The sequence below is a fragment of the Mauremys mutica genome, chromosome 26 (assembly GCF_020497125.1).
Source record: "Mauremys mutica isolate MM-2020 ecotype Southern chromosome 26, ASM2049712v1, whole genome shotgun sequence".
In the NCBI taxonomy this organism is placed as follows: Eukaryota; Metazoa; Chordata; order Testudines; family Geoemydidae; genus Mauremys; species Mauremys mutica.
This window is the reverse complement of record NC_059097.1, coordinates 12,880,353-12,931,996: the sequence shown is the minus strand read 5'-3', so window position 1 is coordinate 12,931,996 and position 51,644 is coordinate 12,880,353. Positions and strand designations below refer to the sequence as shown.

Sequence of the window (51,644 nt, the reverse complement as noted above, 5' to 3'; positions counted from 1 at the left end):
TTCTGCAGAACAGCCAGAGACCAGTTCCTCACAGACAGCAAAGCTGCCACCTGGTTAAATGGCCATTCCCCAGCAGGGGGAAGGTGTGAACAAGACATTTACATTCCATCACAGGGATGGCTTGACGCTCAGATCCACGACAGACAGCCCGTCACCATGACTCAGCTGAAAACTGAGGATGTTTCTAGCACAGAGGACTGAATAAGAAGAAGAGTTGGGGAAAATGCTTCAGACTCTCTCTCCCCTTTTCTCTCTGTTCATCACAACAACTCCTGAAGAATTGAAATTGGGGAGGCAGGGTCCTCGCTAAAAGGAAACCCAGTTTGTCACAGCATATAGTGAGCGAAAGACATTCGCTGTGAATCTGGTTTTAGCTTAAGTTAAAAGTTAGTTGGTGTTTTATCTTTTATTTCTTTTGTAACCAAGTCTGACTTTTATGCCTCATTACTTGTAGTCACCTACAATCTTTTCTTTCTGTAGTTAATGAAGTTGTTTGTTTCATATAATTAGTGTGTCTGGATTAAAGTGTGTGAGAAACTCCACTTGGGATAACAAGCCTGGTGCATTCCTTTTCCATTGACGAAGTGACAGACTTTGTATGACCTTGCATTGTTTAGTAACGTGCTAGAGAGTGCCAGGGGGAAAGTCTGGGACTAGCGAATTTGCAGGAGTTCTCCTGTGGTATAATTCGTGAGTGGTTGACTAGCAGCACTCAACACGGTGCGGCTGAGAGCGAGTTACATGCTGCAGATTGCGTGTTAACTGGCCAGGAGTGGCTGTTCCCACAGCAAAGCAGGATAAAAAGCAGGATAAAATGGCCATCGATGGCTATTACCCAGGATGGGCAGGGATGGTGTCTCTAGCCTGTTTGCCAGAAGCTGGGAATGGGTGGCAGGGGATGGATCACTTGATGATTCCCTGTTCTGTTCATTCCCTCTGGGGCACCTGGCATTGGCCACTGTCAGTAGACAGGATACTGGGCTAGATGGACCATTGGTCTGACCCAATGTGGCCGTTCTTATCCCAGGTTGGGAACACATCTATTCAACAGTTCAGACTTTACCCTGGATAATGTCAGACTCTCATTATCAAACAGGCTCCTAAGCAACAGAGAGGGTAAATCCATGTCTCAGAAAGTGAAGACTCCGGACAGAGGGCAAGTCTCCCGGGCTCTGCTTCTTGCTGACAGAGAGGTCCAGAGACAATGCGAGAGTCCTGGGGAAGCTGGGAACAGGCAGCATGGGCTGGTGGGGTTCAGTGCAGTAAGGAACAGAAAGGGGAGGATCTCAGCAACATTCGAGGTCAGGAAAGCACATATTGCGGCATTAGGGAATCTAGTGAGTCCAATGTAATGGGAGGGAGTAGGAACATCCCTGGATGTGGAAAACACCGGGAAATTAGCCGCTATAATTCAGGAGCAACAGACACATTCATCTGGCCAAGCAGAATGTGAAAAATAAGGACCAGGCCATGTGACTTCAGGAATGATGGACCCCAAAATCCAAGGAGCCTGCAGAGAAGACAGATTGTGCAGAGAAGTGCAGATGTGGACAATGCAATGCTGGTGGGAGATCTTTTCCCACCGACGTAGCTACTGCTGCCCCCAGGGCCTGGAGTAATTAAATTAACGGGAGAGCTCTCTGCCGTCGGCTTAGAGCATCTGTAGTGCAGCCATAGCCTTCCATGACACCGTTTAAATACAGTGGAACGTCAGAGTTATGAACACCAGAGTTATGAACTGACTGGTCAATGACACGTCATTTGGAACTGGAAGAACACAATCAGGCAGCCACAAAGACACACACACACACCCTGCCAAAAAAAAAAAAAAAAAAAAAAAAGGCAAATATAGTACTGTATTGTGTTAAACATAAACTACTAAAAAAAATAAAGGGGCCGTTTTAAAAAAAGATTTGACACGAAAAGGCAAGTGTTTCTGTGCTAGTTTCATTTAAATTAGGATGGTTAAAAGCAGCATTTTAGCTCGGCATAATCAAGTTTCAAAGCTGTATTAAGTCAATGTTCAGCTGTAAACATTTGAAAGAACCACCATAACATTTTGTTCAGAGTTACGAACAACCTACCACCGACTGGCTACTCCCTGCTGTCCAGCACCCTCCCTCCCCGGCCTGGACCCTCCCAAGGATTGGTATGTATTATTTCTATTACCGTAATCCTCATATTCCCAGCCACTGACCATCAACCCCTTGTGCTGGACGTTCTACAGACACAAACCAAAAACACGGTCCCTGCCCCTTAGATTAGCTGACAATCGAAGAATGAGACCAGAGACAGATGGGATGGGGGAGGTGCTGCAGTTTGTACGCTGAGCCAAATGCTAGTGAAAAGATTGTGAAATCTTCAAGAGAGGAAATTTACACAAAATAACAACAGCAGGATCCTGTTTCTGAGTGAGGTACATCTGGCTGTACAGAGGGGCACCCTGCATCCTCCAGCGTGGAGGCAAGCTGGCAGCGTGATTGGTCTCATGAACAGAAGATCACAGTGAAACGCTGGAAGGACTTTGCGTGAGCATGTAGAACATACGAAAGGCTCCAGTTCTGTACATCTAGGATCCAGACAGAGGGCTCTGATTGTACTTTGTGTGCAACTATTTTTCCCCAATACGTCTACGTCTTATCACTTGAATCACTAGTTTGTTAAATAAACCTGTATTTGTTTTCACTCTAATCACATCTTAGACTAAGTCTACACTTTTTTTTTTTTTTAAATATGGTGATATAACTATCTCCTAGAACTGGAAGGGACCTTGAAAGGTCATTGAGTCCAGCCCCCTGCCTTCACTAGCACGACCAAGCACCGTCCACTACAGACTGTATAACGTCACAGCTGCACCACTCAGCCGCGTCACTTGAAAATCTCCCATCTAGCTGCTCTATGCCAACGGGAGAGCTCTCCCATCGACGTCGTTCAACCCCCAACGAGCGTCTCCCACCAACATGCTGCTGTCCACACCAGTGCTTTTGTCGGTGACACTTATGTTGGTGTGTTTTTTTCACACCCTGACTGACAAAAGCTTTACCAATAAAGCCTATGTCCACACCAGCACTTACGAGATATATGTTAATCAGAGGCTTAGAGCAGTGATTGGAAATGTAACTGGGAGACTGATATAGCTGTGAATCTGTGAGTATTGTGAGCGTTCAGTGGAACAGGGACAGGATTTCCCAGGGAGACACTCAGGCCTGGTCTACACTACAAACTTAGGTCGACAAAAGCCGTTAATTTGATCTAATAACGTATGTGTCTATACGACCGAGTCCCTTCCTCAGACCTGCAAACTCAACTTCTGTACTCCACCTCCAAGAGAGGCGCAGCACTTGATTCAACATCCACGGGTGGACATGGGGATAATGTAGACCAGTGGTCCCCAACGCGGTGCCCGTGGGCACCATTGCACCCGCGGGGGCATCTTAATGTGCCCGCGTCCTGGCCCCCCGGGAGAGCACCCGCCGAAATGCCACCGAATTTCAGCGGCATTTCGGCAGGGACGCCTCTCGCTGACGCCGCTTGTCGCCGACAAGTGATGTCATCGAGAGGCGTCGCTCCCATACTCAATGGACTGTCTAAAATCGATGTCTAAAAATCGACTTCTATAAAATCGACCTAATTTCATAGTGTAGACATAATCTTTGCATCACCTGAAGGGTAACAAACCACCACAGGAACTGGGGGATTCCCCATCTGTTCAAGTCTTTAAACACAAGGTGTTCAGCTCAGGACAGCAGTAACTGAAGGAAACTCTACAGTCTGGGTGATGCAGGAGATCAGCCTGGACGACCAAGTCATCCCTTCTGAGCTTAAAAATCTCGGAATCTGTAATAGATAAGCACTAAAACAACGTCTGTAACAGATACGAGGAAGGACGACGAACGCGCCATCGTTACTGTTGTGTTCACAGATGGGAATCCCGGCGTTTATCCGCACGGCCCCTAGCTGTCCGCACTGGGTCAGCTGTAGCTGTAGCTGGATGGTGGAGGGAGCAGTTGGAGCAGCTTGGCAGAGCTGTGACCGTGCTCTGCAGAGAGGTGCAGGTGACACCTGAGGGACCGAGTCTGCCCCGTTTCAGTGCTCAGCGTTGTAGGCGGTGTCGGTGAAGGTGCACAAGGGGGAGTTCTTGCCACGGGGATTGTCAGTGCTCTGGTGGGACACACGCTAGTGATCTGCGGGGCGTAGTGAGGGGCCAGTGAGGGCAGTGACTCCGAAGGAATCCTCACGGCGAGGGCAGGGGAGTGGGATCAGTTTGCGAGTCGGAGCTGGTTTGCGTGGAGCAGGATCAGTGTGTGAGTGAGTGGCTGGGGTTGGAAGCTTCTTTTCTTTATGCTGGACCCAAAGCCCAGGTTCACCTGAGCAAACAGGAGCTATGTGACATTGTGCTAAGCCAGCGGGTCTCCAAGCTTTTTACGCCCAAGTTCACTTTTTGAATTTAAGGGCAACCCAGGATCTACCCCGTCCAATCCCCCGAGGCCCTGGCCCTTCCCCAAAGCCTGCCCACTCCCCCCGCCCCTCCGTCGCTTGCTCTCCCCCGCCCTCACTCACTCACTTTCACCAGGCTGGGGCAAGGGGTTGGGGTTCGGGAGGGGGTGCGGGCTCTGGGCTGAGCCTGAGGCCGGGGGGCTAGGGGTGCAGGGGGGGTACAGGGTGCTGGCTCTGGGAGGAGGCTCAGGGCTGGGGTTCAGGGTGCAGGAGGGGGTACAGGGTGCTGGCTCTGGGAGGAGGCTCAGGGCTGGGGGTTGGGGTGCAGGAGGGGGTACAGGGTGCTGGCTCTGGGAGGAGGCTCAGGGCTGGGGGTTCGGGATGCAGGAGGGGGTTCAGGGTGCTGGCTCTGGGAGGAGGCTCAGGGCTGGGGGTTGGGGTGCAGGAGGGGGTACAGGGTGCTGGCTCTGGGAGGAGGCTCAGGGCTGAGGGTTGGGGTGCAGGAGGGGGTACAGGGTGCTGGCTCTGGGAGGAGGCTCAGGGCTGGGGGTTCGGGGTGCAGGACGGGGTACAGGGTGCTGGCTCTGGGAGGAGGCTCAGGGCTGGGGGTTCAGGGTCCAGGAGGGGGTACAGGGCGCTGGCTCTGGGAGGAAGCTCAGGGCTGGGGGTTCAGGGTGCAGGGGGGTACAGGGATGCTGGCTCTGGGAGGAGGCTCAGGGCTGGGGGTTGGGGTGCAGGAGGGGGTACAGGGTGCTGGCTCTGGGAGGAGGCTCAGGGCTGGAGGTTGCGGTGCAGGAGGGGGTACAGGGTGCTGGCTCTGGGAGGAGGCTCAGGGCTGGGGGTTCGGGGTGCAGGAGGGGGTACAGGGTGCTGGCTCTGGGAGGAGGCTCAGGGCTGGGGGTTCGGGGTGCAGGGGGGGCGACTGGGCGCTGGCTCTGGGAGGAGGCTCAGGGCTGGGGGTTCGGGGTGCAGGACGGGGTACAGGGTGCTGGCTCTGGGAGGAGGCTCAGGGCTGGGGGTTCAGGGTGCAGGAGGGGGTACAGGGCGCTGGCTCTGGGAGGAAGCTCAGGGCTGGGGGTTCAGGGTGCAGGGGGGTACAGGGATGCTGGCTCTGGGAGGAGGCTCAGGGCTGGGGGTTGGGGTGCAGGAGGGGGTACAGGGTGCTGGCTCTGGGAGGAGGCTCAGGGCTGGAGGTTGCGGTGCAGGAGGGGGTACAGGGTGCTGGCTCTGGGAGGAGGCTCAGGGCTGGGGGTTCGGGGTGCAGGAGGGGGTACAGGGTGCTGGCTCTGGGAGGAGGCTCAGGGCTGGGGGTTCGGGGTGCAGGAGGGGGTACAGGGCGCTGGCTCTGGGAGGAGGCTCAGGGCTGGGAGTTCAGGGTGCAGGAGGGGGAACAGGGTGCTGGCTCTGGGAGGAGGCTCAGGGCTGGGGGTTGGGTGCAGGAGGGGGTACAGGGTGCTGGCTCTGGGAGGAGGCTCAGGGCTGGGGGTCGGGGTGCAGGAGGGGGTACAGGGTGCTGGCTCTGGGAGGAGGCTCAGGGCTGGGGGTTCAGGGTGCAGGAGGGGGTACAGGGCGCTGGCTCTGGGAGGAGGCTCAGGGCTGGGGGTCGGGGTGCAGGAGGTGGTTAGGGGTGCAGGAGGGGGTACAGGATGCTGGCTCTGGGAGGAGGCTCAGGGCTGAGGGTTGGGGTGCAGGAGTGGGTACAGGGTGCTGGCTCTGGGAGGAGGCTCAGGGCTGGGGTTCAGGGTGCAGGAGGGGGTTCAGGGTGCTGGCTCTGGGAGGAGGCTCAGGGCTGAGGGTTGGGGTGCAGGAGGGGGTACAGGGTGCTGGCTCTGGGAGGAGGCTCAGGGCTGGGGGTTGGGGTGCAGGAGGGGGTACAGGGTGCTGGCTCTGGGAGGAGGCTCAGGGCTGGGGTTCGGGGTGTAGGAGGGGGTACAGGGCGCTGGCTCTGGGAGGAGGCTCAGGGCTGGGGGTTGCGGTGCAGGAGGGGGTCCAGGGCGCTGGCTCTGGGAGGAGGCTCAGGGCTGGGGATCGGCGTGCAGGAGGTGGTTAGGGGTGCAGGAGGGGGTACAGGATGCTGGCTCTGGGAGGAGGCTCAGGGCTGGGGGTTGGGGTGTAGGAGGGGGTTGGGGTGCAGGAGGGGGTACAGGGTGCTGGCTCTGGGAGGAGGCTCAGGGCTGGGGGTTCTGGATGCAGGAGGGGGTTCAGGGAGCTGGCTCTGGGAGGAGGCTCAGGGCTGGGGGTTGGGGTGCAGGAGGGGGTACAGGGTGCTGGCTCTGGGAGGAGGCTCAGGGCTGAGGGTTGGGGTGCAGGAGGGGGTACAGGGTGCTGGCTCTGGGAGGAGGCTCAGGGCTGGGGGTTCGAGGTGCAGGACGGGGTACAGGGTGCTGGCTCTGGGAGGAGGCTCAGGGCTGGGGGTTCAGGGTGCAGGAGGGGGTACAGGGCGCTGGCTCTGGGAGGAAGCTCAGGGCTGGGGGTTCAGGGTGCAGGGGGGTACAGGGATGCTGGTTCTGGGAGGAGGCTCAGGGCTGGGGGTTGGGGTGCAGGAGGGGGTTCAGGGTGCAGGAGGGGGTACAGGGCGCTGGCTCTGGGAGGAGACTCAGGGCTGGGGGTTGGGGTGTAGGAGGGGGTTCAGGGTGCAGGAGGGGGTACAGGGTGCTGGCTCTGGGAGGAGGCTCAGGGCTGGAGGTTCCGGTGCAGGAGGGGGTACAGGGTGCTGGCTCTGGGAGGAGGCTCAGGGCTGGGGGTTCGGGGTGCAGGAGGGGTACAGGGTGCTGGCTCTGGGAGGAGGCTCAGGGCTGGGGGTTCGGGGTGCAGGAGGGGGTACAGGGCGCTGGCTCTGGGAGGAGGCTCAGGGCTGGGAGTTCAGGGTGCAGGAGGGGGTACAGGGTGCTGGGTCTGGGAGGAGGCTCAGGGCTGGGGGTTGGGTGCAGGAGGGGGTACAGGGTGCTGGCTCTGGGAGGAGGCTCAGGGCTGGGGGTTGGGGTGCAGGAGGGGGTACAGGGTGCTGGCTCTGGGAGGAGGCTCAGGGCTGGGGTTCAGGGTGCAGGAGGGGGTACAGGGCGCTGGCTCTGGGAGGAGGCTCGGGGCTGGGGGTCGGCGTGCAGGAGGTGGTTAGGGGTGCAGGAGGGGGTACAGGATGCTGGCTCTGGGAGGAGGCTCAGGGCTGAGGGTTGGGGTGCAGGAGGGGGTACAGGGTGCTGGCTCTGGGAGGAGGCTCAGGGCTGGGGTTCAGGGTGCAGGAGGGGGTTCAGGGTGCTGGCTCTGGGAGGAGGCTCAGGGCTGCGGGTTGGGGTGCAGGAGGGGGTACAGGGTGCTGGCTCTGGGAGGAGGCTCAGGGCTGGGGGTTGGGGTGCAGGAGGGGGTACAGGGTGCTGGCTCTGGGAGGAGGCTCAGGGCTGGGGTTCGGGGAGGAGGAGGGGGTACAGGGCGCTGGCTCTGGGAGGAGGCTCCGGGCTGGGGGTTGCGGTGCAGGAGGGGGTACAGGGCGCTGGCTCTGGGAGGAGGCTCAGGGCTGGGGATCGGCGTGCAGGAGGTGGTTAGGGGTGCAGGAGGGGGTACAGGATGCTGGCTCTGGGAGGAGGCTCAGGGCTGGGGGTTGGGGTGTAGGAGGGGGTTGGGGTGCAGGAGGGGGTACAGGGTGCTGGCTCTGGGAGGAGGCTCAGGGCTGGGGGTTGGGGTGCAGGGGGGTACAGGGTGCTGGCTCTGGGAGGAGGCTCAGGGCTGGGGTTCGGGGTGCAGGAGGGGGTACAGGGCGCTGGTTCTGGGAGGAGGCTCAGGGCTGAGGGTTGGGGTGCAGGAGGGGGTACAGGGTGCTGGCTCTGGGAGGAGGCTCAGGGCTGGGGGTGGGGGTGCAGGAGGGGATACAGGGTGATGCTATGGGAGGAGGCTCAGGGCTGGGGGTTGGGGTGCAGGAGGGGGTACAGGGAGCTGGCTCTCGGAGGAGGCTCAGGGCTGGGGTGCAGGAGGGGGTACAGGATGCTGGCTCTGGGACGAGGCTCAGGGCTGGGGGTCGGGGTGCAGGAGGTGGTTCGGGGTGCAGGAGGGGGTACAGGGTGCTGGCTCTGGGAGGAGGCTCAGGGCTGGGGGTTGGGGTACAGGAGGGGGTACAGGGTGCTGGCTCTGGGAGGAGGCTCAGGGTTGGGGTGCAGGAGGGGGTACAGGGTGCTGGCTCTGGGAGGAGGCTCAGGGCTGGGGTTCAGGGTGCAGGAGGGGGTACAGGGTGCAGGAGGGGGTACAGGGTGCTGGCTCTGGGAGGAGGCTCAGGGCTGGGGGTTGGGGTGCAGGAGGGGGTACAGGGTGCTGGCTCTGGGAGGAGGCTCAGGGCTGGGGGTTGGGGTGCAGGAGGGGGTACAGGGTGCTGGCTCTGGGAGGAGGCTCAGGGCTGGGGTTTCAGGGTGCAGGAGGGGGTTCAGGGTGCTGGCTCTGGGAGGAGGCTCAGGGCTGGGGTTCAGGGTGCAGGAGGGGGTACAGGGTGCAGGAGGGGGTACAGGGTGCTGGCTCTGGGAGGAGGCTCAGGTCGGGGGGTGACGGTGCAGGAGGGGGTACAGGGTGCTGGATCTGGGAGGAGGCTCAGGGCTGGGGGTCGGGGTGCAGGAGGGGTACAGGGTGCTGGCTCTGGGAGGAGGCTCAGGGCTGGGGGTTGGGGTGCATGAGGGGGTACAGGGTGCTGGCTCTGGGAGTATGCTCAGGCCGGGGGTTCTGCGTGAAGGCGGGGTACAGGGTGCTGGCTCTGGGAGGAGGCTCAGGGCTGGGGGTTGGGGTGCAGGAGGGGGTTCAGGGTGCAGGAGGGGGTACAGGGTGCTGGCTCTGGGAGGAGGCTCAGGGCTGGGGGTTGGGGTGCAGGGGGGGTACACCGTGCACGCTCTGGGAGGAGGCTCAGGGCTGGGGTTCGGGGTGCAGGAGGGGGTACAGGGTGCTGGCTCTGGGAGGAGGCTCAGGGCTGGGGGTTGGGGTGCAGGAGGGGGTACAGGGTGCTGGCTCTGGGAGGAGGCTCAGGGCTGGGGGTTGGGGTGCAGGAGGGGATACAGGGTGTGGCTCTGGGAGGAGGCTCAGGGCTGGGGGTTGGGGTGCAGGAGGGGGTACAGGGCGCTGGCTCTGGGAGGAGGCTCAGGGCTGGGGTGCAGGAGGGGGTACCGGATGCTGGCTCTGGGACGAGGCTCAGGGCTGGGGGTCGGGGTGCAGGAGGTGGTACGGGGTGCAGGAGGTGGTACAGGCTGCTGGCTCAGGGAGGAGGCTCAGGGCTGGGGGTTTGGGGAGCCGGAGGGGGTACAGGGTGCTGGCTCTGGGAGGAGGCTCAGGGCTGGGGGTTGGGGTGCAGGAGGGGGTACAGGGTGCTGGCTCTGGGAGGAGGCTCAGGGTTGGGGTGCAGGAGGGGGTACAGGGTGCTGGCTCTGGGAGGAGGCTCAGGGCTGGGGTTCAGGGTGCAGGAGGGGGTACAGGGTGCAGGAGGGGGTACAGGGTGCTGGCTCTGGGAGGAGGCTCAGGGCTGGGGGTCGGGGTGCAGGAGGGCAACAGGGTGCTGGCTCTGGGAGGAGGCTCAGGGCTGGGGGTTGGGGTGCAGGGGGGGTACAGGGTGCTGGCTCTGGGAGGAGGCTCAGGGCTGGGGTTAGGGGTGCAGGAGGGGGTACAGGGCGCTGGCTCTGGGAGGAGGCTCAGGGCTGGGGGTTGGGGTGCAGGAGGGGGTACAGGGTGCTGGCTCTGGGAGGAGGCTCAGGGCTGGGGGTTGGGGTGCAGGAGGGGATACAGGGTGTGGCTCTGGGAGGAGGCTCAGGGCTGGGGGTTGGGGTGTAGGAGGGGGTACAGGGTGCTGGCTCTGGGAGGAGGCTCAGGGCTGGGGGTTGCGGTGCAGGAGGGGGTACAGGGTGCTGGCTCTGGGAGGAGGCTCAGGGCTGGGGGTTGGGGTGCAGGAGGGGGTACAGGGTGCTGGCTCTGGGAGGAGGCTCAGGGCTGGGGGTTCAGGGTGCAGGAGGGGGTTTGGGGTGCAGGGGGGGTACAGGGTGCTGGCTCTGGGAGGGGGCTCAGGGCTGGGGGTTGGGGTGCAGGAGGGGGTACAGGGCGCTGGCTCTGGGAGGAGGCTCAGGGCTGAGGGTTGGGGTGCAGGGGGGGTACAGGGTGCTGGCTCTGGCAGGAGGCTCAGGGCTGAGGGTTGGGGTGCAGGAGGGGGTACAGGGATGCTGGCTCTGGGAGGAGGCTCAGGGCTGGGGGTTGGGTGCAGGAGGGGGTTCAGGGTGCAGGAGGGGGTACAGGGTGCTGGCTCTGGGAGGAGGCTCAGGGCTGGGGGTCGGGGTGCAGGAGGAGGTTCGGGGTGCAGGAGGGGGTACAGGGTGCTGGCTCTGGGAGGAGGCTCAGGGCTGGGGGTTGGGGTGGAGGAGGGGGTACAGGGTGCTGGCTCTGGGAGGAGCCTCAGGGCTGGGGTTTCAGGGTGCAGGAGGGGGTTCAGGGTGCAGGAGGGGGTACAGGGTGCTGGCTCTGGGAGGAGGCTCAGGGCTGGGGGTTGGGGTGCAGGAGAGGGTTCAGGGTGCTGGCTTTGGGAGGAGGCTCAGGGCTGGGGTTCAGGGTGCAGGAGGGGGTACAGGGTGCTGGCTCTGGGAGGAGGCTCAGGGTTGGGGTGCAGGAGCGGGTACAGGGTGCTGGCTCGGGGAGGAGGCTCAGGGCTGGGGGTTGGGGTGCAGGAGAGGGTTCAGGGTGCTGGCTCTGGGAGGAGGCTCAGGGCTGGGGGTTCAGGGTGCAGGAGGGGGTACAGGGCGCTGGCTCTGGGAGGAGGCTCAGGGTTGGGGGTTGGGGTGCAGGAGGGGGTTCAGGGTGCAGGAGGGGGTACAGGGCGCTGGCTCTGGGAGGAGGCTCAGGGTTGGGGGTTGGGGTGCAGGAGGGGGTTCAGGGTGCAGGAGGGGGTACAGGGCGCTGGCTCTGGGAGGAGACTCAGGGCTGGGGGTTGGGGTGTAGGAGGGGGTTCAGGGTGCAGGAGGGGGTACAGGGTGCTGGCTCTGGGAGGAGGCTCAGGGCTGGGGGTTGGGGTGCAGGAGGGGGTACAGGGTGCTGGCTCTGGGAGGAGGCTCAGGGCTGGGGGTTGGGGTGCAGGAGGGGGTACAGGGTGCTGGCTATGGGAGGAGGCTCAGGGCTGGGGGTTGGGGTGCAGGGGGGGTACAGGGTGCTGGCTCTGGGAGGAGGCTCAGGGCTGGGGGTACAGGGTGCAGGAGGGGGTACAGGGCGCTGGCTCTGGGAGGAGGCTCAGGGTTGGGGGTTCGGGTGCAGGAGGGGGTTCAGGGTGCAGGAGGGGGTACAGGGCGCTGGCTCTGGGAGGAGACTCAGGGCTGGGGGTTGGGGTGTAGGAGGGGGTTCAGGGTGCAGGAGGGGGTACAGGGTGCTGGCTCTGGGAGGAGGCTCAGGGCTGGGGGTACAGGGTGCAGGAGGGGGTACAGGATGCTGGCTCTGGGAGGAGGCTCAGGGCTGGGGGTTCAGGGTGCAGGAGGGGGTACAGGGTGCTGGCTCTGGGAGGAGGCTCAGGGCTGGGGGGTGGCCTCCTGCCGGGCAGCACTTACCTGCAGCAGCTCCCGGCTGGCGGTGAAGCTTGGCAGCCGCTAAGGCAGGCTCCCTGCCTACCCTGGCGCCACGCTGCTCCCGGAAGGGGCTAACGTGCCCCTGGGCGGGGGAGGGATGGGGGCATGCGACTGCGCGCACTCATAGGCGGCAGGTTTGTATAATTTTTGGTGGGGCCCAAAATGGTGGTGCCCCCCCGCTCCCGCCCTGTAAGCCGATATAAAATGAAGCTACAACGCGTCAGCGCCACAAGATTACAAGGGTCAATTAAAAGTGGAAAGTCAGAAGCAGCACTTGCCTGCTTCAATATCCAGTATTATATTTTGTTGCACCTGTTGTGATGAAGTGGGAATGTTCTTAATGTTTTCTCTGAATACTGTGTGGGTGCCTCAGTTTCCCCTGCAAGATGCCAACTGACGGTGTTGGGGACAAAGAGATCAGGTGGCCTCCTTGTCCGGAAGAGACACAGAGGCCAGAGGAGGGAGTGTCAGTTTGGAGCTGGCTGGGGAAATGGGGAGAGACTCAGAACTTGGTTCTGGACTCCCCACCCCCCAAGATGGACCTGACTGAGGGGTCCTGTTTTCTGTACTTACAAGCTCTGTTTTAGACTGTATCCCTGTCATCTAATAAACCTTCTGTTTTACTGTCTGGCTGAGAGTCACATCTGACTGCAGAGTTGGGGTGCAGCGACCTCTGGTTGCCCCAGGACCAGCCTGGGCAGACTCGCTGCGGAAAGTGCATGACGTGGAAGGGCATGCTGAATGCTCTGAGGTCAGACCCAGGAAGGTGTAAGCTTCTTGCCCTGGAGACAGTACGCTCAGAGAGGAGGCTCCCCCAGAGTCCTGACTGGCTTTGTATGGAGTTGTTCCAAAGCATCACAGCATCCCCTTCCACACCGTGCACTTCCCAGAAGTCCGCACAGGCACTGACACTCCCTCCTCCGGCCTTTGTCTCTTTTCCAGGCATTAGGAGGCCACCCGATCTCTCTGTTCTCCAACACCTTCAGTTGGCACCTTGCAGGGGAAACTGATTTGGGAGAAATGAAGTAACAGCTGCCCAAACCGAGCTTGAGCACTCCTGAATTTTGAGGTGTTCAAATCTGGAAGGCAGGTGCTGGGGGTGGGAGAGGGCTGTGGGCTCCATGGGGGAGCATGGCAGCAACTGTCTGGAGCTGCACGGAGCCAGACACGCTGGTCTGAGTGGCACAGTAAGCGGTTTGGGGGTTGGAGAAGAGGTAGGGAGTTCCGGGGGGCAGTCAAGGGACAGGGAGCAGGGGGGGTTGGATGGGGCAGAGGTTCGGAGGGGCAGTCAGGGGACAGGCAGCAATTGGATAGGCATGGGAGTCCAGGAGGTTTATCAGGGGACAGGTAGGGGGTGCGGTCCTGGGGGGGAAGTTGGGTGGGGTCTCAGGAGGGGGCAGTTGGGGACAAGGAGAAGGGAGGCTTAGACAGGGGCTGAGGTCCCAAGGGGCAGTTAGGGGCAGGGGTCTCGGGAGGGGGTAATCGGGGAACAAGGACCAGTGGTGCTTAGAAAGGGGGTGGGGGTCCTGGGGGGCAGTTGGGGCAGGGGGCTGGGGAGGGGGCAATCAGCGGACAGGGGCTGGGATTTAAAGGGATCAGGGCTGCCTGCAACCGCGGGGAGCCCAGAGCCTTTTAAAATCCCAGCCGAGGCCGGGAGTCAGAGGGCTCTGGGCTGCCCGCTGCTGGGATTTAAAGGGCTCTGGGCTGCCTGCAACCGCGGGGAGCCCAGAGCGGGCAGCCCAGAGCCCTCTGATTCCCGGCTGCGGCTGGGATTTAAAGGGCTCTGGGCTGCCGGCAGCGCAGAGCAGGGGAGAAACCTAGCTCCAAATATTGCTGGAGCAGAGCCCCTGTCTGTGAATATTCCTGGGGCTAAAGCCCCAGGAGCCCATATAAGTTGGTGCCCATGCGCGCACTGCCCCTCTCTGCAAACACCTCCCCCGCAGCTCCCATTGGCTACAGCTCCCCGTTCCCGGCCAATGGGAGCTGCAGGAGCAGCGCACAGAGACCCCTCCTCCCCCGGGCTGCGCTGCTCATGTCCAGGAGCAGCGTGGGGCCGGGGCAGGCAGGGAGCCCCACTGCACCGCCGGAGATCGCCATCGACCGGTTGGTGACCACCGTGCTAAACTGTCCATGTGCTCTTCTCCCAGAGCGTTGTGTAGCAAGGGAGGGCAGAGGGCTGGTGTGTGTGTCACTGGCATGTGGGGTGATGCTGAAACTGGGCAGAGGAGAGGTTGCATTGTGGGGGTGACATGAACCTTAACTAGTCGCTTCCCCTTCTAATAACCCAGGGGACAGGACTCCTTACCCAGCGAGGTCACCGGCTCGTAGTTCTCCTGCATGACATCCCAGTAGAGGGCTCTCTGAGCGGGGTCCAGCAGAGCCCCCTCTCCCCTGGAGAAATACACAGCCACCTCCTCGAAGGTCACCGGCCCCTGAAAGAGCAAGAGTCCCACACTCAGTACCTGCTGCCCCACTCACAGCCCCACTATTCCTGGGGGAGAGGAGCTAATCCAATGGAAACTCTGGATGGTTTGGCATCAACAGTCCCACCCCACCCAACTCAGAGCATCCAGGTTGTTTCCTGTTCCACAAAACTGGGGCATTTCTACCACCAAACCTCATAGGGCTGTGTAATGAGGCCTTACTGAATTCTGGGAATTCCAGCCTTGTGGGAGGAGCCACTGGACCCGGGACTCAACAGAATACGAGGAACAACTAAGGAATAACAGGGCCAGGAATGGGGGTCATAGGTTCAAAATTAGGGGTCCGTGGGGGGGAGGGGGAGACACCAAGCAGACAATCTCGGACAGCACCCACTGCTCCTCAAAGCTGTCTAGGGAGCCAGCGGATGCCGCCCAGAGGAACTCTGCCCGGATAGGTGAGACAAGAGAGGAACGGAATAGGCACCTCCTCGTCCAGCATCCTCCTGGTATTGTAGATAGCCACTTTGGCCAGCGCCAGTAGAAGGTTAACAAGGAGGTCTCCCAACTTCATGGGGCCATGGACAGGTGAGTATAGGAAAAGATGTGGGGAAAGGTGCAGCCATACGGTAATTTCAAAAGGACGTTCTGGAGGAGCTGGAATAGGGGCTGCAACCTGGCACATTCCAGACAGACATGTGTCAGGGGCTCTCTCACAACGCAAAATGAACAGGGGTGGGCGTGAACCGTGCCAGGTACACACCTGTGCTCACGGCTCTGTACACAGCCACTGTAGCGAGAAGTGGCCTCCCCCTGACCCAGAAGGGGAAGAACCACCCTCTCTACCCAGGTGGGCAGGGCCTCGCCCTTCCCACCAGAAGCAGATAGATGGGACAGGAAGTATAAAAGGCAGAGCCCCTAGCTCAGCTGGAGCTGAGACAGTGAGGGAGACATATGTCCTCCTCCTGGAGGAACCGGGGGAGCTGCCGTGGGCTACCTGTCCCGAGGAGACGGAGGGCCGCTGCTGATCCAGGTACACCCTGGGGAGAAGTGAGGAAGTGGCCCAGAGGCAGCCAACCCCAGACGGGCTCTAGTGCAGCCTGAAACGCAGTCAGCACTGTGATGCTGTATGGAGTATGTCAGACACTTTATACTTTTATTAATACCAAGATGAATGAATCGTGCCGGATATTCTGTGTAAGGTGTCAGTGGAAACATGATTTGCCAAGTATGATAGTCTTATTTCTATGATTGTATCACCTTTGCATTGTGAGTTATAGGTAGGTCTGACATACCGATCTGTAACTGGGTGCCACGTTTCAGGAAACATGTGGACAAATTGGAGAAAGCCCAGAGAGGAGTAACAAAAATGATGAAAGGTCTAGAAAACACGCCCTGTGAGGGAAGACTGAAAAGATTGGGTGTGTTTAGTCTGGAGAAGAGAAGAATAAATTGCCCAGGGAGGTTGTGGAATCTCTGTCATTGTTTAAGAGCAGGTTGGACAAACACCCGTCAGGGACGGCCTAAATAATACTGAGTCCTGCCATGAGCCCCGGGACTGAACGAGATGACCGCTCGAGGTCCCTGCCAGTCCTAGGATTTGTATTTCAAAAGCGGCGCTGGGTTGCGGGTGGAATCCCCGCGGATGGACCACTCCGCTACTGCTAGGGCCCTGGGCTGGGACCCGGTGGAGTCCCCCTCCACCCCACCCTTGGGATGGCAGCCTCCCCACCGTAGGCCACAGGGCCAATGTTCACCTACCGCCTGCCACAGCTAGGACACTAGACTGCTCACCGCTCTGCCCTGCCTCAGCAATGGAGCCTTCGATTGTTGGTGCCACGTCCTGCCCGAGGCCTAGCCTCCGAAACCGTCGTCTGCTCTGCCCCTGCCGACAGACTCCTGGATGGCCCGGCTCCTGCCTGGGGTTTTCACCTGGACTGCACACTGCCCTGAGTCTAAGCAGTGATCCCTAGGATGTAGTGAGGCAGTGCGGCCTCCCTCTGACCCACAGGAAGGACAGGAGGAAGTACACCACCACTACAGTCTGTTCCTGGAATCTAAGCCACCCATTAAACAGATCCCAGCAGGTTTGCCACCCTCTGGCCTCCTCCCTTTCTCCACCCTGTGTATTTCCTGCCCCGCTCCAGCCTCCAAACCAGACTGACGAAACCTTAATTTGCTGTCTCTCTCATCCAGCAGGAACCCACCAGCAACAAGGAGTGATGGTCTCAAGTTGCAATGGGGGAGGTCCAGGTTGGATATTAGGAAACACTATTTCACTAGGAGGGTGGTGAAGCACTGGGATGGGTTCCCTAGGGAGGTGGTGGAATCTCCTTCCTTAGAGGTTTTTCAGATCAGGCTTGACAAAGCCCTGGCTGGGATGATTTAGTTGGGGATTGGTCCTGCTTTGAGCAGGGGGTTGCACTAGATACCTCCTGAGGTCCCTTCCAACCTTGATATTCTATGAACCCCCCAATAATCCCTACCTGAACTGGCTCCTCTGCAGCCATTTATCTTCCCTGTCCCATGGGAGGCTGGGACGAGCTGGAGCGAGAGGTGGGCGTCATTCTGCAGCCTGGCAGGGCGAGAAGGGCAGTGGTGGAGGTTTCAGAACAGACTTTAGTTCATTTCACCTCCCGATTCCCCCAGGCCCTTTCCCTGCAGACAGACACCCCAGATTCTGCTGTGCTGGGAACATGCTCCATCGCTTTATTGCCATGTAGACCTGGCCCCTCCTGCCAGGCAAAGTCCACAGAAATATTTTTAAGTCCCCCCAGTAACAAAGTCTCTGAACACAAGGCTAAAAAAGAGCAGGACCAAAGGAGTCACTGTGGGGGATTCCCTCGGACACTGACCCCACAGCAGCCACACCCCAGCAGGGGGAATATGGAGTCCGGAACTGGCTTTTCCTCTCTCTGATCCTCATCTTGTCCACAGCAAAGTGACGCTGCCCAGGGATGCAGCAATACATGTGTCTGGGCAGATCAGAGAGCTGGAAATCTCTCTCCCCCCTCATTTCTCCCACTGCCCCTTTCACTCTCTTTCCCCTGTCCTCTCTCCCTGCCCTCTGGCTGGGAAAGCCCCATTCCTGGGGGCTTTGCTCTCCCAGGGCTGGGTTTGCTCCTGGCAATTGCTAATGGGCGGAGAAGCGAGGAGGAGCTATTTGGCATGAAAGTGAATCTGCACAGTCCTCAGCACTTTCTCCAAGGTCTCTCTCACTGAGCTGGAGTCTCTGGCTAAAAATTTACTCTTAACAGAGCCCAGGGCTGCCTTAGGGGGCTAGGACCAGCTGGAGAAAGTCCTCACCTTGGCCAGGTACAGAGAAAGCTTTAATTCAGGTCACTTCCCAGCACAGAACCCCACTGTGGGAGCAGCAGCTGCTAAGCCTGGTCGCCCAGATCACAACAGAGGCTGCAGCCTCTGACCCAGGAAGCTGAATCCCCATATCCCGAGCAGACAGTTTGAGCCGCCTTCCCTCTTTTAGCAACAACCATAACTCGGTGGTAAGAGCAGCTAATGAAACCGTGTCCCCACAGGGACAATTGTTCATCTGGAGTCACTCCTTGTCTTTCCTTGCAGTGACTCCAACGACTCCAGGGGTCGGTCCTGCAGCCGGTTTTGTTCAACATCTTCATTAATGATCTGGATGATGGGATGAATTGCACCCTCAGCAAGTTCACAGATGACACTAAGCTGGAGGGAGAGGTAGATACACTGGAGGGTAGGGATAGGGATAGGGTGCAGAGTGACCCTAATTGGAGGATTGGGCCAAAAGAAACCTGATGAGGTTCAACAAGGACAAGTGCAGAGTCCTGCCCTTAGGACGGAAGAATCCCATTCACTGCTACAGACTAGGGACCGAATGGCTGGGCAGCAGTTCTGCAGAAAAGGACCTAGGGGTTACGGTGGACGAGAAGCTGGATATGAGTCAACAGTGTGCCCTTGTTGCCAAGAAGGCTAATGGCATTTGGGGCTGTATAAGTAGGGGCATTGCCAGTAGATCAAGGGATGTGACCATTCCCCTCTATTTGACATTGGTGAGGCCTCATCTGGAGTACTGTGTCCAGTTTTGGGCCCCTGCTACAGAAGGGATGGGGACAAATTGGAGCAATTCCAGCGGAGGGCAACAAAAATGCTTAGGGGGCTGGAGCACATGACCTATGAGGAGAGGCTGAGGGAACTGGGATTGTTTAGTCTGCAGAAGAGAAGAATGAGGGGGGATTTGATAGCTGCTTTCAACTGCCTGAAAGGGGGTTCCAAAGAGGATGGAGCTCGGCTGTTCTCAGTGGTAGCAGATGACAGAACAAGGAGCAATGGTCTCAAGTTGCAGTGGGGGAGGTCTAGGTTGGATATTAGGAAACACTATTTCCCTAGGAGGGTGGTGAAGCCCTGGGATGGGTTCCCTAGGGAGGTGGTGGAATCTCCACCCTTAGAGGTTTTTAAGGTCCGGCTTGACAAAGCCCTGGCTGGGATGATTTAGTTGGGAATTGGTTCTGCTTTGAGCAGGGGGTTGGACTAGATACCTTCCTAATGTCTCTTCCAACCCTAATCTTGAGTCTATGACTGTGGATTAACGCTGGTCTCAGTGACTTCAGAAGCTCAGTTCAGAACGGATGGGGCCAGAATCCTCTTCAGCAGATCCCTGGGTGGGGCTCCTAACCCCCTTCCCACCTCCCTCAGCCCCAGATCTGGGACAAGGACTCAGGGCGAGAATTTTCCCCACAGACCCGGAAGTCCCTGCAGTTTTCCAGAGGGGAGAGAAGCAAAAATCAGTGGTGGTTTCACCTCATGGTGCTTGATAAGTGGGCAGAAAGTTGCCACCACCCCATGCCGGCCAGTCGCAGAGGCAGGGGGAGCCCTGGGGGGCGGGGAGGGGGTGCTGCTGTAACAGGAGAACCAAAACAATTTAAACGTTCACATTTCTTGTCACTAGCAAATAATGGCCACCGTGGATCCACCCCAGAGGTGGCTGCATCTTAGCGCAGGGGGAAGCAACCCCTCAGGGTGACCCTTTGTCAGGGGGTTTGGGAAACTTCTGGCCCCAGGCTGCACTCAGAGCGACCCCCTCACCCCATGTGGGCTGGAGCAGAGAGAAGGGTCCTGCCAACCCTCCTGTCACCACAGCGACCCCCCAGCGAGCCCCCCGCCCTTCCCCTCCCCCCCAGCGACCCCCCCACCCCGCCCCGCTCTCCGCCCCTGCCCCCCAGCGAGCCCCCCGCCCTGCCCCTCCCCCCCAGCGATCCCCCCCACCCCGCCCCGCTCTCCGCCCCTCCCCCCCAGCGAGCCCCCCGCCCTGCCCCTCCCCCCAGCGATCCCCCCACCCCGCCCCGCTCTCCGCCCCTCCCCCCCAGCGAGCCCCCCGCCCTGCCCCTCCCCCCCAGCGATCCCCCCCACCCCGCCCCGCTCTCCGCCCCTGCCCCCCAGCGAGCCCCCCGCCCTGCCCCTCCCCCCCAGCGATCCCCCCCACCCCGCCCCGCTCTCCGCCCCTCCCCCCAGCAAACCCCCTGCCCTGCCCCTCCCCCCCAGCGATCCCCCCCACCCCGCCCCGCCCTCCGCCCCTCCCCCCCAGTGACTCCCCCGCCCTGCCCCACCCCCCAGCGAGCCCCGCTCTCCGCCCCTCCCCCCAGCGAGCCCCCCGCCCCGCTCTGCGCCCCTCCCCCCAGTGACCCCTCCGCCCTGCCCCACCCCCCAGCGAGCCCTCCCGCCCTTACCCGCTTCCCCGGCCTCAGCGCACCCCGGGGGAGGGACGTCAGGCGGGGAGCAGCAGAGGCCGGAAGTGACGCAGCGCACTGGGGGGGGCGGGGGAGAGGCCGCCGCGAGACGCTACCGTTGGGGCGGTTGCAGCAGCTCCCGGGACGTTCCAACGGCCCCGCCCTCCTCTCTCCTCCCGGCAGCCCCCGCGCGCGCTGCTCCGGCCCCTCCCGGCAGCCTCCCCGGCCTGTGCCCTGCAGCTGCTGACCCGAGCGGGGCTCGTCCCGCCCCTCCCCCACTCCAGCCCCCCCTCGATTCCCCCCGCCTGCACCCCCCTCCCCAGCTCCACTCCTACACCCCTTAATCCCACCCTTCCCCCAACACTGCCCCCTTGATTCCCACCTGCTGCCCCCAGCTCCCCCACCTGTGCCCCTCCCCCAGCTCCTGCACCCCCAGCTCCTGCACCCCCCATCCCCTCCGTTAATTCCCCCCTCCCCTAACTCCCCCTGCACCCCATCCTCCTCCAGCCCCGCCTCGATTCCCCCCACCTGCACCCCCCTCCTCCCCCGCTCCACCCCTTCACCCCTTATTGCCACCCTTCCCCCCACACTGCCCCCTTGATTCCCACCTGCTGCCCCCAGCTCCCCCACCTGTGCCCCTCCCCCAGCTCCTGCACCCCCAGCTTCTGCACCCCCCATCCCCTCCGTTAATTCCCCCCTCCCCTAACTCCCCCTGCACCCCCATCCTCCTCCAGCCCCGCCTCGATTCCCCCCACCTGCACCCCCCTCCCCAGCTCCACTCCCTCCCCCCAGCTCCACCCCTGCACCCCTTAATCCCACCCTTCCCCCCAACACTGCCCCCTTGATTCCCACCTGCTCCCCCCATCCCCTCCCTGTGCCCCTCCCCCCAGGTCCTGCACCCCCCCTGCCCTAACTCCCCCCAGCTCCCCCATCCTCCTCCAGCCCCGCCTGCACCCCCCTCCCCAGCTCCACTCCCTCCCCCCTGCTCCTGCACCCCCATCCCCTCCCCTAACTCCCCCCAGCTTCCCCCTGCACCCCATCCTCCTCCAGCCCCCCTCGATTCCCCCCCACCTGCACCCCCCTCCCCCGCTCCACTCCCTCCCCACAGCTCCACCCCTGCACCCCTTAATCCCACCCTTCCCCCCACCTTTGCCCCCTTGATTACCACCTGCTCCCCCTCAGCTCCCCCACCTGTGCCCCTCCCCCAGCTCCTGCACCCCCATCCCCTCCCCTAAACCCTGCCCCCTTGATTCCCACCTGCTCCCCCATCCCCTCAATTCCCCCCTCCCGTAACTCCCCCCAGCTCTCCTATCCCCCACCTACACCCCACCCTCCCTCATCCCTCCCAAACTCCTATCCCCCCTGCCTGATCCCCCCAACTCTACCCCCAATCCCTCCCCATCCCCCCACCTGTATCCCCATCCCCCCATCTCCATTTACCCCAACCTACCCTAACTCCCCCCCAGCTCCTCTCTCAGTGCCCACAACTGTACCCCCCCCAGTTCCTCCTCCAGTTCCACTAACCCCCTCAGAGGTAATTCCCTGAGCAACCAGCAGGAGGCGCCAGACCATCATCGTGGCATCATGGAAATGGGCCCCCCCGTACCTCGAGAGAACCTGCTTCAATACAGACACACACAATGACCACCCCTCTAATGGTCATCCACCACGCCACACTATAACCCATGTGTGGGACCTGCGAACAGCTACAGTCCAGACCTGATGGGGACCACATCCTGAAAGACATCTTTCCCCAGCCCCCTTAAACCGCCCCCTAACCTCATCAGCACAACCAGGCTCCCTACAGACCAGGGCACACCAACTCACAGCTGCGCCAGAACAACTGATGCCCAACCTGCCACCACATCCCCCCTGCTGCCATGAGCAATACCCCACAAAACCCCTGTCCAGATCCACGCGGTGGTGCGAGAACACTTTTTGTACGAGGGGTGCTGAAAGCCAGCTAAGGAAACTGTAAAAGCAGCAAAGAGTCTTGTGGCATCTTATAGACTAACAGACGTTTGGGAGCATGAGCTTTCGTGGGTGAATCCCCACTGCGTCAGATGCTGCTTTTACAGATCCAGACTAACACGGCTACCCCTCTGATAAGGAAACCGTAAACCACGTGTGTGTTCAAAAGCAACGTGAAAAGCACAATTCCTGCTCACGCCACATGGCTGCAGCACAGCTCCAGGGTTCTCCAGAACCGCGAATCGACCCTGGCTCTGTTCTGACAGCCCCAGCACATTTTACACAGTAAAACCTGGGGGGTGCTGCAGCACCTGCCACCCCCTTAGTTCTCACACCTCAGGGTCCTACACACGCCTCCCCCCCGCTCGCGGAGCCTCAGCACGCCGCGGCCACCGGCACCAGCGCTCCAGACTGCTCCTGGGCAGCTCCCGCCCTGCCACTTTGAGCGGCAATGGTAAGGGGGTGGGGCTGCGAGCTCCACCGGGCCGCACGGCATCCACACACGCTGCCCTGAGCGGCATGGGAAGGGGGCCGGGCCAGGGCTGGGAGGAGGGGTTGGATAAGGAGCAGTTGGAGGGCCCCCCCGCAGCACAGAGCCCCCCCTCCCTGCAGCACCCCCCCGCTCCAAACCCCCTCCCCACAGCACAACACCCCCGCAGCACAGAGCCCCGTCCCGGCAGCACCCCCCGCTCCAAACCCCCTCCCCGCAGCACAGAGCCCGCCCCCTTCCAAACCCCCTCCCCGCTCGCAGCGAGCGCCCCGCCCCGCCCCCCGCCCGGGCTCTGGCCCCGCCCCCCGCGCGCGGCGCGCTCGCTCCAACCGTCCTAACGGCACCGCCTCGCGCCGGGCCCGTCACTTCCGGGCGCTGCTGCCCCCCCCCTTTCTTCCCGGCGCGCGGGGAGGCCGCGGAGCCGGGTCAGTGCGGGCCGTGCGGGGGAGGGGCGGAGCTGCGGGGCGGACCCGGAGTGGGGGGGGTCAGTGGGGGGAGGCGCGGAGCCGGAGGGTGTATCAGTGGGGGGAGGGGTGGATCCGGAGCGTGGGGGGAGGGGCAAAGCCGGAGGGCGGGGTCAGTGGGGGACGGGCGGAGCCGGAGTGTGTGGGGGTCAGTGGGGGAGGGGCGGAGCCGGAGTGGGCGGGGTCCGTGCTGCCCTCTCCCCCGGGGCTGGAAGGACCCCGCCCCCGCCCCGTCCCGTCCCGCCGGCAGCTCCAGACCCGGCTGCGGGAGGCCCCAGAGGGGTCCCACCGTGGGGCCCGTGGCCGGGTGCTCTGCTCGGCGGGGGAGGGACGCCTGGGACCGCCGGGGGCTGGGAGCTCGGACAGGGAAACGCGTCAAACGGGAGGCCCGGGCTCACGGAGGGGGAGGGGACCCCCGCAGACTGAGGGGGGGGCCGCGACTGCCGAGCCGTCCCCCCGTCTCCCCCGGGGCCCAGCTGAGGATGCCGTGGGGAACGGCCCCACCCTCCTCCTGGAGTCCCGCCCTGAGGGGGCCTCGGAGGGAGCCCCTCCCGCCCCCCCTCACCCGTGCCCCCTCGGCGCCCAGGCAATTGCTGCTGGCAGGGAGGAGTCGGGGGCGGTGGGGGGAGATTTTGGCTCCAGTTTTCAGGAGATGGAGGCCCCGGGTCTGACCCCGGGCACCCAGCGGGAGGACGCCCCCTTGCCACAGGACCTGCATGTGGGGGGAGGGTTAGTCACGCCGCCTCCTCCTCTCCTGCCCCTAGCCCAGGCCGCTGCCTCCGCTCTGCACCCTGGGGTGTTCCTGGGCTCGTCCATCTGCCCGGCCACAGAGGGCTCCGAGCCACACCCCTTGCGGGGACGGACGGGGCCGAGGGAGCGGGCCCCGAGCCCTTGGGTGCACCCCGCCCCGAGGCGACGTGCTGCCTTTCCTCCCAGCTGGGGCCCAACTGCCATCCTGCCCGACACCGTGGTGACCGGTGCTGAGCTTGGGGTGCCCAGGCCCGGCGTCCTTGAGGGACCCCTGCCTCTCCCTGTACCCTCGGCCCCTGAACCCCGTCGAGAGGTGCTGTCCGCTGGGGACACTGACCCCACCTCGGCCTCTGCTCCGGATCCCGTTCCCGCTCCTGGCTCCAGTCCTGCCCCGTCGCATTCTCCGTCGCTCTCCCCTCCACATTCCCGGAGTCGCCTCGTTTCCCCTTCCCTGGGACGAGCCTCGGGGCAGTTTTCGTGTCTCCCCTTCCCAACCCTTCTCTGAGCGGCTGCGGAGGTGGGCGTGACGGCGCCGGGGCCTTTCCCTACGGGGGCCGACACTGATCCTCATCCCGCGGGTCCTGTCCATGCTCTGAGCCCAGCCCCGTGTATCCTGGCCCGGCTCCAGAGGTGAGCTCTGGGGTTCGTCTGGCCGGGATAGCACTGGGTCTCCCTGCACAGACGCGTGGGGTTCGGAGGTGGAAACCCCCTAATTTGTGGAACAGGAAACAACCCACCTAGCTGGGGTTAGGAACAAGCGCCAAACTCCCAGTGCTGGAGCCTGATCCAACTTACCACTGGCTACTATGAGATATGAAGGGGGCACCCACCCGTCAGACTTAGGGGAGATTCCCCTCCCTCATATCCCGCTCCTCACAACAAGGAGAGTGTTGGGCTTCCTACCAGGGAGCTCTCCCTGCGCCCTGCTGGGGGCTCCATCTCCTGTATCCGTCTGTGGCTAGTAGGGGGGTGATGGCTCTGCTGGGAGAGACAAGGGGCTCTCGCTTCGTCCCCTCCCCCTGGCGTTTCCTGTATGCTCTGAGCGGGGTGGGGGTGGGACTGTTGATGCCAAACCATCCAGAGCTCCCATTTGATTGGCTCCTCTCCCCCATGAGTGTGGGGCTGTGAGTGGGGCAGCAGGTCCTGAGTGTTGGACTCTTGCTCTTTCAGGGGCCGGTGACCTTCGAGGAGGTGGCTGTGTATTTCTCCAGAGAAGAGTGGGCTCTGTTGGACCCCGCTCAGAGAGCCCTCTGCAGACCCGTCATGCAGGAGAACTACAAGCCGGTGACCTCGCTGGGTAAGGGTTCCTGTCCCCTCGGTTCTTGGAAGGGGAAGTGACTAGTTAAGGTTCATGTCACCCCTACAGTGTAACCGTTATGCTGCCCTGAGGCAGCATCACCCCACATGCCAGTGACACACACACCAGCCCTCTGCCCTCTCCTGCTGCACAACACTGCGGGGACAGAGCCCAGGAGCAGTTTGGCACACGGTCAAACACCTTCTGGTTTTAAGGTGAAACTGGGGCTTGGGTCCCGCATAATGGACAGAAGCTTCCAACCTCGGCCTTCGCTCACACACTGATCCTGCTCCACGCGAACCAGCTCCGACTTGCAAACTGATCCCACTCCCCTGCCCTCGCCGTGAGGATCCCTTCGGAGTCACTGCCCTCACTGGCCCCTCACTACGCCCCGCAGATCACTAGCGTGTATCCCACCAGAGCACTGACAATCCCCATGGCCAGAACTGCCCCTTGTGCACCTTTAATGACACAGCCTACAACGCTGACAAGTGAAACGGGGCAGACTCGGTCCCTCAAGGTCACATGCACCTCTCTGCAGACCACGGTCACAGCTCTGCCAAGCTGCTCCAACTGCTCCCTCCACCATCCAGCTACAGCTACAGCTGACCCAGTGCGCACAGCTGGGGGCCGTGCGGATAAACGCCGGGATTCCCGTCTGTAGAACACAACAGAAACGATGGCGCGTTCTTCGTCCTTCCTCGTATCTGCTATAGATTCATAGAATTTTAAGGCCAGAAGGGATGATTTGGTCGTCTAGGCTGATCTCCTGTATCACCCAGACTGTAGAATTTCTTTCAGTTACTGCTGTACTGAGCTGGACACCTGGTGTTTGACTAAATCATTTTCAGAAAGGCATCCAGCCTTGGTGTGCAGCCCTGAACAGAGGGGGAATACTCCAGTCCCTGGGGTAGTTTGTTAATCTTTGCACCACCCTCCCAGGGGCTCTTATGAGCTGCAGGGATGGGAGCAGAGTTAAGGTGGCAATGCAGGGAAGACGTGTACATTTACTGTTCATTTTCTGGTTTGCAGAGGTTTAAGTTTAACCACCGTCCATATGGTGAAAGGCAGGAGACAGCCCTGGGCACCCTGAGCTCTGCAGTGTAGTAGTTTCTGGGCATTTAGTTTTCTTCATCTTTTGTAGTGGACGTTTTGCCACTATAACTGTGTCCACACTCATCGTTTTACCCATATAGCTCTGTGTGTGTGTGTGTGTGTGTGTGTGAGAGAGAGAGAGAGAGATTGGGGGGGAGGAGGGTGTGATTTTTCACAGCCCTAAGCAACGGAGCTATCTTGGCAGATGTGTAAAGAGGAGACCACGCCAGAGTCTGCATGTGGCTTTTACAGCACTTCAAACTATTCTCAAGAGGGAAGCGACAGACCCACTCAAACCGCTGGGCCCTCTGCGAGTCTCCCTGGAGAGTCCAGCCCCTGTTCCATTGGACGCTCTCAGTACTCTCAGGTTCACAGATATTCCAGCTTAACAGTTACACCTCCCGTCACCGCTGCATTTAGCACAGCACCGAGACGATGTCTACACTAGCACTTTGGTCGGTAACGCTTTTGTCTGTCAGGGGTATGTTTGGGTGTGCGGGGTGTCTTTGCTGCTGCATGATTGGGTAATTCCCATTCCAAATGACATGTCTGATTGACCGGTCAGTTCATAACTCTGGTGTTTGTAACGCTGAGGTTGTCGTGTGTTTGAAAGGTGTCATGGAAGGCTGTGGCTGCACTACAGACACTCTAAACCAACAGGCGCGCGTTCCCCCCTCGACTTAATTACCGCAGGCCCCAGGAGCGGCAGTCGCTTTGTTGGCAGGAGACGCTTTCCCACTGACACAGCGCTGGCCACACCGACACGCCACTGTAGCTTACGTTGCTCAGGAAGGTGGCGTCTTCACACCCCAGAGTAACATTATTTATGCCGACACAATCTGTAGTGCGTATCTAGCCTAAGATACCAATTAGGGCTGTGAAGTGATTAAAAAACATAATCAGGATTAATTAGACTGTTACAAATAATACTTAAATAAATGGTATTCTATTTTTGGATGTTTTTACATTTTCAAATATATTGGTTTCTATTACAACACAAAATACAAAGTGTACAGTGCTCACTTTATATTTATTTCTCATTACAAATATTTGCACTGTAAAAAACAAAAGAAATAGTATTTTTCAAGTACTGTAGTGCAATTTGTCATGGAAGTTGAACATACAAATGTAGAATTATGCACAAAAAATAACTGCATTCAAAAATAAAACAATGTAAAACTTTAGCGCCTACAAGTCCACTCAGTCCTACTTCTTGTTCAGCCAATCGCTCAGACAAACAAGTTTGTTTACATTTGCAGGAAATAATGCTGCCTGCTTCTTGTTCACAATGTCACCTGAAAGTGAGAACAAGCATTCGCATGGCACTATTGTAGCCAGCATCACAAGGTATTTACATGCCAGATGCGCTAAAGATTCGTACGTCCCTTCATGCTTCAAACACCATTCCTGAGGACGTGTGTCCATGCTGATGATGGGTTCTGTTCAATAACAATCCAAAGCAGGGCAGATTGATGCATGTTCATCTTCACTATCTGAGTCAGATGCCACCAGCAGAAGTTCAGTGCCGTAACAAGGGCGAGGCAAGTGTAGCGCTTGCCTCGGGCGCGCAAAGCTGAGGGGTGCAGAAAAGCCCCTGCCAGAATGAAAGCTGCTGCTGCCTGTGGCAACAGGATGCCAGCAGGCAGCCAGCTGCTGCATGTTAGGAGGGGGAGGTACATTAAGAGACAATGCGAATGCAGTTTGCATAAAAGAAACCATCAAACTAACAAGGGACACAGGTAACCACTCAGCATCATGGCAGGGGAGGATATCGCAGGAACAGACCAAATTCCATTTTAGCAAACACCAGCAGGGAAAGAAACAAGCATGGAACTTCCTTCAGCGCTAGACTCCAGGCCTCCTTCCTCACAGCTTGAATGAACGTTACTTTGGAGAGGAACCTCCAGAAAACTCCCTTTCAAAGGTTCACTGAACTATACAAAAGAGAGGCAGAGAACCCCAACTTATCTTCCACTTAAGAAGACAACAGACGCAAGCCCTTTGGACTTTGTGGGAGATGTTGAGTAAGGGGGTGGTCTGTCCTCTTGCTGGAAAGTAGTGTGGTAAGAATCTTACCTTGAGCCAAGATTGTAGTTTTGTTAGGTCCTTGTCTCCAGAAATTTTTCACTTTCACTTTCACTTGCTTGTAACCATTTCTGACTTTCTCCTTTATACCTGAACTCACCTTCATGCTTCTGTTTCTAAACCTGTTTTACTCTTAATCTAAACGATTCCGGTGCTGTCTTTGAATTCAGGTGATAGCCAGCTCCAGTTGAAGTGATAAGCTGGGCCATTTTGTCTCCTCTGAGGAGCAAACAATCATTATTCCTCTGAACGATCCAGGAAAAAGTCGCCATTGCAGAGCACGTGGTTTGGGGGGAATTCAGCTGCTGCTGACTCTTGCCAGGTTTATTCAAGGCTGGTAGGATCCAGAATGTGCCGGGGGTGTAAGAAGCAGGCGGCTGCAGTCAGAGCTGCTGGCCCAGGGTTATTTATCTCACTGACACTCAGCGCGTCCTTGAATGCTGGCTGGGAGCATCCAGACAAGGGAGCTCCAGCAGCAGAACATTGAAAGTCACCCAGGATTACAGATGACACAACTCCTCACGGGTCTGGATTGCCCCCCAGCATGTGAAAATGGCCTTGGTTGGTAGTGAAACATCTGAGAGTCTTTCTCCTCCATCAGCAGCTGCAATAGCCACCATCTCTCTTCTCTGCAGGCTCCTTGGATCTTGGGGGCCATCATTCCTGAAGTCACCTGGCCTGATGCTTATTTTTCACAGTCTGCTTGGCCAGAGGAATTAGAATATGTTGCTCCTGAATTCTAGCGGCTAATTTCCGAGCATTCTCCACACCCAGGGATTTTCATACTCCCTCCCGTTACACCTGACTCACTGGATTCCCTAACGCTGCACTATGCGCTTTCCTGACATCTAACAGTGGTGAGATCCTGCAATCAGTGATATCCCTGCCCTTCCTATTCGCTTTCTCCGCTGAACCCCACCAGCCCATGCTGACTGTTCCCAGATTGCCCAGGACTCTCGCATTGTCTCTGGACCTCTCTGTCAGCAAGAAGCAGAGCCCGGGAGACTTGCCCTCTGTCTGGAGTCTTCACTTTCTGAGGCGTTCATTTACCGTCTGTGTGTTTTAGGAGCCTCTTTGCTAATGAGTGTCTGTGACGTTACCCAGGGTACGCTCTGGACTGTTGAACAGCTGTCCCCCGTCACTTCTCCAGCCTGGGGTGCCTTTCCACGCTGCTTTGCTGTGAGAGCAGTCACTCCTGGGCAGCCGACACACATTCTCCAGCATGTCACTCGCAGTATTGAGTGCTGCTACTCAGCCACTCGTGAATGATGTCAGGCCTCAGCTGAACTGGGTATCTGGCCTGTCACCACCATGCCCAGAGGGGCTCCCCTCCCCCTTCCCCTGTCACAAAGGCCGTGAGGAACCCTGCTCAGGCAAGGTGTGAACATTAAACCCAGGGGCGTGGGGAAATCCTGAGGGGGAGAGGAATATCCCAGCCCACCACTAAGAGGAAGTAGAGAACCCACTGAGCTGGAGAAGGAGCTCTGTCACACTTTATATACGCAGTGTTTCTATTTTAACACACAGTTTAACAGGACAATAATGTTCAGCGTATTATGAGTTTCCAAATTATGCCTGACAAGGCATACTTGGTACAAAATATATCATAATTTTGCAAAAGAGTGAATACAGGGTTACAGACTGTTGCAGTGTCTGTCTGTGTGTGTTCCTAGCAGATGTGTGTGTATTTTAATCCCTCATGAGCAGAGTGTTCTGCACCTTTGAGGACCTGGGGAGCTGGCCCTGGGATTTCACTGGTTTACTAAGGACTGCGTTTTAAATCAATAATTATTTTTCATGATAAAGTCTTATGAATTCACCTGATCTCCTTTGTTTTCTTTCGTCTGAGCAGGGTTACCAGTTTCCAAACTTAATGTGATCTCCGAGGTGGAAGAAGGGGAAGAGCCGTGGGTCCCAGACCTCCGGGATTCAGAGGAAAGAGAGATCCTCAGAGATCCCTGCACGGGTGAGGAACATTTAACCAACTCAGGATCTGTAAGTGCCTGAGCAAAAAATCTGGGGATACCCTACAAAGAGCTTGGGAGGTCTCAGTTCAGGATTGACCCCAGCAGGTGTTGTATCGTCAGGGCAGATACAGCTCATGGCGTCCTACAGATCCTAATGGACACCCGGCAGTAGCTTCCTCCCTTCCGTCTGAGCATTTGGATGGGATGTGAAGGCAGAATTTGGGAGAATTCAGTGCCTGTTTTTTGACATCTCTCCAGCACTTATTTTGGTTTGCTCTTCCCTTCTCCAGCCCAGTTTGAGGTTTCTGTCTCTGTCCCAGCAGGTGACGCGATGGTGAGTGAGAATGAGGAGCAGAATTCTCAGCAGGAAGATACTGAGCAAGTGGAACTACACGGAGCATTATCAAAAATATCCAAAAGGAACATGTGCAGAAGTCATGAGGAGGGAAAAGCCTGTGAGATAGAGACAGAGCAGGGAAACCAGCCAGGGGAGAAATTGAGTACATTAATTTACTGTTGGGGAACTCACAAGGACCACAAAGAAACCACAGTCCAGCAGAAAATCCTCAGAGGAAAGAGAAAATACACGTGCACTGAGTGTGGAGACAACTTCAGTGACTGCCCAGCCCTTATTAAACATCAGAGACTCCACACGGGAGAGAAACTCTACCAATGCTGCAAGTGCGGGAAAACCTTCAATCAAATGTCACACCTCACTCAACATGAGATAATCCACACTGGGGAGAGACCCTATGAATGTAGAGAGTGTGGGAAAGCCTTCAATCGCAGCTCACACCTCACTCAACATCGGAGAATCCACGTGGGAGAGAGACCCTATGAATGCTGTGAGTGCGGGAAAACCTTCAATTGCAGCTCACATCTCACTCGACATCGGAGAATCCACATGGGAGAGAGACCCTATGAATGCTTTGAGTGTGGGAAAACCTTCAATTGCAGCTCACAGCTCACTAGACATGAGATAATCCACACAGGAGAGAGACCCTATGAATGTAGAGAGTGCGGGAAAACCTTCACCCTCAGCTCGTATCTCACTACACATGAGCGAATGCACAGGGGGGAGAGGCCCTTTCAGTGCTCTCAGTGTGGGAAAAGCTTTACTCGGAGCTCATCCCTCATTAGACATGAGAGAATGCACACGGGAGAGAGACCCTATAAATGCTGTGAGTGCGGGAAAAGCTTCACGTCCAGCTCAAACCTTATTCAGCATCAGCGAATCCACACCGGGGAGAGGCCCTATGAATGTGGCGAGTGCGGGAAAGCCTTCAATTGCAGCTCAGAGCTCACTAGACATGAGAGAATCCACACAGGAGAGAGACCTCATGTATGCAGAGAGTGTGGGAAAACCTTCACTCTCAGGTCAGATCTTACTACCCATGAGAGAATCCACACAGGGGAGAGGCCCTTTCAGTGCTCTCAGTGCGGGAAAACCTTCACTAGGAGCTCAGACCTTACTAGACATGCGAGAATCCACACAGGAGAGAGACCCTATGAATGCTGTGAGTGCGGGAAAAGCTTCATTTCCAGCTCAAAGCTTATTCAGCATCAGAGAATCCACACCGGGGAGAGGCCCTATAAATGTGGAGAGTGCGGGAAAACCTTCAGTTGCAGTTCAAAGCTCACTAGACATGAGAGAATGCACAGGGGGGAGAGACCTTATGAGTGCCGGGAGTGCGGGAAAACCTTCACTTACAGCTCAGATCTTACTGCCCATGAGAGAATCCACACAGGGGAGAGGCCCTTTCAGTGCTCTCATTGTGGGAAAACCTTCACTAGGAGCTCAGACATCACTAGACATCACAGAATCCACACGGGAGAGAGACCCTATGAATGTTGTGAGTGCGGGAAAAGCTTCATTTCCACCTCAAACCTCATTAAACATCAGCGAATCCACACTGGGGAGAAGCCCTATAAATGTGGTGAGTGCGGGAAAGCCTTCAATTGCGGCTCACAGCTCACTAGACATGAGAGAATCCACACGGGAGAGAGACCCCATGAATGCTGAGAGTGCGGGGAAACCTATCCTCACAGCTCAGATCTTACTAACATGAGAGAATCCCCCGGGAGAGAGAGACCCCATGAATGCTGAGAGTGCGGGGAAAGCTTCACTGACAGTTCAAATGTTGCTCAACATCAGAGAATCCTCACAGGCGAGAAATCCTATGAATGCTCTGAGTACGGGAAAACCTTCACTCTCAGCTCACACCGTACTAGATATTGGAGAATCCACACGGGAGAGAGATCCTATTAATGTGAATTTGGGAAAACCTTCAGTCAAAGCTCACACCTCAGTACTGGGGCTGTCCATTAATCACGTGAGTTAACTACGATTAACTCAAAAAATGAATTGCGATTAAAGAAATTAATCGTGATTATTCACAGTTTTGATCGCGCTGTTAAACAATAGAATACCAATTGCCATCCAAAAGTATTTAAATACATGGTATTCTGTGATTGTTTAACGGTGCAATTAATCATTATTTTTTGTAATCACTACTCACTGCACATCAGAGAATCCACACGGGAGAAGGCTCCTATAAACGCTGCGCGTGTGGGAAAACCTTCAATTGCAGCCCCCAGCTCACTTGACAGCGGAGAATCGACACGGGAAAGAGACCCCTTGAATGCTGTGAGTGTGAGAAAAACTTCACTCGGAGCTCAGCCCTTATCGGAATCGGCAAGGGAGTTAAACATCATAAAGACCTCTAGGGCTATCAATACATTTTTTTCTTTAACACTTTCGCTGTAGTGACCTTTAAAGCTGTGCGAACCATTTGCATCAGCATTATCCCTCAGCTTGTCCAGGTGATTTGCTCATTTTTCCCTTGGGCAGCTCACCCTTTTCTGGGGTGGACCCGATTGTCCTTTCTAGCCACTCCGTTGTCCCCTGAGTAACAGGAGTTTGTGTCTCCTTCCATGAAACAAGGAGCATCACATTTATACCGTTCCTCTTATTGTACGGTTATTTTTTTATAGTCACCAGTGATACAGATTGTATCATTCTCAGTTGTTCTCCCATTGCTGTGGAGTGTGCTCAATGGCATTTTTGGACCCTTTTTTTCATTTATGATACATTTAAATATAATGAAGAGAAGCAGGAGCAGAAAAACAATGTCATTTCAGCCTCTGTGACCCTGGAAGGAGATGGGGAGATTCAGAGAGATCCCCTCCTTCCCCATCATTCCAGAACTGTTACCGCCTCTCTGAGCCAGGCAGAGTTTATCTTCTTCACAGTCTGTCGCTCCACCTCTCAGAGTGTCGTGTGGTGCCGTGTTCTCAGCTGTCTGGGCTTGGAGGAGATGCTTTGACTTGTTTAATCAGTCGTGGGGAGATGAAAGTGTCAGTTCCTGGAAGGGGAATTCAACTGGATCCCAAACACAGAGTGATCCTTTGGATTTTAAATCCCAGTTTCCGTTTATTGGCAAAGCCACTTTGGGGAAGGTTAGATGTTTTTTGCCCACATTATGAGGCTGTTAGGATGCTAAAACTTTTGCATATAACATAACTCAGTAATGAGACACTGCTGAGTGAAGCAGGTTTGAGTGGATCAGAGGAGAATCTGATGGGAGAATCTCTTGTCTTAATTCTGAGTCATCAGATGTAACCTGTTCTGGAATTTCACTGGGTATTTTCATTTTCATTTAGTCTATCCGAGAGGTGGGTTTCTCTCTTTCCCGAAGGCTGGTTGGTCACCCAGCTGGAGATTTGTTTAGTTGGACAGGCTGGAGCTCAGATTTATTGGAGACTTCGAGACACATGACCATTCGCTAAAGTCATGACTTCTCACTTCAGTGCTGCTTTCCCCCCGATCCCTCCATGACGACGTGGAGAAAGTTCAGGTGCAGTTCTGTCAACAGGAGCGAACTCTCCAGTTCACTGGCCATGCTAATAAAGCAGCAGCCGTGATTTAAAATGGTGAACAGCAGCAGACCCAAACTGTGCAACTAACTGAAGCAAGCGCAGATGATCACAGTGGAGTTCAATTGTTTAAGCCAGCGGTTCTCAGACTTCGTTTCACCGTGACCCCCTTCTAACAACAACAATTGCTACAGGATTCACACACACACACCCCCGGCAGAAGCTGAAGTCAGAGAGCTTCAGCCCCAGGCAGCAGGGCTTGGGCTTCAGTCCAGGGTCTAACGCCAGCCCTGGCGATCCCCTTAAACCGGTTTGGGAACTGCTGGTTTAGTCAGTATTGTCTCAGATGATCCGGGGAAGAGAATTCCACAGTAACTGACTGGGAACTAGACAAAATGCCCATGTGCAGTATTCGGTTCCCAGAGCATGTGTAAGCCAGGCCCTGCGAAGGTGGCTCCTAGCTAGTCCTGTGCTATGGGAAATGCTGCCCTTCACGACGCAGATGTGGAGGAAATAGAAGTGGGGGGTTGGTTTGTTTTTGTTGAATTTACCCTAACCAATGTCACAGCAAGGATCTTTCTAGCAGCTGGAAGTATAAAAGAGGGAGAACAACATCATCACTGGCCTCTCCCCACCTCATATCAACACCTGGAAGATTGTCTGGAGGACAAAGGCTTTGAACGAGGAGCTTGGTCCCAGGCTGGAAGGGAGCTCAGTCTGAGTACTGAGAGCTGTGAGCTGCCTCTAACGTCTGTTAGGGGGAGAGACTGTTCGAGTCAAATCTTGCTTAGTCTGTTACAGTTCGAATTTAGACTCTGTTTCTATTTTTATTTGGTAGGTAACCCATTTTTCTCTCTAAGCCTGTTACTTATAGTCACTTCAAATCTGTCTGTAGTTAATAAATCTGTTTTATATTTGACCTAAACCAGTGTGGTTCTGGTTGAAGTGCCTGGGGAATCTCTCCTCAGGTTACAAAGGCTGGTGCAGGGCCATGTCCCTTGGAAGAAGTGGCAAATTAATTAATGAGCTTGCACTGTCCAAGGGAGGCTGGAGCAGTGTAAGACGGTATGTTTCTGGGGCGTAAGGCTGGGGTGATTGGCTGGTGCCTCTCCGTATTTTCCATGAGTGACTCAGGGAGCATTCATGCAATTTAGCTGGGTGCAGGGCTCCATGTGCCAATGGCTGAGTGATCACAGGACCGGTTGAGATTTGCTGCTTGTCACTGGCACAGCATTGAGAGAGACAACCCAGGCAGGAGAGTTAAGGAGGCACAGCGGTCCCACAGTGCCAGGCTGTACCGGGGGGAGCCCATTGCAGGGAGTTAGGTCGGTATAACCATTGCTCAGGGCTGTGGATTTTTCAAACCCTGAGCAGTGTCGTTATACCGATATAGGACTGTAGTACCTTAGGTCGACCTATTGCTGTGTCTACACCACGCTGGTTTGACGGGAGAAACTCTCCCATTGACTTACCTTATGCTTCTCGTTCGGGTGCAGTACCGGAGTCGACGAGAGAGCGACTGGCGGTTGTTTCAGTGGGTCTAGTGAACACCCGCTAAATCAACCCCCGGTGGATCAGTCGCCGCAGCGTCGATTCACCGGTAAGTAGATACAAGCCCTTAAAAAATAAAGGAGATGAAAAAGCCAAGAGCTGGAAAAAGCCAGCGAGAGCTGCTTCCGCGTGGTGGTTTGGGTCTGAGCACTCTCCTGAGTATTCATGCCAGTGCCCAACCTGTGCCTAAATCTAACGTCCTCACCCCCATAATATCGGGGTGCACTTCTCCTATAGGCTAGCACAGTCATACCTGTTAATGCCAATGAGCTCGTTCTCGAAACCTGTTGCACAAACCAGTTTCTAGTCGTTACGTCCATGTTCTTGTGGTTACCGCTAAGTCCCAAATGTCTTAGGGAGACATGTTCAGTTCCCCAAAAGCCAAAAGGGGAACCATTAGGCCATTTATCTGTGCCAAAGGTCACAAGCCAAACTTATGCTGGGTTGGGGAGTGGGGAGGATGGGGGTGCAGGGGGTGGAGCTGGAGGAGGGGCGGGATGAGCGCGGGTCAGTATCCGCAGGACACAGGCTGGGTCCAGAGCAGCGCGCGGGGGGCTGCCGGGAAGTGGGCGCGGGTCAGAGCAGCGCGGGGGGGGCTGCCGGGAGGTGGGCGGGGCCAGAGCAGCGCGCGGGGGGCTGCCGGGAGGTGGGCGGGGCCGGAGCAGCGCGGGGGGGGCTGCCGGGAGGTGGGCGGGGCCGTTGGAACGTCCCGTACGCTGCTGCGACTGCCCCAACGGCTGCATCTCGCAATGGCCTCTCCCACCCTAATGTGGTGCATCACGTCCAGCCTCTGCTGTTCCCCGCCTGACGTTCGCCCCTGCCCGGTGCGCTGAGGCCGGGGAAGCGGGTAAGGGCAGTGGGGGGGCGCGATGGGGGAGGAGAGCGAGGCTGGGGGAGGGATGGAGAGCGGGACCGGAGGGGGGGCAGAGAGTGGGGCCGGGTGGGGGGGGGTTGCTGGGGGGGGAACGGGGCTGTGCGGGGGGCTCGCCTATCCCCTCCCCCCACCGCTACCCCCTTCCCACCTCCAGCGACCTGCCAGTCCCCCATCTCTGGCCCCCCGAAAGCCGTTCCTGGCCCGTTTTCTCAGCAGATCTCAAAGACGGGAAGAAAACACCCTAAACACTGTGCCCCCTTTTCTCTCTCGGTGTCTGTTACTAATGGAATGTGCCCAGCGATTCCCCCCGTCTCTCTAATGCTAAAATACCCACCACATCTCCAATTTACCCCTTTTCTCGGCTCCTTCAGCCTGGGTGTCCCCTCTGTGCAAGTGTCGCCCCCTTTTCTCTAGTCGTTTATCAGATATTGCTGTGAAACGCAGCCCGATTGTACCTCCTCTCCACCCCGACGTAAAACCCCTCCGCTTTCCCACTGGCCTCTCGACTATTCAAACCTGGATCCAAAAATCCCTCACATTTCGGCCCTGTTCTCCTCCACTTCTGATCTCAGATCTCAGGTTTTGCCTCTTTCTGTGTCATCATCAAACGTCAGTTAAAAATCCTCTCGGGCTTGGGGCTGTTCCCCAGGTTCCTAAATCCCAGCAACTTCCCCTTCCTTGGAGGGAGCCTGTTCCCTGAGTCATTCTCCGTCCTGGAGGTTGCAGGGGGTTAAATTGCCCAATGATCATCTTCCCTCGTTTATCTTTCTTAAAAGGTTTTCCCCTGAAAGAGACCAGCCCCAGAGGCCTCCCCCTGTTTGGGGGATCAGTGGGTCCCGGCTGGTAGCAGGAGAGTTGGCAGGACCCTTTTCTCTGCTCCAGCCGACACGGGGTGAGGGGGTCGCTCTGAGTGCAGCCTGGGGCCAGAAGTTTCCCAAACCCCATGACATTATTTTAAAAATAATGTAAAAGTTCACATTTCTTATCACTAGGAAATAATGGCCACCATGGATCCACCCCATCAGGGGCTGCTTCCCACAGTGCTAAGATGCAGCCACCTCTGGGGTGGATCCATGGTGGCCATTATTTCCTAGTGATAAGAAATGTGAACTTTTAAATTATTTTGGTTCTCCTGTTAAAGCAGCACCCCCCCCCCCAGGGCTCCCTCTGCCTGTGCGACTGGCCGGCATGGGGTGGTGATAACTTTCTGTCCACTTATCAAGCACCGTGAGGTGAAACCACCACCGATTTCTGCTTCTCTCCCCTCTGGAAAACTGCAGGGACTTCCGGTTCTGTGGGGAAAATTCTCGCCCTGAGTCCTTGTCCCAGATCTGGGGCTGAGGGAGGTGGGAAGGGGGTTAGTAGCCCCACCCAGGGATCTGCTGAAGAGGATTCTGGCCCCATCCTTTCTGAACTGTGCTTCTGGTGTCACTGAGACCAGTGTTAATCCACAGTCCGGGAGGACTCAGGTTTCAGCTTCATCTCCCCTGCAAGGCGGAGCTCAGGCTACTGAGGCTGACGCCCTCTGACTTCGGCTTCCGTGGCTTGGGGCAGGGGTCGTGTCGTAATTTTTGTTGTCAGACGGGGGTCACGGTGCAATGAAGCCTGAGACCCGCTGGCTCAAACAACTGAACTCCACCGTGATCATCTGCACTTGCTTCAGTTAGTTGGGGTTCTGCTGCTGTTCACCATTGCCCAGTGGAGATTTTAAATCACGGCTGCTGCTTTATTAGCATGGCCAGTGAATTGGAGCGTTCGCTCCTGTTCACAGAACTGCACCTGAACTTTCTCCAGGTCATCATGGAGGGACGGGGGGAAAGCAGCACTGAAGTGAGAAGTCATGACTTTAGCGAATGGTCATGTGTCTCGAAGTCTCCAATAAATCTGAGCTCCAGCCTGTCCAGCTGGGTGACCAACCAGCCTTCGGGAAAGATAGAAACCCACCTCACAGAGAGGCAGACGACATGAAAATGAAAGAGTCAAGTGACCTTTCAGAGCAGGTTACGTCTGGTGACTCAGAATTAGGACAAGAGATTCTCCCACCACATTCTCCTCTGATCCTTTCAAGCCTGCTCCATTTAGCACTGATTTTTGGCGAGGGGACGCCCCGGAGCGGGAGGCAGGAGAGGGGGTCCCGGTTCCACCTCTATATCAAGTCCAGTCCATGTTTCCTTTCTTCTTCCTTCCCCTCCATTGCTTTACCTTGCAGTTCCAGGACCCTTAGGTGTGCAGCTTCCTGGCTGGCGTTCTCTGCTCCGGTCTGCAGGCGCTGTAATGCCCTGTGTCCCCTGTGTTCTTTCCCCTTCTCTTCTGCCTGCAACCTGCACACATCCAGCTTCTTACTAGTCTCACTTTCATGCAGTTTCCTGTTTTTCTCTCCCTACTTCCCTTGCCCGAAATAAGGAAACAGAAAATAACCGGTAACTTCTTTGACTGATCTTCAGCCACTACATTTAAAACTCACATAAAATCACCACCAGTGTCTCAGAGCAGCCAGCTGTGCATATGATCCTGCTCAACTGTGCCACTATGATGGGTTCCCCCCTGGGGTGCCACCTGGCACTGGGATCCCACTGAGACCCCCTGACCCACCAGCCTGGGTTTCCACTCACACTGTACTGCTGTGACAAGCTGCCAACCCCTCTAGGCTTCACAATGCGCTTCCACCAGCGCACATACGGGTAGCGAGTGACACACTGTAAGCGTCCGCTGCTGGGGGTTCGCCCCTCCCTGGGTGGCTGGGAGCCAGGCCGCCTCACTTCACGAGTCCGGTGCGTTGGTGAATTAGCCTGGTGGGCCAGGGAACGGCCAGGAGCTCAGGCCCTCCGGCAGGGGCTGAACAAACAGCTCAGTAGTTTAAGAAGCCCAGGCTCCGGGCCCTGAGCGTCGGGGCGAGGGGGAGACGGCCACCCGTGAGTGGGGTGGCGGGGGGGACGCAGGCCAGGCCACTCCTCTGCGTCCCAGCCCGGGGCCCTACCAGCGGCAGGCCGTCTGCTGCTGTGTCAGTGGGGATCCTGGCCGCTCTGGGTGTGGTGCAGCCAGACTAGGGTCGGCTGCCCCCGGGCTACTTCCGACCTCCCCCTCTGCCGGTACCTCTGTCTCGGCGGCGTCTTCCGCAGCGTCCCACACCATGGGCTCCTCGGGGTCCCTTTGTACCGGTCGGCTTAGGGGCTCTTCCAGCGTCGGGTCGGCGTCCAGTCTCCGCAGGTATGGCCAGTCCTCGGGTCGGTCGCAGGCGGCCGGAGTCTCCCCAGCGGGAGCTGGGGCACCAGCGTCTGGCCTCTCCGGCGGCCAGGCAGCTGCTGAGCCCTGGGGCTCGGCTTTTATACTTCCTGCCCTGCGCCGTGACCTCTGGGGGGCGGGCGCAGGCTCCAGTGACTCCGCCCACTTTGGCGTCCGTAGGGACTCGTCCCTCTCTGGAGCGGCTGGGAGCCAGGCCGCCTCACTACACACACCCGGCTGCAGTTACACACACACGGGTTCTTTAAGCGGTCCCTGCCGAGGGAGGCACAGCTAAGGCACCACCCCCACCCCCGGAGGGTAAACCCAAAATTATACCGCCTTGCACTGCACAGAGAACTGTACAGCGTAAGCTCATGAAATTCGCCTCCTCCCTCAATGAGGAGAGCAATACACAACAGCTTTCTGCTCCAAGATATGACTTCCCACACACTGGTTTTAGACAAACAAAAACAAGTTTATTAACCACAGAAGATAGATTTTAAGTCGTGTGGAAGAAAAGTAGTTATAAGAGATAGCAAATAGATCAAAGCAGATTACCTAGCAAATAAAAATCACAATTTAAACTTAATATACTAAAGAGATTGGATATGAGTAGCAAATTCTCACCCTAGATGATGATTTAAGCTGGTTGCAGAGATTCTTAAGGGACTGAACAAGCAGTAGGACTGAGTGGACTTTTAGACTGTAAAGTTTTACATTGTTTTGTTTTTGAGTGCAGATCTGTAACAAAAAAAATCTACATCTGTAAGTTGCACTTTCATGATAGAGATTGCTCTACATTACTAGTATTAGATGGACTGAAAAATACTATATTTTCTTTATCATTTTTACAGTACAGATAGCTGTGAGAAAAATAATATCAACTGAGCACTGTACACTTTGTATTCTGTGTTGTAGGTGAAATCAATATATTTGAAAATATAGAAAGATATCCACAAATATTTAATAAAGTCAATTGGTAGTCTATTGTTTAAGTGCTATTAAAACTGTGAATAATCACGATTAATTTTTGTAATCGTGATTAACTTTTTGAGCAAATTGCATGAGTTAACTGTAATTAATGGACCTAGTACTGAGGTATGAGCTTTGAATGAAGGTTTTCCCGCACTCACAACATTCATAGGATCTCTCTCTCGTGGGGATTCTCCAACATCTAATAAGATGCGAGCTGAGAGTGAAGGTTTTCCCACACTTGCAGCATTCACAGGATTTCTCCCGTGTGGATTCTCTCATCTGAGCTGTGAGGATAGGTTTCCCCGCACTCTCAGCATTCATGGGGTCTCTCTCCCGTGTGGATTCTCTCATGTCTAGTGAGCTGTGAGCCGCAATTGAAGGCTTTCCCGCACTCACCACATTTATAGGGCCTCTCCCCAGTGTGGATTCGCTGATGTTTAATGAGGTTTGAGGTGGAAATGAAGCTTTTCCCGCACTCACAGCATTCATAGGGTCTCTCTCCCGTGTGGATTCTCTCATGTCTAGTGACATCTGAGCTCCTAGTGAAGCTTTTCCCGCACTGAGAGCACTGAAAGGGCCTCTCCCCTGTGTGGATTCTCTCATGGGCAGTAAGATCGGAGCTGTAAGTGAAGGTTTTCCCACACTCACGGCATTCATAAGGTCTCTCCCCCCTGTGCATTCTCTCATGTCTAGTGAGCTTTGAACTGCAACTGAAGGTTTTCCCGCACTCACGGCATTTATAGGGACTTTCCCCGGTGTGAATTCTCTGATGCTGAATAAGTTTTGAGCTGGCAATGAAGCTTTTCCCGCACTCACAGCATTCATAGGGTCTCTCTCCTGTGTGGATTCTCACATGTCTAGTAAGGTCTGAGCTCCTAGTGAAGGTTTTCCCGCACTGAGAGCACTGAAAGGGCCTCTCCCCTGTGTGGATTCTCTCATGGGTAGTAAGATCTGACCTGAGAGTGAAGGTTTTCCCACACTCTCTGCATACATGGGGTCTCTCTCCTGTGTGAATTCTCTCATGTCTAGTGAGCTCTGAGCTGCAATTGAAGGCTTTCCCGCACTCGCCACATTCATAGGGCCTCTCCCCAGTGTGGATTCTCTGATGCTGAATAAGGTTTGAGCTGGATGTGAAGCTTTTCCCGCACTCACAGCATTTATAGGGTCTCTCTCCCGTGTGCATTCTCTCATGTCTAATGAGGGATGAGCTCCGAGTAAAGCTTTGCGCACACTGAGAGCACTGAAAGGGCCTCTCCCCCCTGTGCATTCGCTCATGTGTGGTGAGATACGAGCTGAGGGTGAAGGTTTTCCCACACTCTCTGCATACATGGGGTCTCTCTCCTGTGTGGATTATCTCATGTCGAGTGAGGTGTGAGATGCGATTGAAGGTTTTCCCGCACTTGCAGCATTCGTAGAATTTCTCTCCCGTGTGGAGTCTCTGATGTTTAATAAGGGCTGAGCAGTCACTGAAGTTGTCCCCACACTCAGTGCATGTGTATTTTCTCTTTCCTCTGAGGATTTTCTGCTGGACTGTGGTTTCTTTCAGGTCCCTGTGAGTTTCCCAAGGGTAAATTACTTTTCTCATTTTCTCCCCTGGCTGGTTTCCCTGCTCACTCTCTGGACTGCGCTGAACCTCACAGGCTGTTCCCTGCTCATGACTCCTGGACACGTCCGCTTTGGAGCTTTGCGATAAGGCTCCGTCTGATTCCACTTGCTCAGGATCTTCCTGCTGAGAATTCTGCTCCTCATTCTCACTCACCATCGCGTCACCCGCTGGGACAGAGACAGAAACCTCAAACTGGGCTGGAGAAGGGAAGAGCAAACCAAAATAAGTGCTGGAGAGATGTCAAAAAACAGGCACTGAATTCTCCCAAACTCTTCCCCCAAATTCTGCCTTCACATCCCATCCAAATGCTCAGACGGAAGGGAGGAAGCTATGAGCTATATCTGCCCTGACGATATGACACCTGCTGGGGACAATCCTGAACCGAGCGCTCCCAAACTCTTTGTAGGGTATCCCCAGATTTTTTGCTCAGGCACTTACAGATTCTGAGTTGGTTAAATGTTTCCTCACCTGTGCAGAGAGATCTCAGGATCTCTCTTTCCTCTGAACCCTGGAGGTCTGGGACCCACGGCTCTGCCCCTTGTTCCAGCTGGGAGATATCAGGTTTGGAAACTGGAAACCCTACTCAGAAGAAAGAAAACAAAGGAGATCAGGTGAATTTATATGATTTTGTCATGAAAAATAATTATTAATTTAAAACGCAGTCCTTAGTAAACCAGTGAAATCCCAGGGCCAGCTCCCCAGGTCCTCAAAGATGCAGAACACTCTGCTTAAGAGGGATTGAAATACACACATATCTGCTAGGGTCACACACAGACACTGTGACAGTCTGTAACCCTGTATCCACTCTTTTGCAAAATTATGATATATTTTATACGAAGTGTGCCTTGTCAGGCATCATTTGGAAACTCATAACATGCTGAACATTATTGTCTTGTTAAACTGTGTGTTAAAATAGAAACACTGCATATATAGTGTGACAGAGCTCCTTCTCCAGCTCAGTGGGTTCTGTACTTCCTCTTAGTGGCGGGCTGGGATATTCCTCTCCCCCTCAGGATTCCCCCATGCCCCTGGGTTTACTGTTCACACCTTGCCTGAGCAGGGTTCCTCACGGCCTTTGTGACAGGGGAAGGGGGAGGGGAGCCTCTTAATCTCTGGTAGCCCCTCTGGGCATGGTGGTGACAGGCCAGATACCCAGTTCAGTCTCTCCCCTCTGGTGGGTTCTCTTCCCCAAGGGCTGTTTGCCGTGTTGGGCAGGGTTTCCCCAGCCCTTCGCCTCTGTACCTGTGGGGTTTCCCTCCTGGTGCTCTTCAGCGTCTGCACCGCCCGGCTCTCCAGTAGTCCGCCTGCCTGCCTCCCACAGCACCTATCACGCGCTCCTATCTGGCTGGAGCGGAGGCTCTTAACAGGTTCTGGCAGGCCCCTTGATTGGCCCCAGGTGTCTTAATTAACCTGGAGTAAGCCCTGTTCAGTTACCAGGGGAAAGGAACCTGCTTATCCTGGGGCTAATATACTTGCCTTCCACCACTCTCCTGCAGCCGGCTGGCCTGACCCCCTCACAAAAGAGAGAAGATTTTACTGCAGGATGTTACTGAAAAAACTGTTACCGTTCTGGGGAACACCCACAGCCCAGTTCCTCAGAGACAGCAAGGCCAACACCTGGTTAAATGGCCACTCTCCGGTAGTGAGCTGGAGAAGGCGTGAGCGAGAAATTGACATTTTATCCCAGGGAGGACTGGAACCACGACAGACAGCCCGTCACCACGGCTCAGCTGAACACCGAAGCTGTTTCTAGCACAAAGGCCTGAATTCTAAAAAGAGGTGGGGAAAACACTCGATGCTCTGTCTCTCCTGCCCCTTTTCTCTCTGAACAACTCCTGAAGAACTGAACTTTGGGAGGCGGGGCCCCTGGCTGAAAGGAAACCCAGCCTGTCACGGCATGTGGAGAGAAAGAGACATTGGCTGTGGATCTGCTCTAGCTTGTGAAGTCAGACGATAGTTTGCGTTTCATCTTTTATTTCTTTTGGGAGCAATTCTGACTTTTATGCCTCATTCCTTGTGGTCACTTCAAATCTTTTCTTTCTGTAGTTAATAGATACAACAATAGAACAACTTTACTGTTGGATTACAGTGTGTGAGACATTCCACTTGGGATAACAAGCCTGGTGCATGGATGAAGTGACAGACTTTGTATGACCTTGTATTGTTCAGTAATGTGCTGGAGAGTGCCAGACACACATTTCTGGGGGAGAATGGGCCGGTATTCCCCTGGGGTGTCATTCACGAGTGGCTGAGTAGCAGCACTCAGTACTGCGAGTGACATGCTGGAGAATGTGTGTCGGCTGCCCAGGAGTGACTGCTCTCACAGCAAAGCAGCGTGGAAAGGCACCCCAGGCTGGAGAAGTGACGGGGGACAGCTGTTCAACAGTCCAGAGCGTACCCTGGGTAACGTCACAGACACTCATTAGCAAAGAGGCTCCTAAAACACACAGACGGTAAATGAACGCCTCAGAAAGTGAAGACTCCAGACAGAGGGCAAGTCTCCCGGGCTCTGCTTCTTGCTGACAGAGAGGTCCAGAGACAGTGAGAGAGTCCTGGGCAATCTGGGAACAGTCAGCATGGGCTGGTGGGGTTCAGCGGAGAAAGCGAATAGGAAGGGCAGGGATATCACTGATTGCAGGAGCTCACCACTGTTAGATGTCAGGAAAGCGCATATTGCAGCGTTAGGGAATCCAGTGAGTCAGGTGTAACGGGAGGGAGTATGAAAATCCCTGGGTGTGGAGAATGCTCGGAAATTAGCCGCTAGAATTCAGGAGCAACATATTCTAATTCCTCTGGCCAAGCAGACTGTGAAAAATAAGCATCAGGCCAGGTGACGTCAGGAATGATGGCCCCCAATATCCAAGGAGCCTGCAGAGAAGAGAGATGGTGGCTATTCCAGCTGCTGATGGGGGAGCAAGACTCTCGGGATGTTTCACTACCAACCGAGGCCATTTTCACATGCTGGGGGGCAATCCAGACCCGTGAGGGGTTGTGTCATCTGTAATCCTGGGTGACTTTAAAGGAGTAACACTCGGATGCAGAAACTACAGAACCTGAACCACCAAAAAAGAAAATCAACCTTCTGTTGGTGGCATCTGACTCCCAGACGATGAAAATAAACATGCATTGGTCCTCACAGTATTGGATCGTTATTGAGCAGACCCTGTCATCAGCCAGGACGCACGTCCTCAGGAATGGTGGTTGAAGCATGAAGGGACATACGAATTTTTAGCACATCTGGCATGTAAATACCTTGCAACGCCAGCTACAACAGTGCCACGCGAATACCTGTTCTCACTTTCAGGTGACAATTGTGAACAAGAAGCAGGCAGCATTATCTCCTGCAAATGTAAACAAACTTGTTTGTCTGAGCGATTGGCTGAACAAGAAGTAGGACTGAGTGGACTTGTAGGCTCTAAAGTTTTACATTGTTTTATTTTTGAATGCAGTTATTTTTTGTGCATAATTCTACATTTGTAAGTTCAACTTCCATGACAAATTGCACTACAGTGATTGAAAAATACTATTTCTTTTGTTTTTTACAGGGCAAATATTTGTAATGAGAAATAAATACAAAGTGAGCACTGTACACTTTGTATTCTCTGTTGCAATAGAAACCAATATATTTGAAAATGTAGAAAACATCCAAAAATATTAAATAAATGATATTTTATTATTTTTAACAGTCTGATTAATCGCGATTAATTTTTTTAATCGCTTCACAGCCCTAATTGGTATCTTAGGCTAGATACGCACTACAGATTGTGTCGGCATAAATAATGTTACTCTGGGGTGTGAAGACGCCACCTTCCTGAGCAACGTAAGCTACAGTGGCGTGACGGTGTGGCCAGCGCTGTGTCAGTGGGAAAGCGTCTCCTGCCAACAAAGCGACTGCCGCTCCTGGGGCGTGCGGTAATTAAGTCGAGGGGGGAACGCGCGCCTGTTGGTTTAGAGTGTCTGTAGTGCAGCCGTAACCTTCCATGACACCTTTCAAACACACGACAACCTCAGCGTGACAAAGTTATGAACTGACCGGTCAACCGTACATCTCATCTGGAATGCGAAACACCCAATCAGCCAGGAAGAAAGACACCCCCCCGCAACCCCCCAAAAGAGAAGCAAACACAGAACTGTCCTGTGCTAAATGTAAACGACTAAAAAAAATAAAGGGGAGTTTTCAAAAAAAAGATTTGCCACGAAAAGGCAAGTGTTTCTGTGCTAGTTTCACTTAAATTAAGATGGTTAAAAGCAGCATTTTTCTGCTGCATAATAAAGTTTCAAAGCTGTATGACGTCACTGTTCAGTTGTAAACATTTGAAAGAAGAACCACAACGTTTTGTTCAGAATTAGAAACCAACTCCCGCCCCCAGGTGTTTGTAACTCTGAGGTGCTACTGCCCAGGTTACGATTTTGGGGAGCTGGGGTACTCGGAACGGTTCGTGCCCACTGAAACCAACTCCCTACAGGACCCACTCCATGGTGCATCTCCTGCCCCCAGGCGTCCCAGCTCACAGCAACTCTTCACCCCAAACCTACCCCCCACCTCTCTGCTCGCCAACACCCTCCCTCCCCGGCCTGGACCCTCCCAAGGACTGGTATGGATTGTTTCTGTTACCGTAATGCTCATAGCCCCAGCCAGTGACCATCACCCCCTTGTGCCGGACGTTCTACAGACACAGACCAAACACACGGTCCCTGCCCCTCAGATTAGCTGACAATCTAAGAATGAGACCAGAGACAGATGGGATGGGGGAGGTGCCGCAGTTTCTACGCTGAGCCAAATGCTAGTGAAAAGATTGTGAAATCTTCAAGAGAGGAAATTTACACAAAATAATAACAGCAGGATCCTGTGTCTGAGCGAGGTACATTTGTCTGTACAGAGGGGCACCCTGCATCCTCCAGCGTGGAGGCAAGCTGGCAGCGTGATTGGTCTCATGAACAGAAGATCTCAGCCCAGCCCGGCTGTGAAACGCTGGAAGGACTTTGCTGTAGAACATACAACAGGCTCCAGGTCTGTACGTCTAGGACCCAGCCAGAGGGCTCTGATTGTACTTTGTGTGCAACTGTTTTTTCCCAAGACTTCTACTTGCTGTCCCTGGAATCTCTAGACTTCATGGATTGAACTACGACTCGTCTCAGACGACGTCTGCGCTGCAGAGGCACAGCTGTACTTCGCCCCTCCATGCCAACGGGAGAGCTCTCTCCTCTCGGCAGAATGAAACCCCCTACAAGCAGACGTAGCTACGTCGGCATGAGAGCGGGCCCCACCAGCAGAGCGCTGGCCACCCCAGAGCTTTTGTGGGTGAAACTTCAGTTGGTCAGGGGTGTGTTTTTCCATACCCCTGACTGACAAAAAGCGTTACCGACCAAAGTGCTAGTGTAGACATCGTCTCGGTGCTGTGCTAAGTGGAGCGGTGACGGGAGGTGTAACTGTTAAGCTGGAATATCTGTGAACCTGAGAGTACTGAGAGCGTCCAATGGAACAGGGGCTGGACTCTCCAGGGAGACTCGCAGAGGGCCCAGCGGTTTGAGTGGGTCTGTCGCTTCCCTCTTGAGAATAGTTTGAAGTGCTGTAAAAGCCACATGCAGACTCTGGCGTGGTCTCCTCTTTACACATCTGCCAAGATAGCTCCGTTGCTTAGGGCTGTGAAAAATCACACCCTCCTCCCCCCCCCCCAATCTCTCTCTCTCACACACACACACACACACACACACACACACACACACACACACACACACACACACACACACACACACACACACACACACACACACACACACACAGAGCTATATGGGTAAAACGATGAGTGTGGACACAGTTAGAGTGGCAAAACGTCCACTACAAAAGATGAAGAAAACTAAATGCCCAGAAACTACTACACTGCAGAGCTCAGGGTGCCCAGGGCTGTCTCCTGCCTTTCACCATATGGACGGTGGTTAAACTTAAACCTCTGCAAACCAGAAAATGAACAGTAAATGTACACGTCTTCCCTGCATTGCCACCTTAACTCTGCTCCCATCCCTGCAGCTGGTAAGAGCCCCTGGGAGGGTGGTGCAAAGATTTACAAACTACCCCAGACCCTGGGGTATTCCCCCTCTGTTCAGGGCTGCACATCAAGGCTGGATGCCTTTCTGAAAATGATTTAGTCAAACACCAGGTGTCCAGCTCAGTACAGCAGAGACCGGAGGAAATTCTACAGTCTGTGTGATACAGGAGATCAGCCTAGACAACCAAATCATCCCTTCTGGCCTTAAAATTCTATGACTCTATAACAGATACGAGGAAGGACGACGAACGCGCCATCGTTTCTGTTGTGTTCACAGACGGGAATCCCGGCGTTTATCCGCACGGCCCCCAGCTGTGTGCCCTGGGTCAGCTGTAGCTGTAGCTGGATGGTGGAGGGAGCAGTTGGAGCAGCTTGGCAGAGCTGTGACCGTGGTCTGCAGAGAGGTGCATGTGACACCTGAGGGACCGAGTCTGCCCCGTTTCAGTGCTCAGTGTTGTAGGCGGTGTCACTAAAGGTGCACAAGGGGGAGTTCTGGCCACGGGGATTGTCAGTGCTCTGGTGGGACACACGCTAGTGATCTGCGGGGCGTAGTGAGGGGCCAGTGAGGGCAGTGACTCCGAAGGAATCCTCACGGCGAGGGCAGGGGAGTGGGATCAGTTTGCAAGTCGGAGCTGGTTTGCGTGGAGCAGGATCAGTGTGTGAGCGAAGGCCGAGGTTGGAAGCTTCTGTCCATTATGCGGGACCCAAGCCCCAGTTTCACCTTAAAACCAGAAGGTCTTTGACCGTGTGCCAAACTGCTCCTGGGCTCTGTCCCCGCAGTGTTGTGCAGCAGGAGAGGGCAGAGGGCTGGTGTGTGCGTCACTGGCATGTAGGGTGATGCTGCCTCAGGGCAGCGTAACGGTTACACCGTAGGGGTGACATGAACCTTAACTAGTCACTTCCCCTTCCAAGAACCGAGGGGACAGGAATCCTTACCCAGCGAGGTTACCGGCTCGTAGTTCTCCTGCATGACGGCTCTGCAGAGGGCTCTCTGAGCGGGGTCCAACAGAGCCCCCTCTCCCCTGGTGAAATACACAGCCACCTCCTCGAAGGTCACCGGCCCCTGAAAGAGCGAGAGTCCAACACTCAGGACCTGCTGCAATACTGACAGCCCCACACTCATGGGGCAGAGGAGCCAATCCAATGGGAGCTCTGGGTGGCTCACAGTCAGCAGAGTCCCATCCCCACCCTGCTCAGAGCATCCAGGAAACGCCAGGGGGAGGGGACGAAGCGAGAGCCCCTCCTCTCTCCCAGCAGAGCCATCACCCCCCTACTAGCCACCGACTGATACAGGAGATGGAGGCCCCAGCAGGGCGCAGGGAGAGCTCCCTGGTAGGAAGCCCAACACTCTCCTTGTTGTGAGGAGCGGGATATGAGGGAGGGGAATCTCCCCTAAGTCTGACGGGTGGGTGCCCCCTTCATCTCTCATAGTAGCCAGTGGTAAGTTGGATCAGGCTCCAGCACTGGGAGTTTGGCGCTTGTTCCTAACCCCAGCTAGGTGGGTTGTTTCCTGTTCCACAAATTAGGGGGTTTCCACCTCCGAACCCCACGCGTCTGTGCAGGGAGACCCAGTGCAATCCCGGCCAGACGAACCCCAGAGCTCACCTCTGGAGCCGAGCCAGGATACACGGGGCTGGGCTCAGAGCATGGACAGGACCCGCGGGATGAGGATCAGTGTCGGCCCCCGTAGGGAAAGGCCCCGGCGCCGTCACGCCCACCTCCGCAGCCGCTCAGAGAAGGGTTGGGAAGGGGAGACACGAAAACTGCCCCGAGGCTCGTCCCAGGGAAGGGGAAACGAGGCGACTCCGGGAATGTGGAGGGGAGAGAGACGGAGAATGCGACGGGGCAGGACTGGAGCCAGGAGCGGGAACGGGATCAGGAGCAGAGGCCGAGGTGGGGTCAGTGTCCCCAGCGGACAGCACCTCTCGACGGGGTTCAGGGGCCGAGGGTACAGGGAGAGGCAGGGGTCCCTCAAGGACGCCGGGCCTGGGCACCCCACGCTCAGCACCGGTCACCACGGTGTCGGGCAGGATGGCAGCTGGGCCCCAGCTGGGAGGAAAGGCAGCACGTCGCCTCGGGGCGGGGTGCACCCAAGGGCTCGGGGCCCGCTCCCTCGGCCCCGTCCGTCCCCGCAAGGGGTGTGGCTCGGAGCCCTCTGTGGCTGGGCAGATGGACGAGCCCAGGAACACCCCAGGGTGCAGAGCGGAGGCAGCGGCCTGGGCTAGGGGCAGGAGAGGAGGAGGCGGCGTGACTAACCCTCCCCCCACATGGAGGCCCTGTGGCAAGGGGGCGTCCTCCCGCTGGGTGCCCGGGGTCAGACCCGGGGCCTCCATCTCCTGAAAACTGGAGCCAAAATCTCCCCCCACCGCCCCCGACTCCTCCCTGCCAGCAGCGATTGCCTGGGCGCCGAGGGGGCACGGATGAGGGGGGGCGGGAGGGGCTCCCTCCGAGGCCCCCGCAGGGCAGGACTCCAGGGGGAGGGTGGGGCCGTTCCCCACGGCATCCTCAGCTGGGCCCCGGGGGGGGGGGGGGACGGGCGGCTCGGCAGTCGCGGCCCCCCCCAGTCTGCGGGGGTCCCCTCCCCCTCCGTGAGCCCGGGGCTCCCGTTTGACGCGTTCCCCTGTCCGAGCTCCCAGCCCCCGGCGGTCCCAGGCGTCCCTCCGTGCCGGGCCAGGGGGCGGCCTCCCCCGCCGAGCAGAGCACCTGGTCACGGGTGGGACCCCTCTGGCGCCTCCCGCAGCCGGGTCTGGAGCTGCCGGCGGGACAGGACGGGACGGGACGGGGACGGGGGCGGGGTCCTTCCAGCCCCGGGGGAGAGGGCTGATGACAGAAAGGGGTTCCCCAGGGTGGGGAGGAAGGGCAGGACGGAGGTAAAATCCACCCGTACGCCCAGGTCTTCCAGGGGCTCAATGGGAACATATACGCCCCCTCCCCCAGGCCCTTCCGCAGTGGCCTCCGCTGCCAGGAAGACAACGACCTCCTGGAGGCCGGCACCGCGGCCGTGGGTCCCGCCCCCGCACGCAGCTCTGCACGTGGGGAGAGGCCGGCACCGCGGCCGTGGGTCCCGCCCCCACCCGCAGCTCTGCACACGGGGAGAGGCCGGCACCGCGGCCGTGGGTCCCGCCCCCACCCGCAGCTCTGCACACGGGGAGAGGCCGGCACCGCGGCCGTGGGTCCCACCCCCGCACGCAGCTCTGCACACGGGGAGAGGCCGGCACCGCGGCCGTGGGTCCCACCCCCGCCCGCAGCT

General features: G+C 56.8%; 2 protein-coding genes across 2 annotated transcripts; one reads left to right on the top strand and one right to left on the bottom strand.

The window, feature by feature from the left end:
- The first annotated feature begins 29,582 nt into the window (after positions 1-29,582).
- On the top strand, positions 29,583-35,035 carry LOC123356647 (zinc finger protein 345-like). The gene is made up of 2 exons (XM_045000024.1): positions 29,583-30,242; positions 30,567-35,035. The coding sequence occupies exon 2, from the start codon at positions 30,575-30,577 to the stop codon at positions 32,264-32,266; it is 1,692 nt and encodes a 563-aa protein (XP_044855959.1). The 5' UTR covers positions 29,583-30,242; positions 30,567-30,574; the 3' UTR covers positions 32,267-35,035.
- Positions 35,036-40,246: 5,211 nt separating this feature from the next.
- On the bottom strand, positions 40,247-42,882 carry LOC123356658 (zinc finger protein 501-like). The gene is made up of 2 exons (XM_045000047.1): positions 42,816-42,882; positions 40,247-42,544 (listed from the first exon to the last, which is right to left on the bottom strand). Exon 2 carries the CDS (start codon positions 42,501-42,503, stop codon positions 41,052-41,054), a length of 1,452 nt encoding a protein of 483 aa, XP_044855982.1. The 5' UTR covers positions 42,504-42,544; positions 42,816-42,882; the 3' UTR covers positions 40,247-41,051.
- Positions 42,883-51,644: the final 8,762 nt, after the last annotated feature.

What these genes read in the sequence shown, in the direction of transcription:
- LOC123356647 (XM_045000024.1), top strand. Translation starts at nt 30,575, where the DNA reads ATGGTGAGTGAGAATGAGGAGCAGAATTCTCAGCAGGAAGATACTGAG.
- LOC123356658 (XM_045000047.1), bottom strand. Translation starts at nt 42,503, where the DNA reads ATGGTGAGTGAGAATGAGGAGCAGAATTCTCAGCAGGAAGATCCTGAG.